Here is a 63,976-nt window from a genome sequence, read left to right on the forward strand (position 1 = left end):
GCGTGGCCAGTCCACACCATGCTCATCTTTGGGTTGTGGGGGTGAGACCCACGCAGACACAGGGAGAATGTGCAAACTCCACACGGGCAGTGACCCAGGGCCGGGATCGAGCCCGAGTCCTTGGCGCCACGAGGCAGCAGTGCTAACCGCTGCCCCACCGTGCCGCCCCAACAACAGGTTTTGCACTCATACTTTTCTCTATGTTTTTGCACCCCCTCCCTTTCCTAACAGGGCTGATGCAGTGAAGGACAGGGGTTCTGGATCCATGGGTTACGTCTTAGAATTAAATTTAGATTCGGGCAGCATGGTGGCGCACTGGTTAGCACTGCTGCCTCACAGCGCCAAAGTCCCAGGTTCGATCCTGGCCCCGGGTCACTGTCCGTGTGGAGTTTGCACATTCTCCCCGTGTTTGCGTGGGTTTCACCCCCACAATCCAAAGAAGTGTGGGTAGGTGGATTGGCCACGCTAAATTGCCACTTAATTGGAAAAAATGAATTGGGTACTCTAAATTTGTTTAAAAAAAAGATTTTGATTCTTTTAGATTTCGATTAATTGTCACGTGTACCGAGGTACAGTGAAAAGTATTGTTCTGCATACAATCCAGGCAGACTGTTCCATACATGATAAATACACAATGTCATGAAGTCATAGAAATCATAGTGCAGAATGAGGCCATTCGGCCCATCAAGTCTACATCAGCCCCTGAAAGAGCAACCGATCTAAGCTCACAACTCCATCCGGAACCCAGCAATCCCACCTCAGTTTTGGACACCTCGGAGCAATTTAGCGTCACCAATCCACCTAACCCGCGCATCTTTGGACTGTGGGAGGAAACCGGAGCAGCCGGAGGAAACCCACGCACACACGGGGAGAACGTGCAGACTCTGCATAGCCGGGAATCGAACGCGGGACCCTGGCGCTGTGAAGCAACAGTGCTTTTTAAAAAATTTAGAGTACCCAATTATTTTTTTTTTCAATTAAGGGGCAATTTAGCGTGGCCAATCCACCTAACCTGCACATCTTTGGGTTGTAGGGGTGAAACCCACGCAGACACGGGGAGAATGTGCAAACTCCACATGGACAGTGACCCAGGGCCGTGATTCGAACCCAGGTCCTCAGCGTCGTAGGAAGCAATTCTAACCACTGTGCCACTGTGCTGCCCTCGAAGCAACATTGCTAACATAAGAACTTAAGAACTAGGAGCAGGAGTCGGCCATCTGGCCCCTCGAGCCTGCTCCACCATTCAATGAGATCATGGCTGATCTTTTGTGGACTCAGCTCCACTTTCCGGCCTGAACACCATAACCCTTAATCCCTTTATTCTTCAAAAAACTATCTATCTTTATCTTAAAAACATTTAATGAAGGAGCCTCAACTGCTTCACTGGGCAAGGAATTCCATAGATTCACAACCCTTTGGGTGAAGAAGTTCCTCCTAAACTCAGTCCTAAATCTACTTCCCCTTATTTTGAGGCTATGCCCCCTAGTTCTGCTTTCACCCGCCAGTGGAAACAACCTGCCCACATCTATCCTATCTATTCCCTTCATAATTTTATATGTTTCTATAAGATCCCCCCTCATCCTTCTAAATTCCAATGAGTACAGTCCCAGTCTACTCAACCTCTCCTCGTAATCCAACCCCTTCAGCTCTGGGATTAACCTAGTGAATCTCCTCTGCACACCCTCCAGTGCCAGTACGTCCTTTCTCACATAAGGAAACAAAAACTGAACACAATACTCCAGGTGTGGCCTCACTAAAACCTTATACAATTGCAGCATAAACTCCCTAGTCTTAAAGTCCATCCCTCTAGCAATGAAGGACAAAATTCCATTTGCCTTCTTAATCACCTGTTGCACCTGTAAACCAACTTTTTGCATCTCATGCACTAGCACACCCAGGTCTCTCTGCACAGCAGCATGTTTTAATATTTTATCATTTAAATAATAATCCCGTTTGCTGTTATTCCTACCAAAATGGATAACCTCACATTTGTCAACATTGTATTCCATCTGCCAGACCCTAGCCCATTCACTTAGCCTATCCAAATCCCTCTGCAGACTTCCAGTATCCTCTGCACTTTTTGCTTTACCACTTATCTTAGTGTCGTCTGCAAACTTGGACCCATTGCCCTTGGTCCCCAACTCCAAATCATCTATGTAAATTGTGAACAGTTGTGGGCCCAACACTGATCCCTGAGGAACACCACTAGCTACTGATTGCCAACCAGAGAAACACCCATTAATCCCCACTCTTTGCTTTCTATTAATTAACCAATCCTCTATCCATGTTACTATTTTCCCCTTAATGCCATGCATCTTTATCTTATGCAGCAACCTTTTGTGTGGCACCTTGTCAAAGGCTTTCTGGAAATCCAGATATACCACATCCATTGGCTCCCCGTTATCTACTGCACTGGTAATGTCCTCATAAAATTCCACTAAATTAGTTAGGCACGACCTGCCCTTTATGAACCCATGCTGCGTCTGCCCAATGGGACAATTTCCATCCAGATGCCTCGCTATTTCTTCCTTGATGATAGATTCCAGCATCTTCCCTACTACCGAAGTTAAGCTCACTGGCCTATAATTACCCGCTTTCCATACCTCCTTTTTTAAACAGTGGTGTCACGTTTGCTAATTTCCAATCCGCCGGGACCACCCCAGAGTCTAGTGAATTTTGGTAAATTATCACTAGTGCATTTGCAATTTCCCTAGCCATCTCTTTTAGCACTTGGGGATGCATTCCATCAGGGCCAGGAGACTTGTCTACCTTTAGCCTTTAACCACTGTGCCAACCTGCCACACATAGAGGCTGGGTGCAGCATACAGAGTGTAGTGCTACACAGTAGCTAAGATGTGTGGGGAGATCAGTTCAGTCCACAAGAGGGTCATTCAGGAGTCCGGTAACAGCGGGGAAGAAGCTGTTTTTGAACCTGTTAGTGCGTGTTTTCCGACTTTTGTATCTCCTCCCGATGGAAGAGGTTGGAAGAGAGAATAACCCGGTGGGAGGGGTCTTTGGTTATGCTGCCCGCTTTTCCAAGGCAGCGGGAGGTGTAGATGGAGTCACTGGATGGGTGGCAGGTTCGTGTGATGGACTGGGCTGTGTTCACGACACTCTGTAGTTTCTTACAGTCTTGGGCTGAGCAGTTGCCATACCAGGCTGTGATGCAGCCGGATAGGATGCTTTCTATGGTGCATCTGTAAAAATTGGTAAGAGTCAATGCGGCTATGCCGAATTTTCTTAGTTTCCTTTTTAAAATAAAAAAAAATTTTAAGTGCCTAATTCATTTTTTTCCAATTGAAGGGAAATTTAGCGTGGACAATCCACCTACCCTGCACATCTTTGGGTTGTGGGGATGAGCCCCACGCAGATGCGGGGAGAATGTGCAAACTCCACACGGACAGTGACCTGGGGCTGGGATTGTACCCGGGTCATTGGAGCTGAGAGGCAGCTAACCACTGCACCACTGTGCCACCTGTTTCCCGAAGAAGTATAGGCACTGTTGTGCTATCTTGGTCTTCCCCCTGAATCGCAGTCCACTGGCCATTCACCACTTATGAGCATTAAGTGCCAGCAGCTGGTTGGATCACAAATGGCATTGGAGCCAAGCCTTCTTCCTATACCTATGCGGACATGTCTAGCAGTGGCAGTGTGGTCATTGGGAAGTGAGCAGGAGGAGAAAATGTCTTACCAACAGAGAGATGGTGGAGTAGTTGTAATGTCACCGCCCTCGTAGCCCAGTGGCCCCGGCTAATGATCTAGGAACATGGATCTGAAATGGAAAAGTCTTTTTTAAATTTAGAGTACCCAATTCATTTTTTTTCCAATTAAGGGGCAATTTAGCATGGCCAATCCACCTACCCTGCACATCTTTGGGTTGTGGGGGCGAAACCCATGCAAACACAGGGAGAATGTGCAAACTGCACACGGACAGTGACCCAGAGCCGGGATCGAACCTGGGACCTCGGCGCCGTGAGGCAGCAGGGCTAACCCACTGCGCCACCGTGCTGCCCTTGAAATGGAAAAGTTAATCACACCAATGGTGACCATTAAACATCGTTTGTCATTAAAAAAATATCTGGTTCACTAATCCCCTTTCGAGAAACCATGCTGTATGTGACTCCAGACCCACAGCAATATGGTTGACTCTTAATTGCCCTCTGAAATGGTGTGGCGAGACAATCAGTTGAAGGGCAATTAAGAATGGGGAACAAATACTGGCCCAGACAGTGATGCTCAAATCCCATTAAATAATAAGAAAAGATCATGGCCCATAACTTGCAGATTCCTCAGCGTCACATTTGGGCCAGTAAGCCAATAATGCGCTGGGGAATTTCGTGGAAGTTCCCACGTAAGGATTGACCCGGCCATTGTCCAGACGTTCTAACATCCCCTGGGCTGGGAACCATCCGACAAAGCGATTTAACCACTAACCTTGGATGTTTCTCCCAGTTTTACCCTCCTACTTACTCTGAAAGAGATAAAAGGAAAGAAAACATTTCTAATTTCAGCGTAACTACTTCAAAGACCCAAACCAAGCTCCCTATGGGGAACCCTCAAGTCCCCACATCCCCTCCCGCTACCTAACCAAGCATCCCCCGGTCCAACAGGCCCCTGGCTGGACACCACCGGCTCCCTTCCCGCGACTCCCCCAACCCGGCCCAGCCCCCCCCTACCCCTGGCCAAATACTTCCCATACAAGTGCCACCATACCGTGATTTACTCACACTTATATATCAGATTTTCTTTTCCAATTAAGGGGCAATTTAGCATGGCCAATCCACCGACCCTGCACACCTTTGGGTTGTGGGGATGAGACCCACGCAGACACAGGGAGAATGTGCAACCTCCACACGGACAGTGACCCAGGGCCAGGATCGAACCCAGATCCTCGGCGCCGTGAGGCAGCAGTGCTAACCACTGCATCGCCGTACCACCCTATATACCATTTTTATTGTGATTCCAGCATGCCACCGGTGAATCATTGTGAAACAGATAGATTAAAGTGAATAAACATCGACACAGGAAAGGTGCATCGCGCCCTTCTGATCCCTTGCAATCATTTTATTACTATGACCATAAACTCCCCATAGGCAACATATCGCCAGGCTGACACATTCCAGACTATGACAGACATAGCAGGGTGACTTTCACATGTTCCGCCACCCTCCTTATCTGTGGAGATACATTTGCCCCCACACCGACCAGCACATTACAAAACCTCCCATTCTCATACCCAGCAGCAGTGTGTGTGAGGTACCCTCAATAATGACACTTAGAGGACGGTGGGCGGGAGGCAGCCGCACATTGGAGGGCTCCCGTTCGGGAACGGCATTTTCGCGGAGTAACGCCCGGTCCTAGGGCCAGCGACGGCAGTAAAAGTCGGGAGATAACGCAAGGAGAAGAAGGATGTCGAAAATCACCAAAGAAACGGCCGGGAAAAAAGCGGCTGAAAGTCCGTTGGAGAGGGGAAAGGTCACCGCGGGGTCAACAAAGAAAATGGAGGCTGGAGCACCAGGGGAGGCCGCAGTGCTTACGGCTGAAGAACTAACTAAGGTGATGGCTGCGGAATTTGAAAAGCAGTTGGCGCAGATTGCGAAATGCATGGAGACGGTGAGGAAGGCGATGAGGGAGGTTTTGAGTGTGCTGGTGGAGGAGGCGGTTTCCCCGGTGAGGACGGAGGTGGCGAGCGCAGTGGCGGAGGTGCGAGAGCAAGGGGAGGCGCTGAAGGAAGTGGAGGAGACGTTATTGCAGCACGGTGATCAACTTGCCTCGATGGGGAAGGAGATGCGGAAGGTGATGGACACGAACAAGAATCTGAGAGGAAAAATGGAAGATCTGGAAAACAGATCCAGGCGACAGAATTTGAGGGTCGTGGGGCTGCCCGAAGGAGTTGAAGGACCGAAGCCAACTGAGTATTTTGCCGCGATGCTGGCAAAACTATTGGGGGAGGGGGAGAACCCCTCCCGATATGAACTGGATCGGGCTCATCGGTCGTGGAGGCCTGTACCAAAGGCGAGTGAGCCGCCAAGGGCAGTGACTCTGTGCTTCCGTAGGTACAGTGTGAAGGAGAAGGTCCTGAGCTGGGCCAAGCAGAAGCGGATGGTTCAGTGGGCTGGAGCTGGTATACGTGTATACCAGGACTTTACGGTGGAGCTGGCGACGAGGCGGGCTGCCTTCAACCGGGTGAAGAGGGCACTGTACATTAGCAAGGTGCAGTGCGGCATTGTATATCCAGCGAAGCTGAGGGTGACTTACAAGCTCAGGGACTTTTATTTTGGAACGGCGGAAGCAGCGGAGGAGTTTGCGAAGGCAGAAGGACTGTGGCAGAACTGAGAAATTGAGAAATGGCCATGTGCCGATGTAACCTCATGACTGTATTTTCTTCTTTTTTTTTGTATCACTGCGTGCGGGTGTAGAGGCTAAAGGAGCCAATGTTGCATATATTTGGACAAGGGAAGGGACGGGACTTTCACTCGAAAGGAGGGCTCTTTCGGGTGTAGGTGGATATGCGGGGTTTGTGTGCTAAAAGGGGATCTTTGGGCTTTCCTAGGGCCGGGCAAGGGGGAAAGGGACCCGGGCGGGGGCCTCCACGCTGGCCGGTTTAAGCCGGCCAGTGAACGGGAGTGAGGTGGGGAGGGGCTGCGGCCATCGGAGCCTGGCAGAACGGGGTCCGAGTGGTCTCGCCGGGGTGGAAAGTTGGGGGGAGGGAACCGAGGTTGGGAGGAGGAGTTTTACAAGAGGCATTGGACGGGAGGAGCTGGAGACTTGGGGGGGGGGGGGGGGGGTACAACTTTGGGGTATCATGTACGGTACTCTCTTAGAGGCTGGATGGCGTTGGTTGGGGGGGTGGGTGGGGGGGTGGAGAGCCGTGTAGATTAAGGGTGACTACGGGTAATCCCTGATTCCTTTTTGTCATTTGTTTATGTAAACAGGCGGGTTGAGGTTTGGGGGTTGGTGGGCGGATGGGATCGTTGTTATTATGGGGATTGACATATCTTGTTGATTATTGTTTATTGTTGATGGGTGTAAATGTGGGAGAAAACGTGAAAAAGGAGGGAAATAAAAAAAATAAAAAATGACACTTCGAGATTAAACTGTAAAGAAGTCTTTATTAGACTAATAACTATGCTAGAGCTAGAGACGAGAGCTGACTGTTACACAGACCATGAGGCAGCCCTTTATGTATGGCTCCCAGATGGGCAGAGCCAGAGGCGGAGTCCCCAGGGTTACAAGCCCGGTCTTAAAGGGGACATCACCTTACATGATGATAAGGCAGTAACCGTTCATCACATTCACCCCCTGTTTAAAAAGGAGTCCGGCGGGGGTGAAGTGCCATCATAGGTCCATCCGTCTCGGTGGCCGGATTGTCCTCCTCAATTCGGGCGGTGGTGCGGTGGGCACGGACGTCCCGGTTGAGGGCACATCCGGGAGCACAGCGGTCGGAGCTTCGGTCCGGGTCGGGGCAGGGAAACTAGGCAGGGCCGGGGGTAGCGGAGCCGGCGCCGGCGGGGTGTGTAAAGGGTGAGCACGGTAGGGGCTCACCAACGGGTGGTAGGGGCGACGGGTCCTGCAGGGGAGCGGTGCGGGAAGGGGCGTCTGTGGTGGAGGATCCAGCGGGCGCCAGATCCTGGAGGGAAACCGTATCTTGCCTGCCGTCGGAGTACTCCACGTAGGTGTAACTGGGGTTGGCGTGGAGCAGTCGGACCTTAGGGTCCGTTTTATGGCTCCTCGCGTGCCTCCGGAGAAGAACAGGTCCCGGAGCCATCAGCCAAGGTGGAAGCGAGACCCCGGAGGTAGACTTCCTGGGGAAGAGAAACAATCGGTTGTGAGGGGTCTCATTCATGGCCGTGCAGAGGAGTGACCCAATGGAGTGTAGGGCATCGGGTAGGACCTCCTGCCAGCGGGTGGTTGGGAGATTTCGCGACCGCAGGGCCAGAAGGACAGCCTTCCACACTGTCGCGTTCTCCCTCTCCTCCTGCCCTTTTCCCCGCGGGTTATAACTGGTCGTTCTGCTCGAGGCGATGCCTTTGCTGAGCAGATACTGACGCAGTTCATCGCTCATGAACGATGTACCTCGGTCGCTGTGGATATAAGTGGGGAAACCGAACAGGGTGAAGATGCTGTGCAATGCCTTAATCTCCGTGGCTGAGTCATGTCGGGGCAGGCAATGGCGAATGGGAAACGGGAGAACTCATCGATCACGGTGAGGAAATAGGCATAACGGTTGGTGGACGGGAGGGGCCACTTGAAGTCCACGCTCAGTCGCTCAAAGGGGCCCGAGGCCTTCACGAGCCGAACCTTGTCTGGCCGGTAGAAGTGCGATTTGCACTCCGCACAGACTTGGCAGGCCCTGACCATGGCCTTGACCTCCTTGGTTGAGTAAGGTAGGTTGCGGGACTTGATGAAATGGATGAGCCAGGTAACCCCCGGGTGGCAGAGGTCATTGTGGATGGCTTGCAGGCGGTCCTCCTGCGCGCTGGCGCTGTGCCGCGGGACAGGGCATCTGGGGGCTCGTTGAGCTCCCCTGGACGATACTTGATATCGTACGAGTAGGTGGAGAGTTCGATCCTCCACCTCAAAATTTTATCGTTTTTTATTTTGCCCCGTTGGTCGGTGATGAGGGTAAACCTCCTACCGGCGAGGTAGTGTCTCCAGCGCCGTACAGCCTCCACAATGGCTTGTGCCTCCTTTTCGACTGCAGAGTGTCGAACCTCGGAGGCGGTGAGGGTTCGGGAGAAGAACGCTACTGGTCTGCCTGCCTGATTGAGGGTAGCAGCCAGGGCAATGTCTGATGCATCGCTCTCTACCTGAAAAGGGATGTTTCGTCCACCACGTGCATGGCGGCCTTGATGATGTCGGCCTTGATGCGGTTGAAGGCCAATTGAGCCTCAGCTGAGAGGGGAAAAGTGGTGGTCTTTAGGAGTGGGCGGGCTTTGTCCGCATACTTGGGGACCCACTGGGCGTAATAGGAGAAAAGCCCCAAGCACCGTTTGAGGGCCTTGAGGCTGCGGGGGGGAGGGAGTTCCTTAAGGGGGCGCATGCGGTCAGGGTCGGGACCTAGGACCCCGTCTTACACGACATAGCCGAGGATGGCCAGCCGGGTGGTGTGGAAAACGCATTTGCCCTCGTAATAGGTCAGGTTAAGGGCTCGGGCGGTCTGGAGGAACTTTTTGAGGTTAGCGTCATGGTCCTGCTGATCATGGCCGCAGATGAAATGAAATGAAAATGAAAATCGCTTATTGTCACAAGTAGGCTTCAAATGAAGTTACTGTGAAAATCCCCTAGTCGCCACATCCCGGCGCCTGTTCGGGGAGGTTGTTACGGGAATTGAACCGTGCTGCTGGCCGGCCTTGGTCTGCTTTCAAAGCCAGCGATTTAGCCCTGTGCTAAACAGCCCCTTCTGGTGACATTGTCCAAGTACGGGTATGTAGCCCGCAAACCGTACTGGTCCACCATTTGGTCCATCGCCCTTTGAAAGGCGGAGACCCCATTTGTGACACCAAAGGGGACCCTGAGGAAGTGGAAGAGCCGGCCGGCTGCTTCGAAGGCAGTATAGGGGTGGTCTTTTGGTCGGATGGGGAGCTGGTGGTAGGCAGATTTGAGGTCGACCGTGGAAAAGACTCGGTATTGGGCGATCCGATTTACCATTTCCGCGATGCGAGGAAGGGGGTACGCATCAAGTTGTGTGAATCGGTTTATGGTCTGGCTGTAATCCACGACTATCCGTTTCTTCTCCCCAGACCGGACTACCACCACTTGCGCTCTCCAAGGGCTGTTGCTAGCCTCGATGACCCCCTCTCCCAGTAAACGCTGGACCTCTGACTTGATAAAAGCCATATCTTGGGCACTGTAGCGCCGGCTCCTGGTGGCGACGGGCGTAGAGTCAGGAGTGAGGTTAGCGAATAGCGAGGGGGGTGCGCCTTTCAGTGTCGCAAGGCAGCACAACGTGAGGGGGGACAAGGGTCCGCCGAACTTCAGTGTCAGGTTTCGGTGGCTGCACTGGAAATCCAGTCCGAGCAGCAGGGGGGCACAGAGGTGTATTTGGTATATTGGATCGAGAGATCCGCAATACAGTACCCCTTGATTTGCACCGAGTGCGACCCAGATGCGAGGGCTATGGTTTGGGATGCGGGATGAGTGCGTAGGGAGCAGCGCCTTACCGTTTCAGGGTGGATAAAGCTCTCCGTGCTCCCGGAGTCGAAGAGGCATGCAGTGTCGTGCCCGTTGACCTGGACCTGCATCATGGAGTTCTGCAGGTGTTTTGGCCGAGTTTGATCGAGGGTGATCGCACCCACTCGCGGGTAGTCGGAGTCCTCAGCCGAGTCGGACTCGTAAAATGGCTGCCGCCGTCGGTCGCACATGTCGGGTCGAGAAGATGGCCGCCGACAAGATGGCCACTCCCATGATTCGCACGAGGCTGATGACGGGTCAGAAGAGGGCGTGTCGGGTCGGTGCGCAGCAGCATTGCGAGGCCTGCGGGCCCGAGAGCCTGATTTTCGGGCCGGCTGTTCTTTGTTTTTCTGGCCGATGGGTCTGGCCAGGCAGACCCTCACAAAGTGCCCTTTCTTCCCACAGTCGCTGCAGATCGCGGAGCGGGCTGGGCAGCGTGGGCGTGGTGCTGGCCCTGCCCGCAGAAGTAGCATGGTGTGCCCCCATGGTGAGCGGGTCGCCGCATGGCGCAGGCCTGTAATACGGTTGAGTCGGAGGAAGTCCGGGGGGGGCTGGCAGAGTCCGCGGGGTACGTACCCAAGTTATGTCGGGCCACCTCCAGCGGGGAGGCGAGCATTAGCGTCTCCTGGAGGTCTTTTGCCCTGTTTTCAACAGCCGCTGCCGGATGTAGGTCGAGCGGATGCCGGAAAGAAAGCATCCCTGATGTGCAGGTTCATATGGACTTCCCCTGTCACATCCTGATGGTTCTCAACAAACTCGTCGAGCGATTCCCCCGATCGCTGCCGGCAGGTTGAGAGCAGATGCCGGGCGTGCACCTCATTGATGGGTTTGACAAACCGCTTGTGGAGCAACTCGATCGCTTCCTCATAAGTCGTCGCCTTTTCGAGCGTGGCGGAGATTCTGTGACTCACCCGGGCGTGGAGTAGACGCAGCTTGCGTGGCACCAGGATGGGAGTCTCTGCGGAGTCCAGGTAGGCCTCGAAGCACCGCAGCCAGTATTAAAAAATTTCCTTCGCCTCCGGCGTTCGTGCTTCCAGATTGAGCTTCTGGTTTTAGGCCTGCGTCCATCCTGAATCGAGTGTAGTCTAATAAATTGAGGTACCCTCAATAATGACACTTAGAGATTAAACTGTAAAGAAGGCTTTATTAGACTAATAACTATGCTAGAGCTAGAGACTAGAGCTGACTGTTACAGACCATGAGGCAGCCTTTATGTATGGCTCCCAGATGGGCGGAGCCAGAGTGGGAGTCCCCAGGGTTACAAGCCCGGTCTTAAAGGGGACATCACCTTACATGATGATAAGGCAGTAACCGTTCATCACAGTGTGCTAGACCCATAGGTTGCCCAGGACATTGAGGTACTCAGATCGTGTACATTCACTACTTACAGACACAATTTGGAATTGGAAGTCAGAAGAGCAATTTTAAAATTCGCAGATCCAAACTTTGGTTCCGAAGTCGGCTGAGGACAGATGAACAGATCTCAGATCCAGAGCACATACAGCCTATCACGATGCTCTCTCCTCTCCAGTCCACCCAGTGGGGATGCTGAATTTTATGGTAGGACCTGCGGAAAGTCAACTCCGGAGGAGTTAAGGCCTTTTGTCTACAACACCAACCACATCCTCCACCTGCTGAGGAAGCCTGGCCCACTGCATTAGGCTTGGTCCTTTTCATCGAATTTACAGTGCAAGAGGGCGCAGTGGGCTAGCACTGCGGCCTCAAGGCGCAGAGGTCCCAGGTTCGATCCCGGCTCTGGGTCACTGTCCGTGTGGCATTTACACATTCTCCCCGTGTTTGCGTGGGTTTCATCCCCACAACCCAAGAAGATGTGCAGGGTAGGTGGATTGGCCATGCTAAATTGCCCCTTAATTGGAAAAAAATGAATTGGGTACGCTAAATTAAAAAAAAAAAAATTTACAGTGCGGAAGGAGGCCATTCGACCCGCCTTTGGGCGGCACGGTGGTTAGCACTTCTGCCTCACAGCTCCAGGGCCCCAGGTTCAATTTCGGCCTTGGGTGACTGGCTTTGTGGAGTCTGCACATTCTCCCCGTGTCTGAGTGGGTTTCCTCCGGGTGCGCCGGTTTGCTCCTACAGTCCAAAGATGTGCAGGGTAGGTGGATTGGCCACGCTAAATTGCTCCTTAGTTAGAAAAAAATGAATTGGGTACACTAAATTTATATTTAAAAAAACTCAAAGGTGAATCAGATAAGCCAAAAGGAACTGATCTTGAGAACACAAAGAGTAACTACAGAACAACAGAACTTACACAAAGGTACGACTTTGAAACCAAAGAACAACAAACCAAGGCATTGCTATTCAATGACCACAAAGTGTTGGGACTTTCAGTTACATTTGACAAATCCGTTGGAACACAATCCAGATAGCAACTGAGCAAGGGACTGCAGGACATTTTTTGAAGAATAATTGCATCCATATAAGTATCCCAGGCTTCCTTGACTTCTGGGAGACAGATGGAGCTGTTTATTAAACACAGCTTTCTTTCTTTGGCAGCACTACAACCTTCACCATCCTGAAAGGACTAAACAAAGAACACAACACCTGGGAGGGAAGATGGCGTCGTCAGTTAAACATTGCAGTACTTCCGGCAGTACAGCATTCCTGGAGTGTCACCCGACCTAATGTGCCAAAGTCTCTGGAGTAGACCTTGAACGCACAACCTTCTGACTCAGAGGCCAAAGTAGAACCAAAGAACCACTCCTGGCATCCATCGCACTCCTGTTTGTGGGATCTTGCTATGTATGAATTAGCTGTACCTTTTCCTACATTGCCACATCAACTGCACTTCAATTTTAAAAAAAGTACTTCATTGGATTTGGGATGTCATAAAAGAAGGTATATAAGAGCAATTTCTTTCTTTCTTTTGCCATTATATATACTTGCACATAACATACAATTTTGTTAGTGGTGTTTTGTGAGGGCCACGAAGAATCCAGCACGAGTTTTAAGGATACAAAGTAATAACATTTATTTACAATAACATATGTATACCAGCAGCAGCAACTTCCCTTGCTGCACACTCCTTCCTGCTGGTTCCAAACTGGCCAGCTTTATTTATACTTGGAGTTTATTAATGGTTTCGCCGCCCCCCTCATTGGGGAAGCTCATACTCCCACAGGATTGTGGGATTGTCATTAGTCCCCAGCCAATGGTAAGCAGGCAGGTTCTAATATCCCTCCCCCCCAAAGTCCAAGGAATCCACCGAAGACCCTGGTGAAGGAGGGCGTCGGACTCGTTTTGCCGCAGGCTGGACACCATTTGCACGCGGCGCTGGATCAGGCGGCGCTTCCGCGATGAACGGCGCGGTTGTACATCCACGGCCCGTGGACCCGAGGATTCCCCCTCTGATGAGTCCTGTGTCTCCATCTCGGAGTCAGAGTCTGCTGTCTCCGTCATGTCAGCGTCTCTATCTCCATTTGGTTCTGTAACGACCTGCGCAGGCTTTGAGTGAGGCACCAGTGGAAGATTGTGAGGACTACCTTCCCTTGTCTCTGGTCTTTGCGGCTGTAGAAATGAGCTCTGGGGGCGGGGAATCTTTGAAGGCGATAGTCTTCTGGACTGAACGTGGTCTACTTGTTTGCGATGGAGACGACCCTGGGCTTGCACCTGGTAAGATATAGGGCCCGTTTGGCGAAAGATTACGCCAGGAACCCACTGGGCACCACCAGCAAAATTCCGAACGAACACTGGGTCACCGGGCGCAAACTGCCGAATCGGCCGATGCCGAGAAAATCCCTGTCCCTGCCGTTCTTGTGTGCGGCGTACTTTCGCGCCAATGTCCGGGAAAACCATACTAAGGCGGGTGCGAAGTCTCCGGACCATTAGGAGTTCTGCGGGAGCTACCCCAGTCACCGCATGGGGGGTGATCCTATACGTAAACAATAAGCGAGCCAGTCTCGTGTCCATTGATCCGGAAGACTGCTTCTTTAGGCCTCTTTTGAATGTCTGCACTGCGCGCTCTGTCAACCCATTTGAAGCCAGGTGGTAAGGGGCAGTGCGGATATGGCGTATGCTGTTCATCTTCATGAACCTCGCAAACTCCTCACTTGTGAACGGAGTGCCGTTATCTGTGACCAGCACCTCGGGGAGGCCACGCGGACTAAAAACGCATCTTCTTAATTGTTGCGCAGGATGTTGTCCCCTGCATCTTATGCACCTCTAGCCATTTAGACTGGGCATCGATTAATAGAAGGAACATGGATCCTTGAAAAGGGCCTGCGAAATCTGCATGCAAGCGTCCCCAAGGCCGCCCTGGCCATTCCCAGTGATGTAGGGGCGCGGCCGGCGGAAGCTTCTGATGCTCCTGGCAAATGGAGCAGTTTTGGGCCACCTTCTCAATGTCGGTGTCGAGGCCTGGCCACCAGACATAACTCCGGGCCAACATTTTCATTTTGGTCACACCTGGATGCCCATTGTGCAAGTCTCGCAGTATCAGCTCCTGGCCTTTTTCCGGGACAATCACACGCGTCCCCCACAAGTGGATGCCGTCTTCCACGCTGAATTCTGACAGCTTGGAGGAAGATGCCCGCAACTCGCCTGGGAGCTGTCTATGCTGCCCACCATACAGGACTATGTGCCGAACCTTTGACAGGACTGGCTCAGTCTGGGTCCACTCACGGATCTGTGATGCCGTGACAGGCAAGGTGTCCATAAAATTTAGGGTTGCAACCACCTCACCGGTCGTGGGGGGTCGACATGGGGCCGGTCGATAAAGGCAATCGGCTCAGTGCGTCGGCATTTGCTATCTGCGTTCCTGGTTTGTGCTCCAGAGAATACTCGTATGCAGCAAGCAACAAAGCCCAGCGCTGGATCCGTGCGGAAGCAATGGGCGGTATTGGTTTATCCTCTCTGAAAAGTCCCAGCAGAGGCTTATGATCAGTCACGATAGTGAAATGGCGGCCATACACGTACTGGTGGAAACGTTTCACCGCAAAAACCACTGCCAAGCCCTCCTTCTCGATCTGCGCGTACTTTTTCTCCGCTGCAGTCAATGTGCGGGAGGCGAAAGCTATCGGTCGCTCGGCCCCGTTCTCCATCCTGTGGGACAGGACGGCCCCAATACCATACGGGGATGCATCACATGTGACGAGCAAAGGCTTTCCAGGATCATAGTGGGTTAGTAACCCAGACAATTGTTGCTTTACCCGCCGGAAAGCGGTTTCTTGCAGCTGACCCCAAACCCAGATGTGATTTTTCTTTAGCAGAAGGTGCAACGGGGCCAGCGTAGTTGCCAGATTGGGAGGAACTTCCCGTAATAGTTTACGAGACCGAGAAAAGAACGAAGATGCAAAGTGTCAGTCGGGGCGGGGGCCTGTTGAATCGCACGCACCTTCTCTGCGACGGGGTGCAAACCTTCGCGGTCCACCCGATAACCTAGGTAGACTACTTCCTTTGCCTGAAATACGCACTTTGTGCGACGTAAACGGACTCCAGCCTCCGAAAGGCGTCTAAGGACAGCCTCCAGATTTTCCAAATGTTCCTGCTCCGACGTCCCTGTAATCAAAACGTCATCTAAGTAGACAGCAACACGTGGTAAACCTATCAAAATGCCCTCCATAACACGTTGAAAAATAGCACAGGCAGAGGATACTCCAAAGGGCAACCGTGTATATTCATACAGGCCCCGGTGTGTAATAATCGTTATATATGGTCGGGAGGCAAGGTCCAGCTCCAACTGTAGGTAGGCGTGACTCATATCTAATTTTGTGAAGGAGAGTCCACATGCAAGCTTCGCGTAGAGATCCTCTATGCGAGGCATTGGATATCGGTCGAGTCGGGAAGCCGTATTCACTGTAAGTTTATAGTCGCCACACAAGCGAACTGTGGCATCTAGCTTCATTACAGGTACAATTGGTGCTGCCCAGTCAGCAAAACGGACGGGCCTGATAATACCCAAATTCTCCAAACGAGTGAGCTCCCCTTCTACCTTCTCGAGCGAGGCGTAAGGCACCGGGCGCGCCCGGAAATAGCGCGGCGTGGCTCCTGGTTCGACTTGGATACGGGCTACCTTATTTTCCCCAAACCAGGTTGGAATACATCTGGGTATCGTCCTAGCACCTCAGTCAACCCTTCAGAAAATGTTTGGAGGATGTGCTGCCATTGCAACCGCAAATGGCGCAACCAGTCCCGACCCAACAGGCTGGGCCCATGGCCACGCACTACGATAAGTGGGAAACGCCCCTCCTGGCGTCCATAAACAACAGGGGTCATTGTAGTTCCTGCAATGTCCAGTGGTTCCCCCGTGTAGGTGGCCAACCTGGCCTGTGAGTCGGTTATTGTAAGGGTCTGTATACCCTGCTTGATGCGGTTGAATGTCCTCTGGGCGATCACGGAGACCGCTGCGCCAGTGTCCAACTCCATCTCAAGCGGGTGACCATTGACCCGTACTGTCACCTTAATGGGGGCCACGCGGGGAGCTGGCACACAATGCAGCTGCAGGCAGTCGTCCTCCGCCTCCACGTCCTCAGGAGTAGTCGCCGCTGGTTCATCCACATGGAAGGTACGGCCTCTGGGCTGGTCCCAGTTACGGCCCCTGGGCTGGTCCCAGTTTCGGTCGGAACGACGGCGCCCCCAGGACCGGCGTCCGCGACGGGGTCGGCGCTTACAAGTCTGACACGGACATGGCTCCTCATCCATTGGTTCTGGAGAAGGCTCCCTTCGGGGAGGAATGTCCGACGGCCACCGGCGTCGGTCCGGACGTCGCCTCGCCCAAGGTACCGCAGGAGTGCGGGGGAATGTTTTCGGACGGAAGGGGTTGCACCCCAAGGCATGCACTTCCATTCCCTGTAGCTCTGCACTCCTCGTTCTGCGCTCTCTCGGGACAATATTATTTGAATGGCCTGTTGAAAAGTCAATGTTGGCTCAGCTAACAACTTTCTCTGGGTGGCTGCATTGTTAATACCGCAAACCAAACGGTCGTGTAACATTTCTGACAAGGTCTCACCATAGTCACAGTATTCCGCAATCCTGCGTAGCCTGGATAGAAAATCGGCTAGGGATTCTCCAGGGGTCCTCTCAGCGGTATTAAACCGGTAACGCTGGACTATCGTGGACGGGGTTGGGTTAAAATGTTGCCCCACTATATTCACAAGTTCATCAAACGTTTTGGTGTGCGGCGCAGCTGGGTACGTAAGGCTCCTAATCACCCCAAACGTATGCGGACCGCAGGCGGTGAGCAATATGACCACCTGGCGCTCGTTTTCAGTGATATTGTTTGCCCGGAAATAGTAACGCATCCATTGTGCGTACTGGTTCCAGCTTTCCAGCGCAGCATCAAAAACATCCAAACGTCCGTACAGAGGCATGGTATAATAGAAAACAACTTCCAACCTGTATCCAACAGAAATTCAGGAAGGTGGCTTCAGCAGTGTAGACAGCTATTCACTTTAACCCTCGTCGCTAGTTTTGTGAGGGCCACGAAGAATCCAGCACGAGTTTTAAGGATACAAAGTAATAACATTTATTTACAATAACATATATATAACAGCAGCAACTCCCCTTGCTGCATAAGCCTTCCTGCTGGTTCCAAACTGACCAGCTTTATTTATACTTGGAGTTTATTAATGGTTTCTCCGCCCCCCTCATTGGGGAAGCTCATACTCCCACAGGATTGTGGGATTGTCATTAGTCCCCAGCCAATGGTAAGCAGGCAGGTTATAACAAGGTGGGAGCAAGGGTGAGCTGTTGGAAGAGTTGATTTAACAGCTTGGTAACCTGACAAAAAGATGCAGGCCAGAAAGCGGGGCATGGGGAGCACATGGGAAATCCACGAAATGCTTTTAAACACTTGTGAGCAAAGGCAGAAACATCCCCTGGAGCCTGACAGGTCTGTGCAGGACAACTGGAAAGAAAATCACATTTTTGTGTGCCTTTAATTCCTGAGTGCAGCTCACAATGACTCAAACTGATCCGCAGGATGAAATGCTCGTAGGGTAGAAGTTTAGATTCAATTTGATTTACACATATTTTAGATGCATATTGGGGTTCGGTTAGCTCAGTTGACTGAATGGCTGGTTCGTGATTCGCCAACAGCACGGGTTCAATTCCCAACCTTGCCCCTTGCCTGAGGTGTGGTGACCCTCAGGTTGAATCACCACCAGTCAGCTCTCTCTCGAAAGGGGAGAGCAGCCTGTGATACTTGGGGACTGGGGCAACTTTTATTTAATTTCACATATATATCTTAACATATTTACATCGTGATCTATTTATACCTATGTTTTCCTTGCTTGTATCATGTGCTCTACTTGGCTGAAGTAGGTTGACACACTATTAGCAGACTCCTGAATGACCCTCTTGTGGACTGAACTGATCTCTCCACACATCTTCTCTACTATGTAGCACTACACTCTGCATGTTGCACCCGACACAGTGTTACTTGGAAGAAACGTTTCTTCCCAGTTCTTCTGAAGGTACTGACTTTCTGTGAGTACAATTCCAGAGGTGTGAGGACCTGCCCAGTGCCCCATCTCTCTTCCTGTGTATCCCCACAAAGTGAGCATTGCCAGATTATGAATACAGGAGGCATCATTCCAGGCTGTCCTCAATCAACTATTGACACATACCCAGCACAGGTCAGTGATCAGGACAGGACAGGCATATCAATTTAACGGGGCATCGACGCCAACATGGCACCTGTATCACCATCCGGGTTAAGACCAGCTAACTCAGCAACTGTTGAATCAGACTGTGCTGCTTTAATCCGAGAGATGACTTTGCGTAAAGGAACAGCTATGGATTGGGAACATCCGGAGGCAATTTGAAGATTTGGAACAAAGGAAAGGGAAAGTCAGGCAGCAGGTTTGATTGACGATGTACATTCCCAGCTTATGATTTTGTAGCCATTTATTTAGGATGTGGGGGGCACTGGCAAACCCAGCATTAATCACCCCTCCTTAATGGCCCTTGAACTGAACGTTTTACAAAGAACAATACAGCACAGGAACTGGCCCTTCGGCCCTCCAAGTGCCGTATCCCTCTATACCCATCCTATCCATGTGTTTGTCAAATGCCTTTTGAACGCCGTTAATGTATCTGCTTCCAGGAACTTCCGGTGACGGTGGGCGGGAGGCAGCCGCACAATGGAGGGCTCCCGTTCGGGATTGGCATTTTGGGGGCTTTAAGCCTGGTCCCAGGGTCCACGGAGGCGGCAAAAGCAGGGAGAAGGCACAGTGGAGGCACAGTGAAGGAAAATGTCGAGGGTGAGCAAAGAAACGGCCGTAAAAAAAACAGCTGGAGGTCCGTCGGGGAGTGGAAAGGTCACAGCGGGGTCACCAAGGAAAATGGAGGCTGGAGCACCAGGGGAGGCCGCATTGTTTACGGCTGAAGAAATAACTAAGGTGATGGATGCGGAATTTGAAAGGCAGTTTACAAATTACATCGAGACAATGAGGAAGGAGATGAGGGACGTTTTGAGAGTGCTGGTGGAGGAGGTGGTTTCCCTGGTGACGACGGCGGTGGCGAGCGCAGTGGCAGACGTGCGAGAGCAAGGGGAGGCGCTGAAGGAAGTGGAGGAGACATTATTGCAGCATGGTGATCAACTTACCTCGATGGAGAAGGTGATGGAGATTAACAAGGATCTGCGAGGAAAAATGGAAGGCCTGGAAAACAGATCCAGGCGACAGAATGTGACGATTGTGGGGCTGCCCGAAGGAGTTGAAGGACTGAGGCCGACTGAGTATTTTGCCGCGATGCTGGCGAAACTATTGGGGGAGGATCCCTCCCGATATGAACTGGATCGGGCTCATCGGTCGTGGAGGCCTGTACCAAAGGTGAGTGAGCCGCCAAGGGTAGTGACTCTGTGCTTCCGTAGGTACAGTGTGAAGGAGAAGGTCCTGTGCTGGGCCAAGCAGAAGCGGATGGTTCAGTGGGCTGGAGCTGGTATACGTGTATACCAGGACTTTACGGTGGAGCTGGCGAGGAGGCGGGCTGCCTTCAACCGGGTGAAGAGGGCACTGTACATTAGCAAGGTGCAGTGCGGCATTGTATATCCAGCGAAGCTGAGGGTGACTTACAAGCTCAAGGACTTTTATTTTGGAATGGCGGAAGCAGCGGAGGAGTTTGCGATGGCAGAAGGACTGTGGCAGAACTGAGAAATTGAGAAATGGCCATGTGCCGATGTAACCTCATGAATGTATTTTCTTCTTTTTTGTTTCACTGCGGGCGGGTGTATGGGCTAAAGGAGCCAATGTTGTATATATTTGGACAAGGGAAGTGATGGGACTTTCACTCGAAATGAGGGCTCTTTGGGGTGTAGGTGGATATGCGGGGTTTGTGTGATAAAAGGGGATTTCTGGACTTTCCTAGGGCCGGGCAAGGCAGAAGGGGACCCGGGCGGGGACCTCCATGCTAGCCGGCCAGTGAACGGGAGTGAGGTGGGGGAGGGGCTGCGGCCATTGGAGCCTGGCAGAACAGGATCCGAGTGGTCTAGCCGAGGGGACGGTTGGGGGGAAGGAACTGAGGTTGCGGGGAGGAGTTTTACAAGAGGCAGTGGTCGGGAGGAGCTGGAGAGGGGCGGGGGGGGGGGGGGGGAGGTTTACAACTCTTGGGTATCATGTACGGTACTCTTTCAGAGGTTGGGTGGCATTGAGTGCAGGGGCGGGGGGGTGGGGAGTAGACTCTATAGGTTAATGGTGACCATGGGCGGTCCCGGACTCCTTTTTCTTTTCCTCCTTTGTTTTTTCTTTCTACCTTGGGTGGGTTTGTTTTATTGGATGCATATATTGACAGGTGGGTCGTTGTTTGGGGTGGTGGTGGGAGGATGGGATCATTGGTATTGTTAAGGGGATTGATTTTGTATTTGTTACCATTTACTGTTTGTGGGTGGGGTGTAAATTTTAAAGGAAAATGTGAAAATGGAGAATAAAAACATTTTAAAAAAACAAAAAACAATGTATCTGCTTCCACAAACTCACCTGGCAACGCGTTCCAGGCACTCACCACCCTCTGTAAAAAACCTGCCTTGCTCATCTCCTCTGAACCTTGCCCCACGAACCTTAAACCTCTATGCCCCCTGGTGACTGACCCTTCGACCCTGGGAAAGAGTGCCTGTCCATCCACTCTATCCATGCCCCTTTAATCTTGTAGACCTCTATCAGGTCACCCCTCAACCTCCGTCTTTCTAATGTAGGACAGTTAAGAGTCAATCACCTTCCCGCAGGTCTGGAGTAACGTGACCAGGGTAAGGATGGCAGATTTCCTTTCCTAAAGGGCACCGGGAACCAGATGGGTTTTACAACAATCGATGATAGTTTCACAGACGCCGTTACTGAGCCTGGCTTTATAGTCTAGATTTATTTATTTTAAAAATAAATTTAGAGTACCCAATCCATTTTTTCCAATTAAGCGGCAATTTAGCATGGCCAATCCACCTACCCTGCACATCTTTGGGTTGTGGGGGCAAAACCCACGCAAACACGAGGAGAATGTGCAAACTCCACACGGACAGTGACCCAGAGCTGGGATCGAACCTGGGACCTCGTCACCGTGAGGCAGCAGCGCTAACCCACTGCGCCACCGTGCTGCCCATATATTCTAGATTTATGAATTGCCATGGGAGGGTGAAACGGTGGCACAGTGGTTAGCACTGCTGCCTCACGGCGCCGAGGATCCGGGTTCCATCCCAGCTCCGGGTCACTGTCCGTGTGGAGTTAGCACATTCTCCCCGTGGCGGCATAGGTGGATTGGCCACGTTAAATTGCCCCTTAATTGGGGTAAAAAAAAAAGAATCGGGTACTTTAAATTTATTTATTTATTCTTAGAAATTTAGAGTACCCAATTATTTTTCTTTTCCAATTAAGGGACAATTTAACATGGCCAATCCACCTAACCTGCACATCTTTGTGTGTGGGGGTGAGACTCACGCAGACACGGGGAGAATGTGCAAACTCCACACGGACAGGGGGCCGGGATTCGATGAATTGCCATGGTGGGATTTGAACCCATGTCTCTCCCCACCCATCCAGAGCATTAACCAGGGCCACTGGAGTACTAATTTAGTGCCATCACCACCACAATGCAAGTTGTGGTCCAGGTCCTTTCACTCAAAGCAGTAACTGGGCGGGGCCTCGCCCTATACCACGTGACGTCAGGTTAACCACGCCCGCTGCCTTTACAACGATGGCGGACGCAGCTTCACGCTCTCTATTACCTTCTCCCCGATGCCTTCCACCAACCAACCAACCAACCCCACCACTCCCCGAGACCGCCCTTGTACGGAGCGAAAGGAATCAAACGCTGTACCGCCCCGTACCCCTTATTGGAAAGGCGAGGACGTCAGTGTACATGCGCCCCGGGATAAAAACCGCTAAGGCGTTTGGGAAGCCGTCTCCAGGAAGTGACGCCTGTCTGGACCGGAAGTAGCTGTGGCAGCGTGTGGAAGTTTGAGGTGAGGCGAGAAGAGTATTAAAAAAAAAACACCCTCGGGAGTGACATTGAAATCCGGAGCGTGGGGAGGGGACAGAGAGATAAAGATAACAGGGAGAGCAAGGAGGAGAGGGCAGTGTGGTGGGAAAGTAGCTGGATTAGCTATTCACAAACCCGGGCTATTGCTCCAAGGTTAGGGGGTTGCCAACCAATTGATCAGGTCACTGCTGGGTGCAAATCTGCAGAAAAACCACCGGCACGTCAAAAAGATTTTGTTTTCGGCATTTCCTTTGAACGTTTCGCTTTACCCATTAAAAGTGTTGAAAATTAGGGCAGCACGGCGGTGCAGTGGTGAGCACTGCTGCCTCATGGTGCTGAGGTCCCAGGTTCGATCCCGGCTCTGGGTCACTGCGTGGAGTTTGCACATTCTCCCCGTGCTCACCCCCACATCCCAAAGATGTGCAGGGTAGATGGTTTGGCCAGGCTAAATTGCCCCTTAATTGGAAAAAATGAATTGGGTACTCTAAATTTAAAAAAAAAAATGTTGAAAATTGTGGGGAGGCCATTTGGTTGATAATTGGGCACCATCCAATTGGGCAATGAATCCCTTGCTTTCCTATTAACATCGGAAGGCTGGGTGGCATGGAGGTTAGCACTGCTGCCTCACAGCGCCTGGGACCTGGTTTCGATCCTGGCTGTGTGGAGTTTGCACATTCTCTCCATGTCTGCCTGCGTCTCACTGGCCCTATGGAGCAGGGCCAGATGGCCTACACCTGCTCCTAGTTCTTGTGTAAAACCCAAAGATATGCAGGGTATGTGGATTGGCTATGATAAATTGCTCCTTAATTGGAAATTCTCTATTGAAACTATCACCGTTGTCATAAAAAAACAAGCTGCTTCCTAATATCCTTCAAGGTGATCTACCAATCTTACCTGGTCTGGCCTATAGGTGTCTGCAGACCCACAGGAATATAGTTGACTCTTAACTACCCTTTGGGGATAAACCAGGTGTGACAGCGAGAGATAAAGCCTGGGTGGAGGGGGAAGAGGATGCTGAGAGAGAAACTTGTAACCTTGATCTGTGGCATCATAATTTACTGGTGGATCGGTGTGTTGCTTGATAATAGGCTGTTCAGAGTGAGAGCGGCTGATCACTCTGTAAACGTATGACTGCGAGTAACCCAGTCCAAATTATTTGTCCCTGCCTGCTCTCCTCACCTAGCCCTGCACTGTGTGCCAGTGCATGGCCACAAAATGGATCCTTGGGTTTTAGATGGCAGCGAGGACAAATCCACGTGACCTGCTTTATTCCTCTTTGTCCTATTGGGAGTGTTCCTTACCCACTCAGTATAGCAGAGGTTCCATTGGTACAACTGGAATGCAATGACATGTATCTGCAGAGACCATTAAAGTACCGTTTACTAGTTCTATATCTCTGCGGCTTAGTCATAAATTCCCTGCCCTTTACTCAGTTCTGTGGAGAGGGAAGTCTTGAGTCTTTGCTGAGGCATTGAGGTTTCTGTACTGTGCCAGCTATGTTTTTGGGTGGGATGGCTTTGACTCTTCATTTTGGTGCAGTTCCATAAATACAGAACAGGGCTAGGCCATTCAGCCCCTCCAGCCTGTTCCATGCCAGAAGCCCTTGATTATTTCACCCATGTGCCTACTGTTCAGGAGAGCCAAACTATAGGAGAAACACCATTAAACCTGACCGGGTCCTCGCTTGACCTCCACACATAGACACTGGTTACCTGTCAGACTGTAGCTGATTGTTGCCTCCCCAGTCTGGGATGAGGTCATGAGGCTCCATGTTCAAGACCCATTCCTGGATTTGTTGGCCATAGATGGAACATTCATCCCTTGGTTGAGCAGGCTGATAACCAGCCTGCCAACACTGCGCAGCTATTCCCCGATGGGATGTGTGAAGATATGAAGCAAACAAACGTTGCGGTGACCCCACTATATATCGAGCAGAATGGTAGCACGGTGGTTAGCACTGTTGCTTCACAGCACTAGGGTCCCAGGTTCGATTCCCGGCTTGGGTCGCTGACTGCAGAGTCTGCACGTTCTCCCCGTGTCTGTGTGGGTTTGCTCCGGTTTCTTCCCAAAAGTCCCGAAAGATGTGTGTTGGTGAATTGGACATTCTGAATTCTCCCTCTACCCGAACAGGTGCCGGAGTGTGGCGACTAGGAGCTTTTCACAGTGACTTCATTGCAGTGTTAATGTAAGCCTACTTGTGACAATGAAGATTATTATTATCATGGAATTTACAGTGCGGAAAGAGGCCATTCGGCCCTTCAAGTCTGCACCGGCTCTTGGAAAGAGCACCCTCCCCAAGGTCAACACCTCCACCCAGTCCCCATAACCCAGTAACCCCACCCAACACTAGGGCAATTTTGGACACTAAGGACAATTTATCATGGCCAATCCACCTAACCTGCACATCTTTGGACTGTGGGAGGAAACCGGAGCACCCGGAGGAAACCCACACACACACACACTGGGAGGATGTGCAGACTCCTCAGACAGTGACCCAAGCCGGAATCGAACATGGGACCCTGGAGCTGTGAAGCAATTGTGCTATCCACAATGCTACCGTGCTGCCCCTTGCTGCTATCCAGCCTGAGCGCTACCATGGCAGCCAGCAGGGGAATGATCTGGGAATTCCTAGTTGGAATGGAGCCTTCCTTGTTGCAGGGATAAATCAGTTCAACGGTTGTGTGATGCAGACACGATTGCCTATTTCAAAATTCTTTGGACTCTGTGGCCCTATATTCTTCTGTTTCTAAGTGTGTGAATGTCTGTTGCTGTAATTCATTTGCATGCGCATCCTAACGCTAACTGCTTGCTTTTCCAGATGGCTCAAAGGCTTTTGCTGAGGCGGTTCGTGTCCCTGGCCCTCAGGAAGTCCTCTGCCCCAGTGCGATCTCAGTCCTCCGCATTCTTGCCCTGCCTGAGCTCCCTCTCCCAGCACGGCACAGGGACTACCACTCAGCACCGAGCAAGCCCTCCCACAGCAAGAAGCTTTAGTGACTCTCCAGCTTGCAGTGTCACCTTCAACGTACAGAATCAACTCGATTTTACCGACCGAGTCATCAACAGCAAGACACCAGTCGTGGTGGATTTCCACGCAACGTGAGTTGATGCCTTTTGTTTCGATCCTTGTTGGTATTCCGACTTTTCGCCAGAGCATTTTGGGTCTAGTTGTCCTTTTGTCCAGTTGACCGACGGGGGGCATTGCAACTGAACCCAATTCTACCCTCACTTTACATCCTTAAATTCTCACGCAAGTGAGGCTTCCTGCTCTGGGTCACTCTCCACGTGAGGTTTGCACATTCTCCCCCTGTCTGCGTGATCTCACCCCCACAACCCAAAGATGTGCAGGGTAGGTGGATCGATCGGCCATGCTAAATTGTACCTTAATTGGAAAAAAAAGAATTGGGTACTTTAACTTTTTTTTTTAAAAGTGAGACTTCCTGGTGACTTTTAGCAAGATCCAGGGATTATTCCTGGTTGATCCACCTCTGAAATGTTGATGCATTTGCTAACACCTTGGCTGAGATTTGTGGCTGTGGGTATCGACCCAGGGCCTTCATGCTCCGTAGCTCTTTGTTAATTACTGCAAAAATCTGTTGCAACGTCGGAGGAAGCTGCGAGTTAATGCCGCACGTTGACTTCTGCCAACAATGCTTTTTCTTTCTCCGAATGAATTTGTTTAGCTTCCCAATGGTTGAGGGATGCATCACATGTTATAATTACTCAGTCATGCCAACGAGGAAAGAATCTTTGATCTTTGCTGAGCTAATAGATTGTGGATGAAGTGTCAGTGGGAGTGATTCCACTGGCCTCTTAGACCCTTAGCCGAGGCCAGGATTCACAGGCAGTTAGGGAGGGCATGGGTGGAGTGTTCTGAAATTGAAGCTCAGCTTAGTTTCAGCAGGGCCTGGAGACGCTGTGTTGCTGGGTACAGCCAGGGAGGTGATTGGAATTGACCGCAGCGGCGAATGCTGCTGAGAGCTGTGCACGATGGCTTCAGTGTTGCTGCTGCAGTTCTCCATCAGAATCCTCGCGCAGAATAATAATCTTTATTAGTGTCACAAGTAGGGCTTACGTTATCACTGCAGTAAAGTTACTGTGAAAATTCCCTAGTCGCCACATTCCAGCGCCTGTTCGGGTATACAGAGGGAGTATTCAGAATGTCCAAATTACCTAACAGTACGTCTTTCGGGACTTGTGGGAGGAAACCGGAGCACCCGGAGGAAACCCACGCAGACACTGGGAGAACGTGCAGACTCCTCACAGACAGTGACCCAATCCGGGAATCGAACACTGGTCCCTGTACTGTGAAGCAACAGTGCTAACTGTGTTACCATTTGGCCCATTGTTACACTCATTAAAATCCCTTAAAAATGTTGAACCCTTCCGTTAAATCTTTCCATCACCACCTCTGCTCTGAGAACAACGCCAACTTCATTCTCTCCACAAAACTGAAGTCCTTCATTCCTAGTACCAATTCTCTTAAATTTCCTTTGCATCCTCTCCCAGGCTTGGCACGCCTCCTAGAATGTGCAGAGAATTATGAGCTGCTGCAATTCATTCAGAAAGCCACTTACCACAAATTGCAAAGCTTTTCCAACACAGAAACAGACTGTTCACTCCATTCGGTTGGTGTTTATGCTGCATACGATTCTGCCCCCAACCATCTCATCTTACCCCCTCAATATATCCTTCTATTCCTTTCTCCCATTTGTACTCGCCTAGCTTTCCCGTAAGTGCATTATTCTGCTGCCCAAAGTGGTCCACCTTTGCTTGCTTGAAATCTTGTGTAGGCAATCCAGAGTGGTTACTGTGTGCCAGCCAGGACTCCATGGTGACGATGGTCTACAGTTGGCCAACCTCCACAGCTGATTTTGTGTTTGTCACTGGTGTTGTCCGTAGGTGGCCATTAGCAGCCATTGATCATAGAATCATCAGAGAATGTACCGAGCAGAAGGAGTCCATTCGGCCCATCGAGTCTGCACCGGTCCTTTCAAAGAGCACCCGACTGAAGCCCACGTCTGTACGCTATCCCCGTAACCCAGTAACCCCTGCTTAACATTTTCTGGACACTAAGGGCAATTTGGCATGGCCAATCCACCTAACCCGCACATCTTTGCACTGTGGGAGGAAACCGGAGCACCCGGAGGAAACCCACGCAGACACTGGGAGAACGTGCAGGCTCCGCACAGACCGTGACCCAGCGGGGAAGCGAACCTGGGACCCTGGAGCTGTGAAGCAACAGTGCTAATCACTGTGCTACCGTGCTGCCCATCTTGATGAAATCTTGGATGGAGTTCTGGGACATTCCAGCGATGACCTTGCAGGGCCTTTTGGAAAGACTTTTTGGACTGCATTGTTGCCTCTGGAGTCAGAATGTTGTGGGCTCAGGACCTGACACTGCAGTGCTGTACTGAGGGAATTGCAGGTGCTGCCCTTTGAATGAGTTGTGAAGCTGAGGGGCCCTGTCTGACCAATATTTAATTCTCAACCAAGGTCACGAAAACCGAATATATGGCCACCACATTACCGCTTGTGGGCTTTTGCGACACGCAAATTAACTTTGGTGTATCCTATATTACAAAGGGATAATACATCAGAAGTACTTAATTGGCTGGAAAGTTCTTTGGGACGTCCTGAGGTCACAAAAGGCACCACGTAAGGCATGCAAGTTTCTTTGGTATGGAGACAGGTAGCAATGACACCACAGGGGAATAATGCCAGGGAGGAGCAACTGTGGAAGTCAATTGTGTCGACCTTCAGATGGTCATGACTTATTTCAAAGGAGCAGGGGGCTATCCGTCATATACGTCCATTTTGACAAAGAGCCACCCAGACTCCACTTTAGCTCCGTTCTCAATCTCCACAGGTGCTGTCAGAACCTGCTGAGTGGCCAGCATTTTCTGTTTGTTTCAGATTCCAGCATCTGCAGTAATTGCTTTTTATCAAACGCTGATTCACCTCGGTCGCTGCTGCATTCCCTTTATATAAAAAAAGAATCCGTTGGCTGTGAATTTCTATTTCCAACACCCATTACAGTGTTTACACAGACTGTGAATTGTAATCATTTGCGGTGAGTTTGGCATTTTAAGTTGCGGCCTTGTACCTCTCGACAGTGATGTGGCGAGCATGCCTGAACTGGCTTGGGCTCTGATGGGAGAGAGAGAGAAAGAAAGGAAGGGAGAAGAGTTCCTGCAGCTACTGAAGCTGGGATTTTGGGCAGCACGGTAGCATCGTGGTTAGCACTGCTGCCTCACAGCGCCAGGGTTCCCGGTTCAATTCCTGGCTTGGGTCGCTGTCTGTCCAGACTCTGCACGATTTGCCCGTGTCTGCGTGGGTTTCTTCCGGGTGCTCCGGTTTCCTCCCACAAGTCTCGAAAGACATGCTATAAGGTGAATTGGACATTCTGAATTCTCCCTCCGTGTACCCGACCAGGTGCCAGATTAAGCCTATTTGTGACACACAAAGATTATTATTTATTAAATAATCTTTATTGTCACAAGTAGGCTTCCATTAATACTGCAATGAAGTTACTGTGAAAATCTCCTAGTCACCACATTCCAGCACTTGTTCGGGTACACAGTGGGAGAATTCAGAATGTCCAAATTACCTAACAGATGTCTTTTGAGACTTGTGGGAGGAAACTGAGGCACCCGGAGGAAACCCATGCAGACTCGAGGAGAACATGCAGACTCAACACAGTGACCCAAGCCGGGAATTGAACCTGGGACCCTGGAGGTGTGAAACTACAGTGCTAATCACTATGCTAATGTGCTGCCCACTTGAGCCCTGGTCTATGATGCATGGGGACTGAAGCTCCCCCGGTGCTGCTGTTTTCCTGCCTAACTTGCAACATTATAACCCCGCAACTCATGGCCTGGGAACTGTCTCCATGTTGAAATCCAAATTGCAGACCAATGGCTGAGGGGAACAGAAAAGTGCAGTTTAATTTTTAAAATGTTTTACAGGTTATGGGCATCGCTGACGAGATCAGTATTTATTGTCCATCTCTGATTGCCCTTAACAAGTAGTGAACTGTTGAAACCATTTGGTAAAAGTGCTCCCGCACAGTGTGCTGTTAGGTAGGGAGTTCCAGCACGTCGACCCAACATCGATGAGGGAAACGGCAGTATGGTGTGAGACTTGGAGGAGAACTTGCAGCCCTTGCATTTGTTAAGTGAGGAAGTAATAACAGCCGCATGTTTTTGCTTTTGCAACTTCCCTCCCCTACCACCACCGCTTCAGCCCCAAATGTCCTGGGCTTTCTCTTAAACTGACTGTTTCTCCACGTCAGCCCAGTGATTGCCAGTAGACTATTTGACTGCAGGAGTATTACAGCTGGACTCGCCCCTGGCTGTTCACGTGCACACAGACTGTATATAGTGTTTCGGAACTGTGATGAGGTGTTGCATAAATGGGATATTTGCTGAGAATGGCCACATTGGCCCTTGCCCGTTACGAGCTGCAAAGAAGCTCCCCTGCACGCTTTTCCTTGGGATGTCTCTCTCATTCTGGCTCATTCTCTGATAGATCTGGAAGGATGAAAACGCCTTCCCTCTGCCTCAACAACTGTGTGTGCTTTAAAACCCGAGCTTGCAATCTCTCAACAGCAGAAGCTGGCCTCTTTTTCCATTCTCGGTGCCGTCTCTAACCTCCTAAATTGCCCTTTCTCGACTCAAAGAGCGATTGGACTGAAATCCGTTTGATGTAGATCATTATCTTCACAATCAAATTGACCAAAGTGTCAACAAACTGGGATTATTGGGCGGCTTGTGGCGCAGTGGTTAGACTGGGACTGCGGCGCTGAGGACCCGGGTTCGAATCCGGGTTTGCACATTCTCCCTGTGTCTGCGTGGGTCTCGCCCCCACAACCCGAGATGTGCAGGTTAGGTGGATTGGCCAAGCTAAATTGCCACTAAATTGGAGAAAAAATATTTGGGTACTCTAAACATTTTTTTAAAATGCGATTATCCAGCGGACTGCACAGTATAATGAGAATGATTGCTGGGTGTGCGTCTCGCATCCCCACTTCTAATTTTATGTTGGTGGGAGGATCATTGAAGTGGCTGAAGGTGGTTGGGCCCAAAAGAGTGCCATTTTGGAATGTCCTGGGACTGAGATGATTGACCTTCAACAACCACAAGCAGTTTCCTTTGACCTGCAACTAGTGAAGAGGGTTTCTCCTGATTCTCATTGACTACCACCTGGATACACTGGATCTAAATGCCACCTTGGTGTTAAGGGCAGTCTCTCTCATCTCACCTCTGGAATTCGGCTCTTGTGTCCAGCTCTTCGTGGAGAAAGTACAAACTCCACATAGACGCCCAAAGTGGTAATCAAATCTGGGTCCCTGGCCCTGTGAGGCAGCAGTGCTAACCACCCTGCATAGCATGCTACTTGCGCTGCATAGTTATGCATGTAGGCCTGGGCGGTATGTGGCGCAGTGGTTAGCATTTCTGCCTACGGCGCTGAGGACCTGGGTTCAAATCCTGAGTGTGGAGTTTGCACCATATCCCCGTGTCTGTGTGGGTTTCGCCCCCACAACTCAAAAGGTGTGCAGGGTAGGTGGATTGGCCACGCTAAATTGCCCCTTGGGGGGGGGGGGGGGGGGGAAATAATTGGGTAGTCTAAATTTATTTAATAAAATGCATGTAGTCCTGTGCTGTATTTCACAGAATTTATAGAATGGATCATAGAATTTACAGCGCAGACGGCCATTCGGCCCATCGAGTCGTCACCAGCCCCTGGAAAGAGCACCTTACTTTTTTAAAATAAATTTTGAATACCCAATTCATTTTTTCCAATTAAGGGGCAATTTAGCGTGGCCAATCCACCTACCCTGCACATCTTTGGGCTGCGGGGGTGAGATCCACGCAAACAGGGGGAGAATGCAAACTCCACACAGACAGTGACCCAGAGCTGGGATCGAACCTGGGACCTCGGTGCCGTGAGACAGCAGTGCTAACCACTGTGCTGCCGTGCTGCCCCATCAGTAAGAGCACCCTACCTAACCCCATGCCTCCACCGTATCCCCATAACCCAGTAACCCCACCTAATCTTTTTGGCCACTAAGGCCAATTTAGCATGGCCAATCCATCCAACCTGGATCTTTGGATTGTGGGAGGAAACCGGGGCACCCGGAGGAAACCCATGCTGACACGGGGAGAAAGTGCAGACTCCGCACAGACAGTGACCCAAGCCAGGAATTGAACCTGGGACCCTGGAGCTGTGAAGCAACTGTGCTAACCACTGTGCTGCTGTGCCGCCCCCTCATTTCTAAGTATTCACAGTGCTGCTCCTGGCATGTTCTATAATATTCCTAACTGACTCCAGCGTTGATCATGGCTTGATGGTAATGGTAGAGTGGGGGATATGCCGTGCCGTGAGGTTACAAATTGTGGTTGAATACAATTCTGCTGCTGCTGACGATGCCTTATGGATGCCCAAATGTGATCTGATAGGTTAGTTCTGAGTCTATTTAGCACAGAGTGGTAGCACGAGGGTATCCTTGGTGTGAAGATGAGACTTTATCCCAAATCCGGAGGGGTTCTTAAACCCACGGCCTTTTCTGCTCATTGAGGAGAGTGCCCACTGAACCACCATTGCCACCAACAACAGATGGCCTCTCATGGACACAGCATCTGCAACATGTAGATTCGTGAGGGTGATGCCAAGTAGGTTTTTCCCTCTTGCTGGTTCCCCCCACACCACCTGTTGCAGACCTAGTCTGGCAGATATGCCCTTCAGAACTTGACCAACTCGGTCAGTAGAAAGGTTATGACACAGAAAGAGGCCACTCGACCCAGCATGTCTGCATTGGCCCAAAATGAGAAGAAAAGAAACTTGGCGCTCATTTTAATCACACTTGCCAGCCCCTTGCTGATGGCCTTGCAGGTTACAACCCTTCAGATACACATCCTTTTAAATGAGAACGAGTGTTTCAGCCTCAACCACCAACTTAGGCCGTGAATTCCAGACACTCATCACTGCGCCCCTCGCAGATGACAAAGTGTTCCCTCATGTCCCCTTCAATCCTTCGACCAATCACCACTAGGAGTGGTGTTGCTAATGCACTCTTGGTGATGGACAGTGATCCAGAAAACATTTCCCAAGGGCTGTTCAGAGTGGTGGAGAAGTTATTTATCAGCTGAAGGAGGTTGAAGAGTGGCATGCAGCAGGAGGATTCTTTTGCTCTTGTTTGACCTGATACCCTAAAACTTCCTTGATGTTGAGTACTCCCGGGGCCACTCCCTATGTTACTGTGCCATCGTCTCTGGTGGGTCTGCCCTGCTGGTGGGAGAGGACAGAATGGTGATGTATGATTCTGCATTTGACTGTTCTGTGGGGCAGCTCTCCCTAATTTTGGCACCAGATGTTAATGAGAGGGATTTTCTAGGGTCAACTGGGGATGGCCGTGTCTTTCCTGCATCCAATATCTAGATTGCTGTCAGGTGGCCTGCCCGATCATTTTTATTTTTATCGTCTTTGTCGAGCTTTTGATACAACTGAGTGACTTGCTTGGCCATTCCAGACGGCAGTTCAGATTCAACCACGTTGCTATGGAGCTGGAGTCACAAATCAGCTGGACTGGGCAGATTTCCTTCCCTCGGGGACATTCGTGAACAAGATGGGTTTTACAACCAAACAGTTTCATTCGTGATGCTAGCTTTGTGTTCGCGGCTTTACTTAACGAATTGTTGACAATTCCTTCAGCTGCTGTGGTGGGAACTTTTTAAAAAAAAAAAAATAAAATAAAATTTAAGAGTACCCAATTCATTTATTTTTCCAATTAAGGGGCAATTTAGCGTGGCCAATCCACCTAATCACATCTTTGGGTTGTGGGGGCGAAACCCACACATACACACGGGGAGAATGTGCAAAGTCCACATTGACAGTAACCCAGGGCCGTGATTGAACCCGGGTCCTCGGCGGCGTGAGACAGTAGAGATAACCACTGTGCTGCCGGCCCCTTGCTGTGGTGGGAACTGATCTCTTTTCTGGAACAGGTCTCGGGATTTCTAGTCCAGTAATATTACCACAATGCTTCCATTCCCATACCTCATTTGAAAGACGGCACTTTCCTCAGTGTGGCTCTCCCTTGGGACTGGACTGGAAGTGTCAGCCTGGGCTCCGTGCTGAAATATCCGGAGGGGTACTTAAACCCATGGCCTTCTTGCTCATTGAGGAGAGTGCCCACTGAACCACCATTGCCACCAACAACAGGACAGGCAAGTAGGGAGAAACAAGGCCTTCGCGATCAGCCTTCTTGCAAGAATGTTATGGACAATATCCGATAACGAACCATTGCTTTGCTTTCTGAGCCTCGGTGACTAGTTCTTGCACATAGCAGGAATGTCCTGCTCTGTGCTTGCTTGTCAAGTTGATTCATGCTGAGATATTGGCGATCTGCTGATGCCTGCTGGATACCGTGGTATGTATCACTGTCCTCCGAAGAGAGGGAAGTGGTGTTTTCTTTAAACTTCCCTCTGTTTCGAGTTTGTGTTGAAAAAAGGAAGTATATAGTATCTTGGAAAGATTTTGAAATTTCTTACCTGCTTTCATTGTTCGAGTGGAATAAAGAGGAAGTCTGAACCTGCAGTAAAGAGAAACAAAGGAAATACTGATCCTGTGGCTGCATGTTTTGTGAATTTTAATGTTCATCAAGATAAGAGGTGCTCATGCTGGCGGTTAAAAAAAATATTTTTCAGCTGTCACCGTTACGCAATCTCCAATCCATCATGCTGTGAGTTAGCAAATTAAAGCTCTCTAAACTGTTTAGTAAAATGCAGAAACTTCATCTTTCACTGCAGCTGAAGTAGCTTAAACTGTGGAAATGCCAGGCGAATGCTAATTCAAGGTAGTCTCAATTGGGTCCTGTTCGGCTGCACTCATTAACAACTGCATTGATTCTATTTTCAAAATCATTCTTGGGATTTTGGTCATTGTTTGTACCTCGAACCACTGAAATCTGTGTAGTGAGGGGGCTCGCTCGGTCCCGTTAGAGATAAAGTTCCAAGATTTGACCCAGCGACGATGAAGGAACCCATGTCCATGTCGTGGACGGTGTGTGTGTCTGGAGAGGCACTTGGAGGTTGTGGTGTTCCAATGTGCTGACTGCTCTTGTCCTTCTAAGTGGTGGAGTCACGGGAGGTTCTGTGCAAGGTCATCTCATGAAGTACCTTTCCAGCAGAGGATGGAGACACTCATGCGCTGTATTCAGAGGCTAATTGAAAGCCTGCTTGAGACACTTTAACGCCCAGCCCCAGGATCCAATCCAATCCATAGGAACGGTTCCTTCAGATCCAATCCAATCCGTAGGAACCATTCCTTTAGATTGGAATGTTGCCTGTCACTCAGCTGTTTAAGAATGGTAGCTGCGAAAGCAAAGACTTGTAGACCAGTTAGCTTCATATCTGTTGTCAGCAAATTACTAGAATGTATAATTACGGATAGAGGTCTTGTGGCTCAGTGGGTACTGTCCGTGCCTCTGGTTTTGAGTGCCACCCCAGGATTTAGATAGTCAAGGAAGGTGCATTCATAATGCAGCCAAACAGGTTGAGTATCAACCTGCAAAATCCTTCCAACTCATGCCAATGGCAATAATAAGATAAAAGCAAATTACTGCGCATACTGGCATCTGAAACAAAAACAGAAAATACTGATAGCATCCGTCAGACTTGCTGAGATGGTCCAGTATTTTTCACTTCAATGGCAGGCAGTAGGTTTCAAAACCTTCCGCTCAAAACAGTGAAGAAATGGTGACAAATTTCCAAGTTAGGACGTTGGGTGGCTTGGAGGGGATCTTGGTGGTGTCGTGTTCCCATGCATCTACTGCTCTTGTCATTCTAGATGGTAGAGGTCATGGGTTTGAAGATGCTGTTGAAGGAGCCTTGATGAATTGCTGCAGCACATCTTGTAGATGGTGCACACGGCTGCCACTGTGAGAGAGGTGGAGGGAGTGAATGTTTAAGGTGGTGGATGGGATTCCGATTTAGCAGGTTTCTTTCTCCTGGATGGTGTCAAGCTTCACAAATATTGTTGGAGCTGCGGTCATTCAGACAAGTGACTTCAGTCTTCCATTGCAGTTCTCACATATGCCTTGTAGAATGTGGGTGATACAGCGATGGTAATGCCGTTGAATGTCAATGGGAGATGGTTCGATTCTCCCTTGTTGGAGATGGTCATTATCTGACACTTGTGTGGCACTTCCTTGTGAGAAGCACGGCTTCCTTTTTTAAACTAACTATTACAGTACCCAATTTTTTTTTTCCCAATTAAGGGGAAATTTAGCACCTACCCTGCCCATCTTTTGGGTTGTGGTGGGGGGGGGGGGGAACGAAGGAAAGACCTACACAAACACTGGGAGAATGTGCAAACCTCCACACGGACAGTGACCTGAATGGCTTCCTGACACCACTCCTTAACAGTCTAGTTTTAATGTTAAAGTTATGCACCTCTCTCCGTTGTTCAAGAAACCCCCACAAAGGCAATAGTTCTTTATTCATCCTATCCACCTCTTTTAATTATCTCGTGTCTCAAACAGGTCACCCCAGAGCTTATACTCCAGGAAGTACAAACATTCTGAAAAGTCACAGATCTGACTGTTTTTCCCTCTCCACAGATGGTGCCAGCCCTACTGAGTATTCCCAGCATGTTTGTTTTATTTTCAGGTTTCCAATCAGTATCTGCAGTATTTGCCTTTGAAATATGAACCTATTCGACACAACAAACATTAAAGAGGTCAAAAAATTCTTGTTGCGACTGTACACTTATAAATAGTGACAGCAACGGCAGCTCGGTGGCACAGTGGTTAGCATTGCTGCCTCACGGCGCTGAGGACCTGGGTTCGAATCCCGGCCCCGGGGGCCACTGTCCGTGTGGAGTTTGCACGTTCTCCCTGTGTCTGCGTGGGTTTCACCCCCACAACCCAAAGATGTGCAGGATAGGCGGATTGGTCACACTAAATTGCCCACTAATTGGAAAAAATAATTGGGTACTCTAAATTTTTTTTAAAAAAATAAATAGGGACAGCGGAGTGTGCAATCAGTGTCACGGGGATGTTTGAGAGGCAGGCAGTGACAGTCTGGATTAATACCAACACCTATGACGGTGCTGTTTTTGGGGTGTTAATCACTGGTTGAGGTTTGAATCGTCGTCTAGACTTGAAGATTTGCCATTTGCAAACTTTCATCCACGTGATATATTATCAGTTGATTTATAACCATGGTTTCAGCATAAACCTAGTTACATAATGTTAAATTTAATGATTTGTTAAAAGAATAAGCGTATTGAACTCACGTTTGTCCTTGTTTTCAGTATTCATAAAATCCCTACAGTGCTGAAGGAGGCCATTTCAGCCCATCGAGTTTGAAAGAGCACCCTACCCACACCTAATCCCCACCTGCTCCCAGTAACACCATCTAAGCGTTGGACATTTAGGGGCAATTAAGTATGGCCAATCAATCTAACGTGCACATCTTTGGACAGTGGGAGGAAACTGGAGCACCCGGAGGAAACCCATGTAGGCACAGAGAGAATGTGCAAACTCCACACAGACAGTCACCCGAGGTCTGAATCGATCCCGGGTCCCTGGTGCTGTGAGGCAGCAGTGCTAATCCCTGTGCCACCATCTGCCCCTGCTGCCCTAGCTTTTTGCAGTGCATCCTTGTTCTTGCTCTCGAGGGAGTGCAGCGAAGGTTGACCAGACTGATTCCAGGGATGGTGGGACTGTCTTATGAGGAGAGATTGACTAGGTTGGGATTGTTGTCGCTGGAGTCGGAAGAATGTGGGTGGGATCTCATAGAGACTTATAAAATTTTAACAAGACTAGCCAGGGTGGATGCACGGAAAATGTTACCAAGCTGGGTGTATCCAGAACCAGGGGTTACAGCCTGAGGATTCGGGGTAAACCATTTCGGACAGAGATAAGGAGACATTTCTTCTCATAAGAGTGGTGAGCCTGTGGAATTCATTACCACAGGAAGTAGTTGATACTAAAACTTTGAATATATTCAAGAGGCGGCTAGATATAATACTTGGGGAGAATGGGATCAAAGGCTATGGGGAGAAAGCAGGATTAGGCTATTGAGTTGGATGATCAGCCATGATCGTGATGAATGGTGGAGCAGGCTCGAAGGGCCAAAAGGCCGCTTCCTGCTCCTATCTTCTATGTATTTCTACATCAGATGGAGTTATACAGCACGTGACGTTGTGTGGCCCATTGAAAGAGCTGTCCAAGTAGCTTCACTAACCTGCTCTTTCCTCATAGCCCTGCAGATGTTTTCTTCTCCAGTATTGATCCCATTTCCCATTGAAATACACACACATCTGCTTCCACTGCTCTTTTAGGCAGCGCATTTCCGTCACAATGTCTGGCCATTTTTTACTAAACAGCACCCTTGATGTATGTGTGAGGCAAAAGGGAAAGAGAACGACTTCTGTTTAGAGTCATGACAGCACAGGCACAATGTCCCAAAGCGTTTTATGGCCAATGAAATACTAATAAAGTGTAGTCATAAGAGCCAACGTGTGCGCAGCAAGAGCACAAAGAGCAATGTGATAATGACTTTATCTGTTTTCTTGAAATTGGTTAATGACTTAATATTGAGCAGGACGCCAGGGGGAAAACTCCCTCTTGCTCGAATAGCAATGGGATCTTTTACCTCCACCTTAGAGAACAGATAATAATCTTTATTGTCACTGCAATGAAGTTACTGTGAAAAGCCCCTAGTCGCCACAATCTGGCGCCTGTTCGGGTACACCGAGGGAGAATTTAGAATGTTCAATTCACATAACAGCACGTCTTTCGGGACTTGTAGGAGGAAGCCGGAGCACCCGGAGGAAACCCACGCAGATACGGGGAGAATGTGCAGACTCCGCACAGACAGTGACCCAAGCTGGGATTGAACCTGGGACCTTGGCGCTGTGAAGCAACCGTGCTAACGACTATGCTACTGTGCCGCAGTTTAAAGTACCATATGAAAGACAGGACCTCTTAACTGCGCAGTGCTCCTTCAGCACTTCAATACAGTGTTGGCGTATATTTTCTGTGCTGAGTCTTTTTTTTTTCATATAAATTTAGAGTACCCAATTCTTTTTTTTCCAACTAAGGGGCAATTTAGCGTGGCCAATTTACCTAACCTGCACATCTTTTGAGTTGTGGGAGTGAGACTCACTCAAGACACTGGGGGGAATGTGCAATCTCCACATGGACAATGACCTGGGGCTGGGATCAAACCCGGGTCCTCGCCGACATGAGACGGCAGTGCTAACCACTGTGCAGCCTCTGTGCTTGGGTCTCTTGAGTAGTTGTTGAACCTGTAACATTTTTATCCCAAGGTAAGAATGTTGAAATCGGTAGAGAAATTAAGGGGAGGGAATGGAAAGAAATAAACCAAGTGAAGTTGGCAAGCGGTATTGCGCATACCTCTGCCTTGTTGTGGTGACTCAGCATTATTACAATTACCCAATTCCTCCCTGTGGCTTTTCCCTGTCTGGTTCAAGCTCTAACTACCATGCTGAGAAATAATCTTTTATTAAGAGCGTCCATCTCGCTGAGAAGACTTCAGGCCAATTCGCATCCAATAACCTGCCCTGAAAACTCTGGAAGGTAAAAACAAAAGCTAGAAATTCAGTGTGTACATGAGGGCTGGTTAATTTAGCTAAGTGTGAAACTTTGTCGAAGTTTAGTCCCCAGCTCTGATACCTGAAGTATTCCCCTCTCCTGACATGCTGATCAATTTTCTCTCTCTCTCTTGCTACCTCTCCACTGAAGGTGGGCAGAAGTAATGAGATCGCCTGGTTGCTAGTCTGTTTGTCTATAAACAATTTTTGTCCAAAACAAATGAGCAGATTTCAACAAAACCTAGTACACAAATATGGTATAGCCCAAAGTTTTTGGTGAAGATATGGATCCAGATACTGACTTCTTAAAAATAAAAAGAGGGATCTGTTGATATTGGAAGATTGAGTGAATTAAAAAAAATTTTTTTTAAAGAATGTTGTCTAAGCTGCTGTGCCATTGCTTTCAAAATGTAGTGTAAGCAGAGTTTTCGGAGCAGGTTGTTATATGTGGATTGGGGGTAACCTCTTCAGTGAGATGATAGCTCTTAGTAAAAAATCCTTTTTTCAGCTTTTGTATTTGCAGAGTATTAACTAGGCAGGAAAAGGCCTCAAGGAAGAGCTTAATAATCAAGATTATTAATAAGAGCTGCGTAATTGTAAAAATAATCAAGTTAACACAGCATGGCGAAGCTGAGTTTTACTGAGTGGCGTCTTCACTTGTGTTTTCTCTTTCTATTACAAAATGATTACAATTGCAACTGAATGGCAGGGTTGGTGTTGGGAGATGTAGGGTGCAGCCCCTTCTGCTTCACTGTGTCAACAGATCCATAGTAGTGTGTGGCACAGCTAGCTGAATACTCGGTGGAATTCAATGAAAGGTTGGGTAACATACACTTCTGCCAAAAATAGGATGCTAATTGCTTGTGGAAGGTAACAAGGTACAGCCAGAAAGATCAGAGTGAGACATGTGCCAGTGTTGTTGGTGCCCCCATTTCATGGCTGCCAGGATCGGCAGAATCCTCGGGTTGCAGAGTTTAATGGAGAGCTGCTACTTAACAGTACGTTACACCCAGGCTTTGGAAAATGTCCAGCTTTGATGTTACTGAGATGTGGAGAGAGGCTCTGGGATCCTATTTCTTGCAGGAGGTTAGGTTGCAAGAACTGGAGGAGGGTAAGCACATCGGATTTGACCATCACAAGGAACATCATATTTGGCTTGGTACCGGTCTTAGAATACTCTGGTTTCTGGAGATCATTGGATTCGATCATTAAAGGCACTGCCCGTTACCATACCAAGTTGTACAGTTCAGGGCAAGCATAGATTCGGTCACTTATTTTCACTAGGGTGTGTGTGGTTGGGGGGGGGTGCTTCTTTTGGCCGTCATCTTGCATGCTTGCCTTCATTGGTTGGGGCATTGAGTACAAAAATTGGCAAGTCATGCTGCAGCTGTATAGAACCTTAGTGAATATAGTGTTCAATTCTGGTCACCATGCTACCCGAAGTGGAGAGGGCAGCACGGTAGCATTGTGGATAGCACAATTGCTTCACAGCTCCAGGGTCCCAGGTTCGATTCCGGCTTGGGTCTCTGTCTGTGCGGAGTCTGCACATCCTCCCCGTGTGTGCGTGGGTTTCCTCCGGGTGCTCCGGTTTCCTCCCACAGTCCAAAAGATGTGCGGGTTAGGTGGATTGGCCATGATAAATTGCCCTTAGTGTCCAAAATTGCCCTTGGTGTTGGGTGGGGTTACTGGGTTATGGGGATAGGGTGGAGGTGTTGACCTTGGGTAGGGTGCTCTTTCCAAGAGCAGGTGCAGACTCGATGGGCCGAATGGCCTCCTTCTGCACTGTAAATTCTATGTAAATCTATGGTACAGAAGAGGGTTACCAGGATGTTGCCTGGTATGAAGGGCATTAGCTGTGAGAAAAGGTTGGATGAACTCTGTTTGTTCTCACCGGAACGAGGGAGGTTGAAGGGCGACCTGATAGAAGTCGACAAGATTGAGGGGCATGGACAGAGTGAATAGTCAACCTTTTCCCCAGGGTGGAAGAGTCAATTGCTAGGGGACATAGGTTTAAGGTGCGAGAGGCAAAGTTTAGAGATGTGCGAGGGATGTTTTTTTACACCGGGGGTAGTGGATGCCTGGAACTCGCTGCCGGTTGAGGTGGTGGAAGCAGGGACGATAGTGATGTTGAAGGGGCGTCTTGACAAATACATGAATAGGGTGGGAATAGAGGGATACGGACCCCAGAAGTGTGGAAGGTTTTGGGTTAGACGGGCAGCATGGTCGGCACAGGCCTGGAGGGCCGAAGGGGCTGTATATGTTCTTTGTTACCTCTGGGATAGAAAAGGAAAAGAATCAACAAGCATTGCAAATTCTGGTTACTGTCCAATGGCTTATACTGGTATGTGAGTCTGTCAATGCAGGTCAAGGACAGGATCCAGTCAATGACATCAACTCTGGCCGTTTTCCAAAGCCTGGCGCCTCACCTGTACCTCAGTGTAAGTAGCAGCTGTCGGTTAAACACAGCAAGCTGTTTACAAGCCTGAGGATTATGCTGATCTTGGCAGCCATGAAGAGAAGCTGGTTAGGCTGGGGTTGCTTTCCTTCGGGCAGTGAAGGCCAAGGTGTCCAAAATAATGGGGGACATGGCTAGGAAGAAGCTTTTCCCTTTAGTAATGGGGTCAATAACCAGGGGGGCACAGACTTGAGGCAAGGAGCAGGAGATTTCGAGAAAAACCTTTTCACCAAGATGATGGTGGGAACCTCCCCTGGTGGTAGAGGTGGGAACCCTCACAACATTTAAGAAGCATTTAGATGAGCATTTGAAACACCACAGCACACAAGGCTATAGGCCAAGTGATGGAAAATGGGATCAGAATAGATAGGTGCTTAATGTCTGGCATGGCCGAGGAGCCCTCTTTCTGTGCTGTAAGGCTCTGACTATGAGAAGAGGAATATTCCGCCTGTACTTGGTGCATCAGATCCAGTGACGAATCACCATTTAGGTGAGGTGCTAGAGGTTCCTGAGGACTGTGCTCAAAATGCAAGTGGGGTGTTGAGACGATTGATGTTAAAGTAATAATTGTCATCCTTGTAAATGCAGCCACCTTCACTGTCTCTTTGTCTGCTCCATCAGTTGGTGCGTCCCCTGCCACACTCTTGGTCCGAGACTCGAGAAGATGGTGGCGAAACAGGAAGGGAAGGTTGTAATGGCAAAAGTTGACATAGATGATCACACCGACCTCGCCATCGAGTACAAGGTATGGGCATATATTTTCTTTTTCCCGTAAATTTAGTGTACCCAATTTTTTTTTTTTCCAAGGGGCAATTTAGTGTGGTCAATCCACCTATACTGCACATCTTTGGGATGTGGGGGTGAGACCCACGCAGACCAGGGGAGAATGTGCAAACTCCACACAGACAGTGACCTGGGGCCAGGATTGAACCCGGTTCCTCAGTGCCATGAGAGGCAGCAGTGCTGACCACTGTGCAGCCAGGTGTGGGCATGTAATTACGTTACTTGATGCTGGACAAAAGGACTTGTTTAAAAAAAACTCATCCCAATCTGTACATTTGCTGAGCTTCATTTATCAAACCAATACTTTGCTTGAAGCAGCAGAACGAAATGACACACTTGCAGGATTTAATGCTCCTTCCAGTGTTGTTCCCTGATTCACTTATTATGGCACCCTGGGCTAGTGCACGGTCAATTCCAGCCCCACTTGACCTGGAGTCACAACACTGGAGAATTAACCAATAATTCTTCGAAAAAGACCCAAAGTCTTTGGCCCTTGGCTGCCCAATAATTACAGATGTAAACACGATAATTAAATATGCAGCAAATTTAACCTTCCTTTAAGTTTGTGGTTTTATTGTAGATTTATTCAGGTCTCTGTAGTTTTAGAAATATACCCTTTCTGGGGAGAGAGAGAGAGAAGGTTCTTGTCTTTGTTTGCAGCTTGCAATGGTTTTCCTGTACATTCATTCATTTAGTTTTGCTGCAGCTCCAGAAATACAGCCTTTCTGGAGAGAACACAGGCGAGAGAGTCAAATCTTGTCCTTCTGCTGCCAGGAGTCAAACTGAAACTCCTCAGGACTCTGAAAATCGTTCCATTGGGATAGGATCCAATCACCACCTGTTACTGGGCAGAGTATGGCCTTTTGGGCCAATTCTTGGCCATCAGCCAATCCATCAAACCGAATCCGACCCCATCCCTTTCTCTGGTGCCGAGAAGTCTGCAGCTCCTGACCAGCCATTAGAGTGTTGTCTGCTGTAATTTCTGAATTCTGTTGCTTGACTTAAAAGACACGTGTCCATTAATTATCCATGGAGCAAAAATAATAGCAGCAAAAATAAAAGCGAGGGGAATAAACTGGAAGGACTGTTGCGCACTGAAGGGTAAATGCTGACTTGCCCTCTTCCTCCATGCCACCTTCATGCAGCAGATGGATATTCATCAGTAGTTTGTTGTTAGAATAACATCCGTATCTGACCCGGATTCAATGGGTTTGCCTCTGACCTCTCGACAAGCGAATAAATAACTACAAGCAAAAGACCGGAACCGGGTGTGAGCGGGGAGTTTAGAGGATTGCAGGGCTGGAGGATATTACAGAGATGGGGAAGGGCGAGGTCATGAAGGGATTTGGAAATGTGGATAAGAATTTAACAATTTAAGCAGCCAGTGGAAGTCCGTGTGTGAAGGATGGAAGGGTGAACAACACTCAGTGTGAGTTAGGACATGAGCTGGAGAGTTGTGGATTTTTAATAATTATTCATTCACGAGATATGGGCATCACTGGCTGGGCCAGCATTAACTGCCCATCCCAAATTGCCTTTGAACTGAGTGGTTTTCTCGGCCATTTCAGGTGGCAGTTAAGAGTCACCCACATTGCTGTGAGTCTGGAGTCAAATGTTGACCAGACCGGGTAAGGACTGTAGAGTTCCTTCCCTGAAGGACATTAGTAAAGTTAGGTGGAGTTACTGGATTACGGGGATGGGGTGGAGGTGCAGGCTTAAGTTGGGTGTTCTTTCTAAGGGCCGGTGCAGACTCCATGGCCCGAATGGCCTCCTGCACTGTAGGGATTCTGGTTAACGAGATGGATTTTTTGCAACAATCAGCAAAGGTTTTCATGGTCATCATTTGACTTTTAATTCCAAACCTTTATTGAATTCAAATTTAGGATGGCACAGTGGGTAGCACTGCTGCCTCACAGCACCAGGTTCAATTCCGACCTCCAGTGACTGTGCGGAGTCTGCACTTCTTCCTTTTGCGTGGGTTTCCACCGGGTGCTCCGGTTTCCTCCCACAGTCCAAAGATGTACAGGTTAGGTGGATTGGATATGCTAAATTACCCCTAGGTGGGGTTATGGAGATAGGGTGGGGGATTGGGCTGAGGTAGGGTACTTTCAGCGAGTCGGTGCAGACTTGACGGACCGAATGGCTTCCTTCTGCACTGTAAGGTGTCTATGATTCGCTATCTTCCGTGGTGGGATTGAAACCCAGGTCCCACAGAGGATTATCCTGGGTCTCTGGATTACTAGGCCTGCGACAATACCACTCGCTACGCCACCACTTCGGGGTAATGGAGGGTGGAAGATGCGAGGCCTGCCAGAACTATATTCCGTTTCTTCTTTGGAGTAATTAAGTGCCCGTCAATCCTGTGTGAGTTGCAGACTCGACCGTTACTGTTGCCCTCCCTTTTGGGGTAAGGATTTGGACACTCCTCTTCTCTGATCAGGTGCCTTTGAGGGCGGAGAATATTAAGGGAAGATTCACTTGAGGCGAAAGTGAAACGCTCTGAGCTAATCTGCCTTGAGCAGTGCAGAGTCCCGCTGATCCGAGGCAATGACGTGGATTCAGTTTTTATCACCGTGTAGAATTAGTTGACTGTAGAAGCAGCCAGGCGCTCGCTCTGTGCATTGTGCAAGTTTGAATTCCATTCTTAATTGGGACCCAATTTAGCATTTCAAGCATGATTGAGCTCCGCGGAGAAAGAAACCTGTCGGGTGAACGCTTTCTGCCCCGTTTTGTACAGGAATTCTTAAACTGTCCTCCCTGTGCCTATTGAACCTCATCTAACCTGAAGCCACAGCATCCGCCCTTTCATGGTTGGCCTGCCTGAATTGAAGCTCGCTGACTCACCCCGCAGCAGCTAAACAGACCTGTTTAACTTGGGTCCAGTCCAGTCAGTCAATTTATCTCCCTTACATTCCTGATTGGAATGTGCAGTAAATCTGGCGGGGGAGCGAGCAGATGTTTGACCCAAATGGAATTCCTAGGAGTTGAGGTACAGTGCAAAGAGTCAACGATTGGGGGATGTTGGTTTATTTTCTTCACCCTGCCCGCATTCATGTCCAGAGGCCACGTGTGGGTGGGGGAGCGCAGCCACCCAGAGCTTTGGTGAGGCCTCGGGGCTGGGGATTAAATTGGGGGTCCCTGCGAGGCTTTATCAGACAGCATCGCAGAAAGTCCAGGCACAATCCCTGGATGCTCTGCAGCAGGAGCTGCAGACGTGATGAGGCTTGTAGAGGTGAAAAGGGAATCATCCAGCTCCGAAGGAAGCCATTTGGCCCAACGTCCTTTTAAAAGTTTCCATATCCCACTCCCCTGTTTGTTACCCACACCGTTGGAATATCTTCTCTAACTCCAGTCATTCCAGATAAGAGTGACAGATTTTGTACTCCAAAAATATATGGTAAACGTAGGGCTTCAGATCTGGGCTATCGGATCAGAGCACAGAATTCTGGGTAATGGGGGCACGGCGAATGAATTAAGCCCATGGAATTTACTTCTGATAGAGCTAACACCATCCACACAACTTGTGTTTCTTCTATTACTAACCCTCACCCGTCCTGACAGGGGAAGGACATAAGTGGTGAGACTGGATGTTTGCATGCTGCAATGTTCGCTTCTGTCCCGTGTCTCTGTGGAGGAGATACTGGCTTCGTGCGTACTGGAGGATGGCGTGTGTTGGGGGAGCCGCACAGCACAACTGGAAACACCACACTGGCAAAAGTCTCACTAGCGCCCAGCATCACCAATCTGTGTGACTCGGCTGGCGGTTTGGCTCCGGTTAGGAGCACTTGTTCCCTGTGGATTCAAAGGCCACAGGCGGATGCTTTATTCCAGTATGTCATCTGGCAGCCTGCTGCCATTGAAACTTACAGGATACTGCGAGGCCTGGATAGAGTGGACGTGGAGAGGATGTTTCCACTTGTAGGAAAAACTAGAACCAGAGGACACAATCTCAGACTAAAGGGACGATCCTTTAAAACCGAGATGAGGAGGCATTTCTTCAGCCAGAGTGTGGTGAATCTGTGAAACTCTTGGCCGCAGAAGGCTGTGGAGGCCAAATCACCGAGTGTCTTTAAGACAGAGATAGATAGGTTCTTGATTAATAAAGGGATCAGGGGTTACGGGGAGAAGGCAGGAGAATGGGGATGAGAAAAATATATGATTGAATGGCGGAGCAGACTCGATGGGTCGAATGCCCTAATTCTGCTCCCATGTGTTATGGTCTTATCGCAGGAGCTGCCTTTCAAGTGAGATGTGTTAAAGAGGCCCTGACCTCTTGATCAGATGGTTCAGCAGAACGTTCCTTCCTGCAGTGCTATTGGTAGAGCTGGGAGTGGCCATCCTCTGGGAAATGTTCCTTCCCCAACCCAACATGAGCAAATCTGACTGAGTGGCGGTTTAATGCAGCACTCTGATCAGCATCATGAGCTTTGACAGAGAGCCATCCAGACTCGAATCCTTAGCTGCCTTCTCTCTCCACAGATGCTGTCGGACCTGCTGAGATCGTCCAGCACTTTTCTCTTTTAGATTCCAGCATCTGCAGTAATTTGCTTTTATCGTCCTGTCTACCGTGTTCTCTTCCATAAGACATCGGACTTAAACACAAGTCATTGTGCGTGAATCAATTTGAAAAGGTGCTGAGATGCAATATCTGTTCTTGTAGCATCTCCAGCACTGGACTTAGCTGTGTCCCCCTTTAATTTATTTCAGTTACGCAGAGACTGGAGATTCTGCCAATGATTCCCTTTTGTTTTTGTTTTTTAAAAATATATTTATTAATGTTTTTAACAACACTTTTTTCCCCTTACAAACAATAACCCCCCCGCCCCGTAACAAAATAACACAAAATCGCATTGAGCAAGATATATATATATGGCAAAATGGTATATTTAGCTCGTCCACTACTCCAAATATTGCTAGCCTCCAGCTTGGCTTGACCCTGACTTTCACCACCTGAGATATTGCTCCCGCCACTCCTCTCCAGAACCCCTCCAGTGCCGGGCATGACCAAAACATATGGACATGGTTCGCCTTCCACATCTGTCCTCTACCCCAAAGAACCTACTCAACCTCGCCCCCGTCAAGTGAGCTCTGTGGACCACCTTAAATTGTGGACCACCTTAAATTGTATCAGGCTGAGCCTGGCACACGAGGAGGAGGAATTAACCCTACCCAGGGCATCAGCCCACAGACCTTCCTCGATCTCCTCCCCCAGCTCCTCCTCCCATTTACCCTTCAACTCTTCTACTAGCGCTCTTCTTTCATCTCTTGGTGTATTGCCGACACCTTGCCCCCTTGACCCATACACCCGAGATCACCCTGTCTTGAATTTCTTGTGCCGGGAGCAACGGGAATTCCCTGACCTGTCGCCTCACAAAAGCCCTCACCTGCATATATCTAAAAGCATTCCCCGGGGGTAACTCAAACTTCTCCTCCAGTGCCCCATGGCTCGCAAATGTCCCGTCAATGAACAGGTCCCCCATTCTTCTAATCCCTGCCTGATGCCAGCCCTGGAACCCCTCGTCCATCTTCCCCGGGACAAACCGGTGGTTACCCCTGATCGGGGACCACACCGAGGCTCCCACTGCACCCCTGTGCCATCTCATTAGCCCCAGATCCTTAACGTTGCCGCCACCACCGGGCTCGTGGTATACTTTGACGGCGAGAACGGCAGCGGTGCTGTCACCAACACCCCCAAGCTCGTTCCTTTACAGGACGCCATCTCCATCCTCTTCCATGCCACCCCCTCTCCCTCCATAACCCACTTGCGGATCATTGCCACATTTGCTGCCCAATAGTAGCTCCCTAGGTTTGGCAGCGCCAACCCTCCTCGGTCCCTACTGTGTTCCAGGAACCCTCTCCTTACCCTCGGTCTTATTCGCCCACACAAACCCCATAATACTCCTACCTACTCTCTTAAAAAAGCCCTTGGTGATCACGATGGGAAGGCACTGAAACACAACAGAAACCTCGGAAGGACCACCATTTTGACTGACTGCACTCTACCCGCCAGTGAGAGCGGTAACATGTCCCATCTTTTGAAGTCCTCCTCCATTTGGTCCACCAACCTCGTCAGATTTGGTCCACCAACCTCGTCAGATTCAGTTTATGTAGGGCCCCCCAACTCCTGACTATCTGGATCCCCAGATACCGAAAACTCCCCGCCGCCCTCCTCAGCGGTAGGTCCCCTATCCCTCTTTCTTGGTCCCCTGCCTGTAATACAAAGAGCTCACTCTGCCCTACATTGAGCTTATAGCCTGAAAACTCCCTTAGGGTCTGCATGACCTCCACCATCCCCTCCATTGGGTCCGCCACGTACAACAAGTCATCCGCGTATAGCGACACCCGATGCTCTTCTCCCCCTCGGACCACCCCCCCCCCCCCTCCATTTATTAGACTCCCTCAGTGACATGGCCAAGGGTTCGATCGCCAATGCAAACAACAGGGGGGACAGGGGGCACCCCTGCCTCGTTCCTCGGTACAGCCGAAAGTACTCCAACCTGCGCCAGTTCGTCACGACACCCGTCACCGGGGCTCTGTAAAGGAGCTTAACCCAGCCGATTAAACCCTCCCCCGAACCCAAACCTACGCAGCACCTCCCAGAGGTACTCCCACTCTACCCGGTCAAAGGCCTTTTCTGCGTCCATAGCTGCCATTATCTCCGACTCTCCCTCCTCCGATGGCATCATTATCACTTTTAAGAGCCGCCGCACATTAGTGTTTAATTGCCTGCCCTTTACGAATCACGTCTGGTCCTCGTGGATCACCCCCGGGAAACAGTCCTCAATCCTCATGGCCAGCACTTTTGCCAATAACTTAGCGTCCACATTGAGGAGCGAAATCGGCCTGTACGATCCACATTGCAGTGGGTCCTTGTCCCGCTTTAGAATCAAGGAAATTGTCGCTTCCGACATTGTCGGGGGCAGGGTCCCTTCCTCCCTTGCCTCGTTAAAGGTCCTCACTAGTAGCGGGGCCAACAGGTCTACGTACTTTCTGTGGAACTCCACCGGGAACCCATCCGGCCCCGGGGCCTTCCCCGCCTGCATGCTCCCCAAACCCTTGCTCAGCTCCTCCAACCCAATTGGTGCCCCCAAACCAGCCACCTCTTGCTCCTCCACCCTCAGGAACCTCAGTTGCTCTAGGAATCGTCTCATCCCCTCTTCCCCCACTGAGGGCTGGGATCTGTACAGCTCTTCATAGAAGGCCTTGAATACCTTGTTTATTTTCGTTACACTGCGAACCGTGGCTCCCCTTCCATCTTTGATTTCCCCCTATTTCCCTCGCTGCCGTCCTCTTATGGAGCTGGTGTGCCAGCATCCGACTAGCCTTTTCCCCGTACTCGTAGGTCGCACCCTGCGCCTTCCTCCACTGTGCCTTTGCCTTCCCCGTGGTCAACAGGTAAAACTCCGTCTGGAGCCGTCGTCTTTCCCCAAGTAATCTTTCCTCCGGGGCCTCTGCGTATCTCCTGTCCACTCTCAATCTCCCCCACTAACCTCTCCCTTTCCATGCCCTCTGTCTTCTCCCTATGAGCCCTGATGGAGATTAGCTCTCCCCTGATCACCGCCTTCAACGCCTCCCATACCACCCCCACTCGCACCTCCCCGTTGTCGTTGGCCTCCAAGTACCTTTCGATACACCCCCTCACCTTCCCACACACCACCTCATCTGCCAGCAATCCCACATCCAGCCGCCACAGCGGGCGTTGGTCCCTCTCGTCTCCCAGCCCCATTTCCACCCAGTGCGGGGCGTGGTCCGAAACGGCTATGGCCGAATACTCCGTCCCCTCCACCCTCGGGATGAGCGCCCTGCCCAGAACAAAAAGTCTATCCGGGAGTAGGCTTTGTGCACGTGGGAGAAGAAAGAAAATTCCCTGGCCAGCGATCTTGCAAACCTCCATGGGTCCACTCCCCCCATCTGATCCATAAACCCCCTAAGCACCTTGGCCGCCGCCGGCCTCTTTCCCGTCCTTGATCTGGAGCGGTTCAGTGCTGGGTCCAACACTGTATTGAAGTCCCCTCTCATTATCAGGCCTCCTACCTCCAGGTCCGGAATGCGCCCCAACATGCGCTTCATGAATCCAGCATCATCCCAGTTCGGGGCGTATACATTTATCAACACCACCCACATCCCTTGCAACCTACCGCTCACCATCACGTATCTCCCTCCATTATCCACTATGATATTCTTGGCCTCAAATGACACATGCTTTCCCACCAAAATTGCCACCCCTCTATTCTTCGCGTCCAGTCCCGAGTGGAATACCTGTCCTACCCATCCCCTTCTTAACCTGACCTGGTCCGCCACCTTCAGGTGTGTCTCTTGGAGCATAGCCACGTCTGCCTTCAGTCCCTTCAAGTGCGCGAAGACTCGAGTCCTCTTCACCGGCCCATTCAGACCCCTCACGTTCCACGTTATCAGCCGGATTGGAGGGCCCCCCCCCCCGAGCCATCTCCTTTTCTGGGCCAGTCCCGTGTCCGCGTCTCCCTCCCCCTCCAGTCCCCCAGCCGGGGGACCTCTGTCCCGACCACCTCTTCTGTGTCCCATTCCCTTTCGGCCAGTGCAGCAGCTGCTCCCCCCATATCACTCCCCATGGTAGGCTTATGCAGAAAGTAAGGAGGCATGGGATAGTGGGAAATTTGGCCAGTTGGATAACGAACTGGCTAACCGATAGAAGTCAGAGAGTGGTGGTGGATGGCAAATATTCAGCCTGGATCCCAGTTACCAGTGGCGTACCGCAGGGATCAGTTCTGGGTCCTCTGCTGTTTGTGATTTTCATTAATGACTTGGATGAGGGAGTTGAAGGGTGGATCAGTAAATTTGCAGACGATATGAAGATTGGTGGAGTTGTGGATAGTAAGGAGGGCTGTTGTCTGCCGCAAAGAGACATAGATAGGATGCAGAGCTGGGCTGAGAAGTGGCAGATGGAGTTTAACCCTGAAAAGTGTGAGGTTGTCCATTTTGGAAGGACAAATATGAATGCGGAATACAGGGTTAACGGTAGAGTTCTTGGCAAGGTGGAGGAGCAGAGAGATCTTGGGGTCTATGTTCATACATCTTTGAAAGTTGCCACTCAAGTGGATAGAGCTGTGAAGAAGGCCTATGGGGTGCTCGCGTTCATTAACAGAGGGATTGAATTTAAGAGCCGTGAGGTGATGATGCAGCTGTACAAAACTTTGGTAAGGCCACATTTGGAGTACTGTGTACAGTTCTGGTCGCCTCATTTTAGGAAGGATGTGGAAGCTCTGGAAAAGGTGCAAAGAAGATTTACCAGGATGTTGCCTGGAATGGAGAGTAGGTTTTACGAGGAAAGGTTGAGGGTGCTAGGCCTTTTCTCATTAGAACGGAGAAGGATGAGGGGCGACTTGATAGAGGTTTATAAGATGATCAGGGGAATAGATAGAGTAGACAGTCAGAGACTTTTTCCCCGGGTGGAACAAACCATTACAAGGGGACATAAATTTAAGGTGAAAGGTGGAAGATATAGGAGGGATATCAGAGGTAGGTTCTTTACCCAGAGAGTAGTGGGGGCATGGAATGCACTGCCTGTGGAAGTAGTTGAGTCGGAAACATTAGGGACCTTCAAGCAGCTATTGGATAGGTACATGGATTACGGTTAAATGATATAGTGTAGATTTATTTGTTCTCAAGGGCAGCACGGTAGCATTGTGGATAGCACAATTGCTTCACAGCTCCAGGGTCCCAGGTTCGATTCCGGCTTGGGTCACTGACTGTGCGGAGTCTGCGCGTCCTCCCCGTGTCTGCGTGGGTTTCCTCCGGGTGCTCCGGTTTCCTCCCACAGTCCAAACATGTGCGGGTTAGGTGAATTGGCCAATGATAAATTGCCCTTAATGTCCAAAATTGCCCTTGGTGTTGGGTGGAGGTGTTGAGTTTGGGTAGGGTGCTCTTTCCAAGAGCCGGTGCAGACTCAAAGGGCCGAATGGCCTCCTTCTGCACTGTAAATTCAATGATAATCTATGATTAATCTAGGACAAGGTTCGGCACAACATCGTGGGCCGAAGGGCCTGTTCTGTGCTGTATTTTCTATGTAAGTCAGCTGACCCTGGCTACCCCCGCCGTCCCTTTGATTCCCCCCCGTGTGGGATCCCAATCCATATACGTTCCTTTGTTCCCCTTCACGCCTTTCTTCCCGCATGCGGGAAAAAACCCCGCGCTTTCCAAAGCCTGCCCCGCCCCCTCTGGCGCAGCGCCTGTCGCGGCCTTGTCTCTCTCCCCCAGCCCATACAACATTTCCTGCGCGTGATTGACCCCCTATATACAACAACCATCACACATCAAACCTCAAACACCCCCCACCCTCTCAAGCCCTCAGTTAGAGTCCATCTTTTTGGCTTGTACAAAGGTCCACGCCTCTTAGGCGTTTCAAAGTAATAGTGTTGGTCCTTGTATGTAACCCACAGTCGCGCTGGCTGCAGCATTCCAAGTTTCACTTCTTTCCGATGCAGCACCGCTTTGGCCCGGTTGAAACCCGCTCTCTGCTTAGCAACCTCCGTGCTCCAGTCCAGGTATATTCGGATCTCTGCATTGTTCCACTTGCTGCTCCGCTCCTTCTTGGCCTATTTCAGGACCCTCTCTCTGTCTGTGAACCGGTGGAACCTCACCACCATCGCCCTTGGTGGCTCATTTGTCTTGGGCTTCCTCGCCAGCACCCGGTGTGCCCTGTCCAGCTCCAGCGACCTCGAAGGGGCCTCCACGCCCATCATCACCCCGATCATCGTGCCCGCGTATGCCGCGGCATCGGCCCCCTCCACTCCTTCTGGGAGACCCAGGATCCGCAGATTCTTTCTCCCGACCTGTTCTCCAGGTCTTCGAGTCTTCCCACCCACTTCTTGTGCAGCGCCTCGTGCTGCTCCACTCTCTCCGCCAGGCCCAAGAGCCCGTCCTCATTCTCACTCACTCTTTTCTGTACCTCCTGGATCTTCACCTCTTGGGCATTCTGGGTTATCCCTAGTCCTTCAATTACCGCCAGCATAGGCGCCAGCATCTCCTTCCGCAGCTCCTCGAAGCAGCGCTTGATGAATTCCTGCAGCTCCGGCCTGCACTCGGCTTTGTCCCCGGCCGCCGCCATTTTGATTTTTTTCCCTCGCTTCTCCCGCTGCTCCAATGCCGCATTTTTGGCCGTTGCACTTCTGGTCCGGTCCATAAATGTTGGAGGGGGACCTCTCTCTTCACTTCCCCACGGGTTGTCGTCAAAGAAATTACGTTGGGGCTCCTCCAATGAGCCCGAAAGTCCGTAGTAGCGGGAGCTGCGGAATCGTGCGGCTTAGCTCCGCATAGCCGCAACTGGAAGTCATGATTCCATTTTGGAGCAGAGGGTTAACAGGAGATTGAACAGAAATGTTCATAACCACGAAGGGTTTGATAGAAGAAGTAAGGTGGAACTGTTTCCACTGGCAGGAGAGCCAGTAACCAGGAGGACCAAGATTTAAGGCAATTGACCTGAAGGGAGAGAGTGAATTTCGAAATGCAGCAAGTTGTTATGGTCTGGAATATGTTTCCTGAATAGGCAGCGGAAGCAGAGTCAATAGTAACTGAGATTTGGATAAACATTGAAGTGACTCTATAGCCAGGGGACTCTATAGTCAGGGGCACAGATAGGCGCTTCTGTGGACGTGAAAGAGACTCCAGGATGGTATGTTGCCTCCCTGGTGCCAGGGTCCACGATGTCTCTGAACGGGTAAAGGGCATCCTGAAGGGGGAGGGCAAACAGGCAGAGGTCGTTGTACATATTGGTACTAACGACATAGGCAGGAAGGGGCATGAGGTCCTGCAGCAGGAGTTCAGGGAGCTAGGCAGAAAGTTAAAAGACAGGACTTCTAGGGTTGTAATCTCAGGATTACTCCCTGTGCCACGTGCCAGTGAGGCTAGAAATAGGAAGATAGAGCAGTTAAACATGTGGCTAAACAGCTGGTGTAGGAGGGAGGGTTTCCGTTATCTGGACCACTGGAAGCTCTTCCGGGGCAGGTGTGACCTATATAAGAAGGACGGGTTGCATTCAGGCATTGGTTAACTAACAGAAAGCAGAGTGTGGGGATAAATGGGTGTTTCTCTGGTTGGCAACCTGTAACTAGTGGGGTCCCTCAAGGATCAGTGTTGGGCCCGCAGTTGTTCACAATTTACATAGACGATTTGGAGTTGGGGACCAAGTGCAATGTGTCCAAGTTTGCAGACGACACTAAGATGAGTGGTAAAGCAAAAAGTGCAGAGTATACCGGAAGTCTGCAGTAGGATTTGGATAGGTTAGGTGAATGGGCTAGGGTCTGGCAGATGGAATTCAATGTTGCCAAGTGTGAGGCTATCCATTTTGAGAGGAATAACAGCAGAATGGATTATTATTTAAACGGTAAGATGTTAAAACATGCTGCTGTGCAGAGGGACCTGGGTGTGCTGGTGCACTAGTTGCAAAAAGTTGGTGTGCAGGTGCAACAGGTGATAAAGAAGGCTAATCGAGTTTTGTCTTTCATTGCTAGAGGGATGGAGTTCAAGACTAGTGAGGTTATGCTGCAATTGTATAGGGTGTTGGTGAGGCCGCATCTGGAGTATTGTGTTCAGTTTTGGTCTCCTTACGTGAGAAAGGACATATTGGCACTGGAGGGAGTGCAGAGGCGATTCACTAGGTTGATCCCAGAGTTGAGGGGATAAGATTATGACGAGAGGTTGAGTAGACTGGGACTGTACTCATTGGAGTTTAGAAGGATGCGGGGGGATCTTATTGAAACATATAAAATTATGAAGGGAATAGATAGGATAGATGTGGGCAGGTTGTTTCCACTGGTCGGGGAAAGCAGAACTAGGGGGCATAGCCTCAAAATAAGGGGAGGTAGATTTAGGACCGAGTTTAGGAGGAACTTCTTCACCCAAAGGGTTGTGAATCTCTGGAATTCCTTGCCCAGGGAAGCAGTTGAGGCTCCTTCTTTAAACGTTTTTAAGAAAAAGATAGATGCCTTTCTAAAGAATAAAGGGATTTGGGGATATGGTGTATGGGCCGGAGAGTGGAGCTGAATCCACGAAGATCAGCCATGATCTCGTTAAATGGCGGAGCAGCCTCGAGGGGCCAGATGCCCTACTCCTGCTCCTAGTTCTTATGTTGCCTTCATTGGCCAGGGCATTGAGTATAAGAATTGGTAAGTCCTGTTGCAGCTGTATAGAACCTTAGTTAGGTCACACTTGGAGTATAGTGTTCAATTCTGGTCGCCACACTACCAGAAGGATATGGAGGCTTTAGAGAGGGTGCAGAAGAGATTTACCAGGATGTTGGTATGGAGGACATTAGCTATGAGGAGTGGTTGAATAAACTTGGTTTGTTCTCACTGGAGCAACGGAGGTTGAGGGGCGACCTGATCGAGGTCTACAAAATTATAAGGGGCATAGACAGAGTGGATAGTCAGAGGTTTTTCCCCAGGGTAGAGGGGTCAATTACTAGGGGGCATAGGTTTAAGGTGCGAGGGGCAAGGTTTCGAGTAGATGTACGAGGCAAGGTTTTTACGCAGAGGGTAGTGGGTGCCTGGAACTCACTACCGGAGGAGGTGGTGGAAGCAGGGACGATAGTGACATTTAAGGGGCATCTTGACAAATACATGAATAGGATGGGAATAGAGGGATACGGACCCAGGAAGTGTAGAAGATTGTAGTTTAGTCGGGCAGCATGGTCGGCACGGGCTTGGAGGGCCGAAGGGCCTGTTCCTGTGCTGTACAGTTCCTTATTCTTTGTTCTTTGATTGAGGGGAAGAGAATTGCAGGGCTCTGGGGAAAGAGCAGGGGAGAATGGGACTGATTGGATAACGCTTTCCAATAGCTAGCACAAGCAAGCTGGACCGAATGGCCTCCTCTGTGTGTTTCAATGATTCCCCACAGAGTTGGCATCAGCTTTTGAGTCACTGATTCCCAATGAACAGTTGCACTGTGATCTAATCGTGACACATTTTCATTTTCAAAGTTGCAGTTACAGGAATGAAACTGTAAGATTGCTGTGTTTCCTCAATGATTTGCAGGTGACTGTGGTCCCGACAGTAATCGCTCTAAAGGACGGGGATGTCGTGGGCAAATTCGTCGGCGTGAAAAGTGAAGATGACCTGGAAGTCTTCATCAAGAAGCTGATTTGATGGTGACTGGCCTGATGGCTTTGTAAAGCTTTTATGGAGTGACTGTGTATGATCTTTCAATTTCCAACCACCTGTTTCATCTGTTTTGTAAAGTAGGCCAGAGATGCTGCTACTAACACCTGTCTGGCTGAAATCCCAGCCTCTACCCACACTCGAGAGCTAGTAAATCTTCCCACAACTGAGGCTGCTGTCTCCTGTCACGTTCTGAAATATTTAATCACTTATTGCACGCCAAACACAACAGAATCTACTCCAGCTACCTCGTGGCAGCCTGCAGCTGGGATACCTTGTTCCACCAGCACAACCGCGTGCTCTCCATCCTGCTCTGTCTGCTGTGTATTACCTCCAGGAAGCCAGTGCACGACCTGCAGTTCCACTCCGCTCTCCCTTCCTCGCTGCCCCACAGCTCCCACTTTCCTGCGTTTCCTGTATCCATGTCCATGTTTTCTGAGAAGTTCTCCGGCCTCTCCCAGTGCTGCACTCTGCCTCAGCGTCACAGCAGACAACTGAAGACGAGGTGCTCCCCATCGATCTCAGTCGTCGATTTGATTTGCATTGAACAACCGAACAAAGGCAGTTGGGAAACGTTTTCAGTGGGGGGGGGGGGGGGGGGGGGGGAGAAGAGTTGTGAAGTCCTGATAACTGGTGATGTGGGTGATCAGCAATGACTGAAAGGCCATGTAGCTAGGACCAGGCCCAGCCAGACAAAGTACAAGGGGATGGTAGAAAAATCGCATCCTCCATTTATAAATAAAAAAGGGGGTTGGGGGGAATGGATTTTGTTTTAGTCAGTGACCTGGACACTCGTATAACTGTGCTTCCTGTGAAAAAGAGGGTTTGAAATGGATGCTGCCACAAACCCCCCCCCCCCCCCCCCCCCCCCCCCCCGTCTTTGGTTAATCATTTTAATTCTAAATGTGCTGTTTCCTTTTGTCTGGCTTTGGGTGTGGGGGTCAGTGAGCAGTCCACTCTGTTGCTGAAAGTGAGCCCTGTTTCCGGTTATCAATCGTCTGCACTGCCCTGCCGAACTTTGCCCTAACACAAATGAACAAGAAATTAGAGTTTTAACAATATTCTAATGAAGGCAGAATATTTGAATTCTAGAAGGACAGCAGAGAAGCTTTTTATTTTAAGTCTTGGTTCACGGATTGTTGTAATGAATTTATTCTCCATATCCTCTTTCCTCACCTGTGTGCAAAGCTGTGGCCTCCAGCACATCCTGTGCTGTAAGAGGGGAAGTGAAAGCTGGCAAGGGAAAGAAGGCGTCTTCCCCTGTTGTGGCTCTGGCAGGTTACACACTTGAGTAATTCATGGTTGACAGAATTAAAAGGGGTAGAGGTTGCACCGTCTCCCCTGGCACAGTGCGCCGGTGTAAGGTACCACCTGACTGCAGTGTGCATGGCAGATCTGCGAATCCGTCAGCAGCAGGCACTGCTAAGTGGCAGGCCTGAAGTGGCAGGCCTGGCCACCAGGAACAGATGACCCATGGTTCAATCCTTTTCCCCATATGGAATTCTCTGACCCTGGGTGTGGCCACAGCTGCACTGGGCCTCTGTATCCCTGGGCTAAGGAGAGAACAGATCAAGCCAGTGATTCCCTGTGGTGTAACACCTAGTTAAATAGCCTTGCTGATCTCTGCAATCTGAGCACATCCTTTAAGAATGGCCATGTGAACAGTGCACTGGAGGGAAGGAGAGAACCAGCTTGACCTGAATATATAAAGCTCTCTACTTTAGCTGCTGTGTCCTCTGCGTACATCAATCTTCCATTTGTGTTTCTTGCACCTACCCAGTCAGTCAGCACATTGAGTGATGGTCAAATCAGTTTGTGACTGGCAGATTAAAGTGAGAGGTAACCCTGGATTATGTCCAGTGCCATGAAACTGCATAATTTGGTGGGGCCTACTGAAAATTTTTTTTTCCTGCAGTAATCTGATGAAGGTTAGACAAATTGGGGAGAAAAATATATAAATCTCAAAGTTAAATGGTGCTTAAAATAGAACCAGCATGGAGCGCAAAGTGGTGCAGTGGTTAGCACTGCAGTCTAATGGCGCTGAGGACACGGGTTTGTCACTGGGTCACTGTCTTTGTGGAGTTTGCACATTTTTAAAAAAAAAATTTAAAAAAAATTTGTGTACCCAATTCATTTTTTCCAATTAAGGGGTAATATAGCGTGGCCAATCCACCTGTCCTGCACATCTTTGGGCTGTGGGGGTGAAACCCACGCAGACACGGGGAGAATGTGCAAACTCCACACGGACAGTGACCCAGAGCTGGGATCGAACCTGGGACCTCGGCGGCGTGAGGCTGCAGTGCTAACCCACTGTGCCACCGTGCTGCCCCCGAGTTTGCACATTCTTTCCGCGTCTGCCTGGGTCTCACCTCCACGACCCAAAGATGTGCAGGGCAGGTGACTTAGCCACGTTAAATTGGCTCTTAATTGGAAAAAAAAATAATTGGGTACTCTAAATTTATTTTTTTAAATGGCACAATAGAGCCAGCATGCGTCAACTCCTGGCCCTCTTCACATTGCTCAACTGGCCCCCACTTTGTCCCTCACATCAGCTGCAATTTATAGGGGAACAATCTGGTGCTTTCAGTTGTTTTCCTCTGCTGTTGGTTCCTTGCTGGAGCTAACAGCATGGTGAGGGGTCGCATTGACATCCTGCCATACGCACATAATCGTTGTGAGTAATCGACTGCACGCTGTGCTCCAAAATAATGAGGCAGTCAATCCCTTAAATAAAACTTCAGCTAGGGCAGCACGGTGGCGCAGTGGTTAGCACTGCTGCCTCACGGCCCCGAAGTCCCAGGTTCGATCCTGGCCCCGGGTCACTGTGTGGAGTTTGCACATTCTCCCCGTGTCTGCATAGGTCTCGCCCCCACAACCCAAAGATGTGCAGGTTAGGTGGATTGGCCACGCTAAATTGCCCCTAAATTGGAAAAAATGAATTGGGTACTTGAAATTTTTTTTTTTTTCTTTTAAACTTTAACTGGGAAGAGGATTCCAAGCTCCTGCTGAATAAACCGGTCATGTTTCACAAAGCTGAGGGCCAGTTATTTGGGAATTTCTCTGCTCGAGCTTGAAATCAAAATGATGAATGTTCAGCCAAACCCGGTACGTCAGTGTACTTACTGTCTGCTGAAACTTAGCTAATGACACTTATTGTAACATTTTAAAAATCAAAATCACGAAAATGTTGGCAGGACTGAGGCTGTCACTGTGGCTAATTGGATGGGACATTAAAAGTATAATTTTCACCGCACTGGGAAGGAACTTGGTTTTAAACACCAATCTTGACTGAGTTATTTGATCTCCAGCAGAACAATAACGGTCCTGTAAAACTGGCCTCGGCAACCTGAGCAAACGGGTGGGTGAAGTGTAATAGGCTAGGATTGCAGCCCTGGTCACTTGTCGGTGTATCTTTGCTAAATAATGCTTTTATCTTGGAGATTGAGGGAAGGATCAAGCTGGACTCCACGACCCCCATTAGATATCTGGGTAGTCGCTAAGCTTATACTGAATTGAGGAGAGACCCGAGGGTCGACAATGAATGGGGCAACAGTCAGGGCTTGAAAAACTTCACGGGAGGCTAGAAGTGTGACTGGAGCTGCTGTTTTTTTGATATTTGAATTCAGCCGCTGTTGACCAAAACCTTTCAGCAGGAACTCTTCGCAGCGGCTCCACTGAATTTGTTTTAACTGATGTCACTGATACAGAACTGCTGCATCGTCTCATGTGAGGGTTTGGTTGCTTCTCTTCCTGATTGTTTTTGCACCCAATACATACATTTTAAGGCTCCCTATTGCCCGTCTCAGACACTCAAGCATGTTCCAGGTCCTTTGCATCAATGCCTGGCATTGTTCTGCTCGCCCCCTCCCCCTCCCCCTCCCCCCCTCTCCCCCCTCTTTCCACCCTCATCACAAATCGGGGCTTGGGATGGGGCGGAGGAGTTTGGGATCTTTAAATTCATCGTCAAATTGAGCTTTTTTAAAAACTGATTCGCACACTGCTCACTTTGTAATCAAATTCTGAATTCAACTGTTTAAAAATGTTTAAATCCTGGCACCAATGTAACAGATTTATTTTAAATAAATTTTCACAGCAAATTGAAGGTTCCTTTTTAAAAAATTTTAAACCCATCCTTCCCTCCCCTTCTCTCCGGGATGTGGAGTCAAAGCGAGAATGTGATTCTCTAGTCTGAGGGATATTGAAATGAAATGGATCTAAATCAGAGATGAGGGTGGCCCCTTACACCTGTGCATCGAGCTCTGTATTAACCCGGGACGATGCCGGGATCAACAACAATTTACGTTTATAAGGCACCGTTCAGCAGTGACAGCAAATATGATTTGAAACTGAAACACGCACCGATGTCCGAGGACAGGGGGACAAGGAGACACAGTCAGAGTGTTAGGCTTGAAGGACCTGGCTGTAAGGGGAAAATGAAGAATTGCATTTTGATAGCACCTTTCACCTTCATTGCCCAGAACTTTCCAGCCGGTGACGTGTACTCACTCGTAGTCGTGTGTCGGGAACAGGGCAGTCAACTTGTGCACAGCAAGATCCCACAAAGAACGAACACAATGATCTGTTTTACTGATGCTGATTGACGGATAGGCACGGGCGATCTTCCCTGCCCTCTTTCAGACCATGCCAGAGGAACCTTTACCCGCCTGCCTGAGGGGGCAGACTGAACCTTGGTTCAATGTTCCATCCAAAACAGTACAGCATCCCCCCCCCCCCCCTCCCCTGTACCAAGAGCCAGCTGAGGGCCATGTGGAGGAGGCTAGGAGAAGCCAGTTGAGTTTGATTCAAGTGGGGGGGAAAGTAGACTTGGCTGCCAAACGGGCTAAGAATAAGAAATGCTGGGAACACAGCAGGTTGGGCAGTATCTGCAGGGGTAAATGAGGTGGGTAAGATAGAGCTATGACACGCCCACCATGATCTAACTAAAGTGTTTGAAGGGCTGAAGAGCCTCCAGTCTCTATGTTCTTTCCGATGGTTGGGCCTTGGAGGCAGCTGGAAAGTAGCCAGTCTCAATATATTGACAGGTCACCCCGCCTCTGCTCAGCCTAATTAGCGAGGCTGGTCAATTAGCGATGCCTCCGTATGTAATCAGCAACTCCCTAACTCGGAAATCGACAAGAGTCAGCAGTTTGATTCAGTGCCAGATTTGCATGTACTTTGAACTCCCCAAGCCTGGGCTTGGCCAGATTATTCCTGTGATCTGGCTGTGGGACGTTAATTCTCCAGACTGCGTACAGGGCTGACCGATTTCTTACGCCATTTGGTTCAGTGACTTCTAAACATAGCGATGGGATTATGTGTGTGGATACCTGGCTGAGGGAGTAGCTGGCGAGCTGCTCTCACCCTGCCAGTCACAAGAGGATAACTCCCACTCAAACAGAAATGATGAAATAATTGCCACACATATCCGAGTGAAATCTATCTAACTCCATGCTGTTCCTCCCACAGATGGCTTCTAGCACAGACTGTTCCTTATCACTAACTCAGTACAGGAAGTGGATGAATGATTCTGCAGCAGGATACACAGCTGCCCCTGAGACAATGTCCAAATTGGTATAGGATACATCAATGAGGGAGGCAAAATAAACTGTTTTAGGGTCAAAAGGATTGCATGTCCTTTGTTTAATGATTTCCTGGTCAGTTCTCAGGAACCCGGTAGCACAGTTGCTTCACAGCTCCAGGGTCCCAGGTTCGATTTCCGGCTTGGGTCACTGCGGAGTCTGCAAGTTCTCCCCGTGTCTGCATGGGTTTCCTCCGGGTGCTCCGGTTTCCTCCCACAGTCCAAAGATGTGCGGGTTAGGTGGATTGGCCATGCTAAATTGCCCCTTAGTGTCCAAAAAAAAAAGGTTGGGTGGGGTTACTGAGTTACGGGCATAGGGTGGAGGTGTGGACTTGAGTAGAGCGCTCTTTCTAAGGGCCGATGCAGACTTGCTGGGCCGAATTGCCTCCTGCACTGTAAATTTTATGATTACCTCTGGGATTTCACCTAGGTAGGCATAAGTTTCATAGAATTTACAGTGCAGAAGGAGGCCATTCGGCCCATCGAATCTGCACCGGCTCTTGGAAAGAGCACTCTACCCAAGATCCACACCTCCACCCTATCCCGATAACCCAGTAGCCCCACCCAACACTCAGGGCAATTTTGGACACGAAGGGCAATTTTAGAACGGCCAATCCATCTAACCTGCACATCTTTGGACTGTGGGAGGAAACCGGAGCACCCGGAGGAAACTCACGCACACAGGGGGAGGATGTGCAGACTCCGCACAGACAATGACCCAAGCCGGAATCGAACCTGGGACCTTGGAGCTGTGAAGCAATTGTGCTATCCACAATGCTACCGTGCTGCGCTAGTCGGACATAACCATGTGAGTGCCGGCAGGCTATTCAGCTACAGTAGATATCACAGCAGACTCTGATCTTGCTCTTCATCCCAAACCCAATCCTTTTTTTCCACTGAGGGAGAGTTTAGCATAGCCAATCCACCTACCCTGCACATCTTTGGGTTGTGGGGGTGAGACTCATGCAGACACGAGGAGAATGTGCAAACTCCACACGGACAGTGACTCGGGGCCAGGATCGAACCTGGGTCCTCGGCGGCGTGATGCAGCAGTGCTTTTTTAAATTTAAAAAATAAATAAATTTAGAGTGCCCAATTCATTTTTCGAACTAAGGGGCAGTTTAGTGTGGCTAATCCACCTACCCTGCATATCTTTGGGTTGTGGGGGTGAAACCCACACAAACACAGGGAGAATGTGTAAACTCTACACGGACAGTGACCCAGAGCCGGGATCGAACCTGGGACCTCGGCGCCGTGAGGCAGCAGTGCTAACCACTGCGTAATCGTGCTGGCTGCTCTTTGGATTTCCGAGGTGGTGGTGAGATTTTATCTTGTTGGTGGGAGTAGTGTGGGAGATTCAAGCTGATGTCCCTTTCCGCCCCTATTAATGAAACGAAAATCGCTTATTGTCACAAGTAGGCTTCAAATGAAGTTACTGTGAAAAGCCCCTAGTCGCCACATTCCGGCGCCTGTTCGGGGAGGCTGGTAGTGGAATTGAACCCGTGCTGCTGGCCTGCATTGGTCTGCTTTAAAAGCCAGCTATTTAGCCCTATGCTAAACCAGCCCCTACAGTGAGAACAATGACAAATAGAATTTAATCCCTGAGTAAAGAGGAGTTCACAGTTGTGCAGTTAATGACCCAACAGAGGTTTAAAAAAATATATAAATTTAGAGTACCCAATTCATTTTTTTTTCCCCAATTAAGGGGCAATTTAGGGTGGCCAGTCTACCTATGCTGCACATCTTTGGGTTTGTGGGGGTGGGACACTGGGAGAATGTACAATCTCCACACGGACAGTGACCCGGGGCCAGGATCGA

At 49.8% G+C, this 63,976-nt stretch overlaps 1 protein-coding gene across 1 annotated transcript; it reads left to right on the plus strand.

Moving 5' to 3' along the window:
- The first annotated feature begins 22,396 nt into the window (after positions 1–22,396).
- Positions 22,397–60,677, plus strand: txn2 (thioredoxin 2). The gene is made up of 4 exons (XM_072492057.1): positions 22,397–22,576; positions 25,412–25,689; positions 42,290–42,413; positions 56,458–60,677. Exons 2-4 carry the CDS (start codon positions 25,412–25,414, stop codon positions 56,566–56,568), a joined length of 513 nt encoding a protein of 170 aa, XP_072348158.1. The 5' UTR covers positions 22,397–22,576; the 3' UTR covers positions 56,569–60,677.
- Positions 60,678–63,976: the final 3,299 nt, after the last annotated feature.

This window comes from Scyliorhinus torazame, chromosome 29 (genome assembly GCF_047496885.1).
Source record: "Scyliorhinus torazame isolate Kashiwa2021f chromosome 29, sScyTor2.1, whole genome shotgun sequence".
In the NCBI taxonomy this organism is placed as follows: Eukaryota; Metazoa; Chordata; class Chondrichthyes; order Carcharhiniformes; family Scyliorhinidae; genus Scyliorhinus; species Scyliorhinus torazame.

Coding starts and splice junctions, on each gene's coding strand:
- txn2 (XM_072492057.1), top strand. CDS start 25,412: ATGGCTCAAAGGCTTTTGCTGAGGCGGTTCGTGTCCCTGGCCCTCAGG. Junction 25,690..42,289: donor GTGGTGGATTTCCACGCAAC/GTGAGTTGATGC, acceptor CTGCTCCATCAG/TTGGTGCGTCCCCTGCCACA. Junction 42,414..56,457: donor ACCTCGCCATCGAGTACAAG/GTATGGGCATAT, acceptor AATGATTTGCAG/GTGACTGTGGTCCCGACAGT.